The sequence below is a fragment of the Maylandia zebra genome, linkage group LG7, assembly GCF_041146795.1.
Source record: "Maylandia zebra isolate NMK-2024a linkage group LG7, Mzebra_GT3a, whole genome shotgun sequence".
In the NCBI taxonomy this organism is placed as follows: Eukaryota; Metazoa; Chordata; class Actinopteri; order Cichliformes; family Cichlidae; genus Maylandia; species Maylandia zebra.
The window spans coordinates 21,746,427-21,811,429 of NC_135173.1; the positions used below are offsets into that span (position 1 = coordinate 21,746,427).

At 38.9% G+C, this 65,003-nt stretch overlaps 1 protein-coding gene across 1 annotated transcript; it reads right to left on the reverse strand.

Annotated features, from left to right (window-relative positions):
- Positions 1–30,197: 30,197 nt before the first annotated feature.
- Positions 30,198–59,283, reverse strand: LOC143419659 (uncharacterized). The gene is made up of 4 exons (XM_076887051.1): positions 59,025–59,283; positions 58,566–58,664; positions 38,493–38,577; positions 30,198–31,300 (listed from the first exon to the last, which is right to left on the reverse strand). The coding sequence occupies exons 1-4, from the start codon at positions 59,030–59,032 to the stop codon at positions 31,175–31,177; spliced, it is 318 nt and encodes a 105-aa protein (XP_076743166.1). The 5' UTR covers positions 59,033–59,283; the 3' UTR covers positions 30,198–31,174.
- Positions 59,284–65,003: the final 5,720 nt, after the last annotated feature.

Below are 65,003 nucleotides of genomic sequence, written 5' to 3' on the forward strand. Positions count from 1 at the left end.
TGACTGCACATCTAGGGCTGCAGCTCATGCAATGGAGCACCAACAACCAAAAGGGATATAGAAGGCACTTGGCAAAACCACTGTAGTTTGGTTCTACGTAGTCATCTATCTATCTATCTATCTATCTATCTATCTATCTATCTATCTATCTATCTATCTATCTATCTATCTATCTATCTATCTATCTATCTATCTATCTATCTATCTATCTATCTAGCTAGCTGCATTCACTATATGGAAAGCAGCATTGAAAGCAGGCTACTGGTACAAGAGCTGCTAGTGTTAGATCAGCTGATTAGTCTGAATTTAAAGATCTGTTGAACAAATGAAGATGATACTTGCTAGGGATACAACTACCTTCTTCCATAGATTTAAAATGGGAATGGTTGATGATATTAAAGTCCTGTTTGTGGCACATTAGTATCTGTGAGGGGGCAAACTCCTCAAGATGGGTGGTGACCATGGTGGCCATTTAGAAGTCGGCCATCTTGGATACAACTTTTGATTTTTCAATAGGAAGAGGGCCATGTGACACACCAAACTTATTGGTAATGTCACAAGAAAAACAATGGTGCGCTTGGTTTCAATGTAACTTTATTCTTTCATGAGTTATTTACAAGTTTATGACCACTTATAAAATGTGTTCAATGTGCTGCCCATTGTGTTGGATTGTCAATGCAACCCTCTTCTCCCACTCTTCACACACTGATAGCAACACCGCAGGAGAAATGCCAGCACAGGCATCCAGTATCCGTAGTTTCAGGTGCTGCACATCACGTCTCTTCACACCATAGACAACTGCCTTCAGATGACCCCAAAGATAAAAGTCTAAGGAGGTCAGACTGGGAGACCTTGGGGGCCATTCAACTGGCCCACAACGACCAATCCACTTTCCAGGAAACTGTTCATCTAGGAATGCTCGGACCTGGCACCCATAATGTGGTGGTTCACCATCTTGCTGGAAAAACTCAGGGAACATGCCAACTTCAGTGCATAAAGAGGGAAACACATCATCATGTAGCAATTTCAAATATCCAGTGGCCTTGAGGTTTCCATTGATGAAGAATGGACCCACTATCGTTGTACCCCATATACCACACCAAACCATCACTTTTGTTGTTCCAACAGTCTTGGAGGGATCCATCCAATGTGGGTTAGTGTCAGACCAATAGCGGTGGTTTTGTTTGTTAACTTCACCATTCACATAAAAGTTTGCCTCATCACTGAACAACATCTTCTGCTTGAACTGAGGGTCCTGTTCCAATTTTTGTTTTGCCAATTCTGCAAATTCTGTGTGTCATTCTGGGTCATCCTCATTGAGATGCTGCAGTAGCTGGAGTTTGTAAGGGTGCCATTTGTGAGTAGCTAATATCCGCCAAAGGGATGTTCGACTAATGCCACTCTCCAGTGACATGCGGCAAGTGCTACGCTGTGGGCTCTTGCTAAATGAAGCTAGGACAGCCACTGATGTTTCTTCATTAGTGACAGTTTTCTTGCGTCCACATTTTGGCAAATCCAACACTGAACCAGTTTTACGAAACTTAGAAAGCAGTTTGCTAACTGTAGCATGGGAGATGGGTGGTCTCGTAAGGTGTCTTGCATTGAAATTTGCTGCAATGACCCGTCACATGGCGGTCTTCCTATTGAAAAAACAAAAGTTGTATCCAAGATGGCCGACTTCTAAATGGCCACCATGGTCACCACCCATCTTGAGGAGTTTGCCCCCTCACATATACTAATGTGCCACAAACAGGACTTTAATATCACCAACCATTCCCATTTTATTACGGTGTATGCATATAAATGGCCCACCCTGTAGTCTAAAGGTAAGTATAAATATATTCATGCAAGGATTCAATATTTGTGTTTGCTGTGAGTGGTGGGGTCTGATTTCCCCCCCTTTTTTTCTCGGCTCAACAGTTAGTTTAACTGAGATGTTGGCTTTGATGTTGCCTTTGCATGGCTGGGCTTTAGACCTACTGTTTTTTATGCTTTCATGCTTTGCCTCCGCCTGCTCCTTATTTCATGGCCTCTGAATCTATGCCAACAACAAGCCTTTCAAAACCAATTGGGGCCAAGCATGGCACATATATCATATTCCACAACCTTATTTTAAACAAATAGCCTTGTGAGAGCTTTGTTGGCAGTATACCTAAAAAGTCCCTAATCTAATAATACGTGTGTAAAACTGGGCCATGTTATGTCAGGCAAGGGACAAAGCAATGCATACATGGTGGAAAATGACACGTGTAAGTCAAAAATGCTTTGCAAGAATTTCATGATAGTAGGAAAAACAACATAACCTACAGCTACAGCTACAAGCTACAGCCTGGAGGTAGAGCAGGTCACCTCGTGGCAGAGCAGGTGTTTATAGTTTAGGCTTCAGTTACTTCTGTTGATATTGAGTTCTGTTTCCCTGTTTAGTTCTTGTCTGTCTAGGTTCTTCCCATGTCTGTCTTCCCCACTATGTTAGTTATAGTGTTGTGTCTTCAGTGTGGAAGTCTTTCATGTCCCCCGTGTTGGTCTCCCTTGCCTTTGTGTGTCTTTGTCCTCTTTGTCCCTGTCTGTGTGTCTGTGTTTATATACATGTGTCCCATTCCTGTTTACATGTGTCCTCCCCGTGCCCTGTTTCATGCCTCCCCTGTCTGTCATGTGTGTCCATGTATGTTTCTAAAGCCCATCATGTCTAGTTTCCTCCTTCTTGTGTCTCCTGTGGTTACGTTTCCCTCTCCCTCGCTTTGTCTCGTGTCAAACTTGCGCATCCAAGTTTAGGTCTCCATGTTTTCTGTTTTATTTTGAAAGTCTTGTATTCCATGATCAGTGTGTTTAGTTTTGATTCCCCTGTGGCGTCATGTTCATTTATATAAGCTGTGTTCCCCAGGTCTTTGCACTTCCCTGATTAAGTCCTCTGTGTCCCTCTGTTCAGTGTCCAGTTGTCTGTTATGTTCTTGCCATATTTCTAGGTTTTCATGTATCCATGCCAGAATTTCACATTTAGGATGTTTCATGTTTTCTATGGGCAGAAATCTGTGCCATCAGAAACTGAATTTGAATAAGTTAAATTCAAATTTGAATTGCTCGGATTGAATCTGAATTGTAACTTGAATAAATGCTTTTAAAAACTGAATTTGAATTAGCCTAATTTGAAATTCAATTTATTGGTTTGAAAATGATCATCACTAAATTGAAATTGAATTTTATATTTTGAAAATGAATTCATTTGCTTTGAAACCGTATTTTATCCTTTAAAAATTTATCTCTCGAATAATTTCAGATTCACTTCTCACCATTCAGTTTCAGTTCTACAATTCAATTTCAGTTCCAAAATTCAGTTTTTTGGGACTTACATCTGGTTCCAGTTCAAGAGTAATCGAGCGCAGATTAATAGAACTACGTTTTACTAGCGGACCGAAAGTGTTACTGATGGGAATCTACAGCATCTTGAGCTGAATTAAGACTTCAGAAGTCATTCGTCATGTCGAATGACCAGCGGATAAACTCTCAGGTTGGTAATAAATGTATTACATGTATAAGAACAAGCGTCATGTTAATAAATGATAGCCATACAGTAACTTTTATGCTTATTGTAGCTGTTAGCTAAAAACGCTAATTTAGCGTAGTTTGCCCTGGATTCAGCTTTGACAAACAAATATGATCGACTGTTTCTAGTAGAATTCCAAAGTTGTCATCTTGTACCCTCTCAGAGTACCCCCTCTGTATGCTTGCAGAGACCCCTACAGTAGGGAAACATGCAAAACGGTGTCCAAACCTTTGTATTTTAGCTTTATTTATGTCTTACACAGCATCCCAACTCTTTAGCTAACTTAATAACTTTAGCTAAAGTGAATAGTTAGTCTAGTTCATTAGAGCAGCATTACTGGATCACCTCTGTTTGAAGTGATATGATATGTGACTATCACTGTGTTTAACTACCATAATAATTCTTAGGGTACTGAGTGCATGCTTAATTAGTTTTTTTTAACATACTGCTCCATTGCTATGTTTGACAGGCTGAAGTTCAGGAGGTGACCCGACAACTAAGCAATAAGATGGCGCCCAGTATGGCAGCCTTGTCGCAAGCTCCCCCAAGCAACAGCTGTTTTTTGTTTAATTTTACTTTTCCTTTATTTTTTCACGAGTAGCACATGTCTCCTTGTGTACGACCAACAAACCTTACTGGACATAAAAGACGGACTTTCTCATCACTTTCCGGAGTTCAAGTTTTGCAACACGGACCCTCCATTTGCAGACCCCCCATTCATCTCACCTGAGACGTCTTTGTTCTCTGGCCCTGGAGGCCGCAAACGCCGACACAGAGGGAGAAGATCTGGCGTTCTGGTTCGACTGAGACGGCGCACTAACAGACCACCGTTACCCAGTTTATTACTGGCTAATGTGCAGTCTCTGGAGAACAAGCTGTGCGAGGTACAGGCACGGATCTCATGGTTGCGAAAGATGCAGGACTGCTGCGTGATCTGCCTCACAGAAACCTGGCTATTGGACAAGGTACCGGACTCCACAATACAACTACCGGGGTTCTCTGTACACCGCGCGGACAGGTCACAGGATCTTATTGGGAAAAGCAGAGGCAGTGGTGTGTGTTTCATGATCAACAACAGCTGGTGTGATTATGCGAACGTGCACCCGTCAAATCCTTCTGCTCACCGGACCTGGAGTACCTGATGATTGTCGGCCATTCTGTTTACATTCCCCCACAAGCCGACACTGACCGAGCACTCAGGGAACTGTACAGCGCAATCAGCAGTGAGGAAACCGCACACCCAGAGGCGGCGTTTATCACGACTGGAGACTTTAATAAGGGAAACCTGAAGAAAGTTTCACCAAAACTCCACCAACACATCCATTTCAACACTCGTGGAGACCGGCTACTTGACCACTGCTACACCTCTTTCCGGGATGCGTACAAAGTCCCCCCACGCCCCATTCGGCCAATCAGATCACCGCTCCATCCTGCTCCTGCCCGCCTACAGGCAGAAGCTGAAACAGGAAGCTCCAACCCTGAGGGCGGTGCACCGGTGGTCGGACCAATCGGAGTCTACGCTGCGGGACCGTTTTGATCACGTGGACTGGGAAATGTTTCACGTGGCTGCTAATGACATCGATGAGTACACAGACTCGGTCTGCGGATTTATCAGAAAATGTGTGGAAGATATCGTCCCATCCCGAACAGTTAAATCAAATCAAAAACCCTGGATTAACGGAGATGTTCGCATGGCACTGGTGGCACGGAGCACCGCTTTTGCCTCTGCAAAAACATCAGATTACAAACATGCACATTACCAACTCCGGAAGACGATCAAAGCAGCCAAACGTGAATACAGGGACAGGGTGGAGCAACAGTTTGACAACCCTCGGAGTATGTGGCAGGGACTAAACACAATCACAGGCTTTAGAGGGAAAACCTGCACACCGCAGACCACGGCCTCTCTGTGTGAGGATCTAAACGTATTCTACGCTAGATTCAACACAGCAAACACCATGAGACCGGACAGTGTGCGCACCGCAGATGACGTCAGTGCGCACACTGTGTCTGAGGAGGATGTGCGGAAGAGCTTCAAGAAGGTGAACGCACGCAAAGCTACTGGTCCGGACGGGATTCCCGGCCACGTCCTCAAGTCATGCGCGGCTCAGCTGGCTGGAGTGTTCACGCACATCTTCAACCTTTCCCTCTCTCTGTCTGTAGTCCCAGCCTGCTTCAAAATGGCCACCATCGTCCCTGTACCCAAATCCTCCACCATCTCCTTATTGAATGACTGGCGACCTGTAGCCCTGACCCCCATCGTGAGCAGATGCTTCGAGAAGCTTGTCAGGGACTTCGTTTGCTCTGCACTACCCGACTCACTGGACCCTCTACAGTTCGCATACCGCCACAACAGGTCCACTAATGATGCCATAGCCCTGACACTACATACTGCCCTTTCACACCTGGAGAAGAGAGACACGTATGTGAGAATGCTGTTTGTAGATTACAGCTCAGCATTCAATACCATCGTTCCCTCGAAGCTTGACAGGAAACTGCAGGATCTAGGACTGAGCAGCTCCCTCTGCAGCTGGATCCTTAGCTTCCTGTCTGACAGACGTCAAGTGGTCAGACTGGGCAGCATCACCTCATCCCCCATCACACTAAACACTGGTGCTCCACAGGGGTGTGTACTGAGCCCTCTCCTGTATTCACTCTACACCTACGACTGCACGGCCACTAACAACTCCAACATTATTGTGAAGTTTGCGGACGACACTACAGTGGTGGGTCTTATCACCAACGGTGATGAGACGGCTTACAGGGAGGAGGTCAGCGCCCTGACCCACTGGTGTCAAGACAACCATCTCACCCTCAACGTCGCAAAGACAAAGGAGTTGATAGTGGACTTCCGGAGGTGCAGAGAAGTACACACCCCCATCACCATCAACGGCGCTGCTGTGGAGAGAGTGAGCAGCTTCCGGTTCCTTGGTGTACATCTGGCTGAGGATCTTACGTGGTCAGGACACATAAACAAAACAGTGAAGAAGGCCCAGCAGCGCCTCTTCTTTCTCAGGAGACTGAAAAGATTCAGCATGAGCCCCCGCATCCTCAGGACCTTCTATCACTGTGCCATTGAGAGCATCCTCACTGGATGCATCACCACCTGGTATGGCAACAGCACCGCTTACAACCGCAAAGCTCTCCAGCGAGTAGTGCGGTGCTCTGAACGGATAATTGGAGGTGAGCTTCCCTCCCTCCAGGACATCTACAGGAAGCGGTGCCTGAGGAAAGCGGGGAGGATCATCAAGGACTCCAGTCACTCCAGCCATAAACTGTTCAGACTACTTCCATCAGGAAGGAGGTTCTGCAGTATCCGGTCCCGTACCAGCAGACTAAGAGACAGCTTCTTCCACCAGGCCATCAGACTGCTGAACACGTCATAGACACCTCAGCTTCACTACTGGAACTTCAACATTATGCACTCCATACTGTACAGTAATGCCACTGTTTTGCACAATATCCAACTACCAACCTCTGTATATTTTATATATTTTATTTTACTGTGTACTCTATTTAATTTGTAAAATATGTATATACACACACACATATATTCACACACGTAGAAAAACTTATTTAGTATATACATTCAGTAATGCATACACTCTTATATTGTACATATATATACATATAACATACTAACCGAATTAATCTGTGCTCGATTACTCTTGAACTGGATGTAAGTCCCAAAAAAACCTGAATTTTGGAACTGAAATTGAATTGTAGAACTGAAACTGAATGGTGAGAAGTGAATCTGAAATTATTCGAGAGCTAAATTTTTAAAGGATAAAATACGGTTTCAAAGCAAATGAATTCATTTTCAAAATATAAAATTCAATTTCAATTTAGTGATGATCATTTTCAAACCAATAAATTGAATTTCAAATTAGGCTAATTCATATTCAGTTTTTAAAAGCATTTATTCAAGTTACAATTCAGATTCAATCCGAGCAATTCAAATTTGAATTTAACTTATTCAAATTCAGTTTCTGATGGCACAGATTTCTGCCCATAGTTTTCTTTCTAGTCTTCCCATTTTAGGTTTTTGCTTAGTGTTGCATTGGTTTTGCCTTTTGTTCTGTACCCTCTAATCAACCACAATAAACGGCTTGCTTTCTGTCAAGAATCAAGTTTTCATTTTGCCTGTCTGCATTTGGGTCCTCCCTATATACAGTCAGTGGAAGCTGACTGTGGCAAAAGCTCTGAACTGCAGTAAAATTAAAAACATCATGCTCACAGTTTGGAAAAAACAAGGTGCTTAAACTTTTAACTTCTTTTAAATTAAAAAAAATGCATGCTATGAAGAAGTTTGGGTCTTAGGAGGTTAAATTTGGCCATTCCACGAGTCCTTTTATAATTTCAGATCTGCTGTCAACATGACAGAGTTATGATGCCGATGTTATCTCAACCAACTAAATACCCACATGTGTTTACACTGCATCTAATGGACTGCAACAGCCAGAGGCTTCTGATATCAGCTGGTGCAGCTGTTTGTATGTGACAGCTGACATCAGTGGACTGACTCACAGACAGTTTGTGCAGTTGGTGATGTCACCATCAACACAACTAACTCAATGGCAAAGCAGCCCCTCGGAGCAATCTTGATTTCCACCATTTTCCTCTATATTTCTGCTGTTTCTGTGACCATCACATTGACTAGCAAAAAATTAAACCATTGCCTTCAACTGTATGGGATTTTGGGAGATTAGCCTGGGCACATGTAAAGTTGGTGTATTGTATGTAAATTCAATGAGTCCGTTTTTTGTGATGATGAAATTTGCAGGACTGGGATCCAAGTGGATATGAAAATTATAATACCTTCTTCTACCCACAGTTTTCTGTGACAGCCTATACACTCACATGCTTTATTTACATAAACATTATGAGATTTTTTTTGTGATAAGTTGTAAATATCAATTCTCTTGTGAATATTTTTCCTCTACATTTAAACATGCATATTTTTATTGTGTCTCTGTTTGATATATGGTTTAATAAGTCAATTTTGATTGCTGTTGTAATGTTTTTTTTGTGTTGTTATTATTATCATTAACCTTATTATCATAAGGGCCAGGGTTTTGGGGAATTTCACACTCATACTCCTTGGCCACCATCTTCACTACTCTGCAATTACTTTTACACTTTCCAGGGTGATTTTGGATAAGTCATACATACCTAGAGCTAGATTTCTACTAAGGAACGAAACATGACATGGAATGACATGATACAGTATGATGATACACCTTGTGGCTGTGGCTGAGGAGTTAAAGTGTTATATTAGACAAGGTGCTTAGGTGTAGAAAAAAACACTTGTATAAATACATGTGTGATTGTGTGTACATGTGTGCATGAGGCTTGTAGTTCAAAAAGGTTTGAGTGGCCTGGTAACATGGAAAAGCACTATGTGTACCAGTCCACTTACTAATATGAAGCTATACATATGCTCCATGGTATTTTGAGCTAAATTAAATGTCAACAAGCAAACATGGAAGTGCTGATGTTTAACAAGTAAAGTGTTTGCTATCTTAGTTTAGTGTGTCAGCATGCTAAAATGTGCAAATTTGTGTTAACTAAAAAGTAGAGCTAAGGAGAGCCATTTTGCACATCTCATATGATTCAAATTTAGGTATTATTGCAGTGGAATACTAAAAAAAGCAAAATTTGTCACAAGTTTTTATATGATTCCCATTTTGACTTAGTCTAAAACTAGGTCTTACTAGGGATGGGTATTGTTTAGGTTTTATCCGATACCAGTACCAAACTGGTACTTTTGAAACGGTGCCAGTGCTTAAACGGTGCTCGAACCGGTGCTTAAAGAATGGAGAACATAAAATTGGTCCAAAAACCTCTCATGTTCAGCTGTTTTTTTTGTAAAAAGATAACAATGTTAGCCTTTTCTGCAGCTATAGGGGATTTATGGTATCACTCTTGCCTGGAAGCAGTGCTTAATCAGTGGAAAAAACACAAACTTTGTCCAAAAACCTCTCATGTTTAACTGTTTTCCACTTTTTCTTTGGTCATTTTAGCCTTTTTGGCCAGGGTGAAGGGAGCATCTGCCATCAAACAAGAAGACAGCCACTATAACTACGACAGTGTTTGCTAGTTCACCTTACATGCTTTAATTTAATAACGTGGTTAGCTTACACACGAACAACATTAAGCTACAGAGAAGAACGGCTGCTGCTGCCATCATCATCCGTCATCATTTCTGCTACACTGGCAGGGCTAGGGGCCAGGCCTCTCCTCTTCGGGTTTTTGGGGGATGTTGCTAACTCTGGGTCCGATAACAGGCAACCCACCCGCAGTAGATGTGCACGGTGTGAAGTCTTGCAGCAAGCTATCAAATACGGCGCATTTCTTGGCTTTTAACAAAATGCTATACGTCGCCAGGTGTTTCATCAGATTTGAGGAGTTACCTCCTTTGCACAGTATCACCTTAAAGCACTTGTTGCAGGGTGCTGAGTTTGCATCTTTTGCTGTGAAGTACAGCCAGAATTTCACCGCTTCGCCTTGGGCATTTTTAATCTGTAGCTCTGCTCTAAAAGAATGTACGTACCTGGGCCCGCCTACTATCCTTGGAAAGGTAAAATGATTGGCTAGAATCCAAAGTGTATGACATCTCAGGAAAAAAAAAGCACAGAAATAAAGCACCGAAATGTGCGCTGCTTTTCGGTCTGGTTACTACCGTTTATGTCAGAACCCGGTACCCATCCCTAGGCCTTACTAATAGATTTTTTTTTAGATCACTGAAACCATCCTATTATCCCATTAAATACAGTGTCAACACCAAACTCTCTTGGTCTGCTTTTGGTGATTAAATGAAACTGACTTTTCTTTACTGTATTTTTCAGACTATAAGGTACACTTAAAATCCTTTAATTTTCTCAAAAATCAAAAATTGTCAAAAAGTGCGCCTTATGTATGAATTCTGGTTGTGCTTACTGACCTCGAGGCGATTTTATGTGGCACACGGTGCTCAAAAATCTGTCAAAAAATGTTTTAGTACGACTTTGGTAAGCTATGAAGCCGCACCGCTTGATGAATTGCCTGAGCATTACAGCTACCATATTCAGGAGCCTTGCGGAGGACTATGGGCTCTCTGTCCACTTCAGGTCCCAAACTCGAACGAACACTGTGGCATCGCTGAGAGTTAAAAACTGTCTTCTTTCATCTGTACTGAAATGATCAGCGTTGCTGCTTTACCAGGTGTAACAATTAAGTTTAACATCCAGGCATCCATGAAAACAGGATTTATTAAATCTAACAGAGTTAGAAGTTAGCAGGAAGTTAGCTCACTAGTTTCCACCTAAACATGATATAGCATGTTCTGACTGAGAGATTTCTGAAAAAATTAAAACGTACAGCTCTGCTATCACTTCCAACATAAAGGAAGACAGAAAACTAAACAGCAGTGACATTTGCAGGATTACTGAAGTTGGGCTAGCTGGTATATAATGATTTGCTACGTGATTGCTAGTGTTACAGGCCTTCGATGGGGTCTGTTTTTAAACTGTTTTTTAACAGAAAAGCAGAGACAGGAGACATCAGTTGCGTTTGGTCTGCAGGCTCTTCCTCGTCTGGTTTATTAACAGAATTTAACAACGTCCTTTTCTTTTCATTTAGACACACACATTTCTCTTTTAACAACACAAACATTCAATTAGGTCCATAGCTCAAACCCTTTTGGTTACCTTGCACTCTCGCAAGAATAAACTTACAAAATAATCATTGTATGAGTGTCCTTATTTACAATAAATCTGTAACCAATTCTACTGCATTTCAGCATCAAAAACATTTCTGTGCAGCACCACTAACACTGCAATTAACCCGCTTATATACCATTATACATTCCTTATACTTTAACAGATTCAAACAATATATTACATTTGTAACCAATAAACAAAAATATTCTTCCATTGCTCACAAACAGTTCACAATCATCCACAAACAGTATACATCAGATTATTTACATTTGACACATAAGAACTGGGTAGGTCCTAATCAACTGTAACTTCCAATAATGTCAGGATAAAAGAAGCGTCTTAAGAGCTGCGTTTGTCACAAAATAAAACAGGTAATAAGACCAGCTGCCTATTTAGACTACGAGTGAAATGGCGGCTTCCATTACAAATGGCGGTATAGTTAGCTTTCTCTCAATCGGTGAAAACACACTCTCTCACAATATTCGCGGTCTTTACACTAAGACAGAAAAAGGTTTCTTTGGTTTATATGTACATTGCAGTGAGCAAACTTGAACCACTAACCTGTTTTTTAACAGAAAAGCAGAGACAGGAGACATCAGTTGCGTTTGGTCTGCAGGCTCTTCCTCGTCTGAGGCAGAGACGCGTTGCAAAGGCATATCGCACTCACCACTATCTCCCCCTTGTGGCAATGCCACGCAATTACATTGTCCAAAACTCTAAATGAAAAGTCCAATACCACCATAAAATCAGGTCTTTTACATCAAAAACAATTCACAAAAAAATTACAATTGTGACCATACACTTGTGGGCGTCACACTAGCAACTCAGGTATGCTAGTATAACATAAACATAGTGAAGCTAGGGGATGAATGCTAACTTTTTTTTTCACTCAATAAAAGTTAACGTGAGGGTTTCTGATGGTTAGGGACAAATGCAATCGCATGTTGGGATGCTGTAAACGGACCAAACTTCAGTCAGGAGAACAAGTGAGATAATCTATCCACAATGCGAGGTTAGTCATTAATATACTGCAACAACACAGGAATGGACCAGCTGCAAGAGAATTCAACATTAATGAATCAATGCTACGGAAGTGGAGGAAGCAGGAAGAATGAGTTGAGTGAAGTTTGACTTATCTGACTGTTTTGTTTCGCTTAATGCGCCTTATAATCCGGTGCGCCTTATTTATGAAAACAGCCCCGTTCATCGACAATGCGTTTTATAATCCGGTGCCTCTTATGGTCCGAAAAATACAGTAGTTTTTTGCTTTCTTTTTCCTCTCTTTTTCTTTCTAAACTGTGATCTCACTATCTTATATAAATATATTCATTTTATTACTTAGTTATATTTTACTTTCTCATAGGCAACACAAAGTATTGTCTAACCATTGGAAGTGTGTTAATCTAAAAATTAATGATAGTGTTATGTTTTCTGCTGACACTAATGTGCATTAACTATTCTGTAATTACAACAGTACATATTTTTTTCCTTACACCTATTACAGCTTTTGATCAGTTTTCTCCCTTCTTTTATCTTTGCTTAAAACTTGTAACTGTATAGATCCGTGCAGACACCCTGCCATTATCTTTGTTTAATTTCTTATTGTTTTCATTTTTTTTTAGATCTTATTATTTAATTTCTCATAACTACTTAAACTCATGTCAACATAATGAAAAATTATTGAATCATCATCACTCCCATATTTGTCATATTTCTGCCCACTGCTGCTACTGTGATCATTTGTTTATTCTGTATTGATGGTTTGAATTAATTTTTTATTGCCTAGAATTGCATTCCCTTTCACCATATTTTTCATTTACAGACACACGCATACGCTTTTACACACACACACACACACACACACACACACACACACACACACACACACACACACACACACACACACAAGCATACATATTTCTAAATTAAAGTAACTCAACTCTATCTGTCTTGTTGTGTTGTTTAAAGAAAAAAATATTATTTTTATGGCACATGGACAGCAGAGCAAATGGCCTTTATTTCTTTTATTGCCAGCTACCACAAATAAATCATCCAGCAACCAAACTGCACAGTGATCTGCAGGCTCCAGAATCTTGGTTTGCTGCAGTCTAGACTTGCATTTCTTGGGGTGAAGTTGATAAGTGGTGTGTGGAAAACTAAAAGTTTTCAAAGAGCGCTGGAGTCTCTGCTGGACAAAGAAACTGGCTCTAAGTGGCTAGCTCTCCCATCCATGCTACTTTCCAGTGATAGCTAGTAAAAAGCCTTAATCTTATCTTTATCTTTAAACATGACGTGGCGTGCAAAAAAATGTAGCTTGTATAGTTCTGCTTACTCTCTATGGAAAAACGAGAGGACAGGATACTATAGCCAAAGACTTACCTCTTGAGGTATAAAGTAGTAAAAACAGTTGTTATGTCGTTAGCTAGTTAGCCTGCTATCTTCAGTTACTTCAACCTCCACAAAACAAGAAGGCAGGCCAAAACACTAAAGCATTAGAAAGAAGCTCCACATTTGAACGGGTCCTAGTTGCTAAGTCCAACTTAGCAGCCTTTGGTTTGCAGCCTTCTTATCCTTATCTATTTGTGTTTTTGTTGCGATCCAGTATATTGTGTCTATGCTTTGGTTTTGGGTAAGTCAGTGTTTGAGTGCTTGGCACTATGACTGACAATGCACTGAGGGCATTTGTATGCTTCTTTTGTGCTTTTCGTCTTGTTATTAGGGTTGAGCTTCTGTTTATCTTGGCAGTTGAATTTTGATATATTCAGTGCAGTGAAAACAATTTTTCTTCACATATTTAGCTAAACAAAACATTTCAAACAAAACAAGGGCCCCTTGTGACATCACGCTGCAACCTTATTTTTTTATTTCATTTTTTTCAGAGATGATCCCCTTGCCTTTTTTTTTTCAGCCAGTGTTTGTGTGCTTAAAAACACAACTCCCAATTCACCACTGATGTTTTATAGCTTTTCATGTTTGGTCTCTGAGACCTCTGATTTGCTTCTCTGAAAAGCTTTAATAGTAAAGTGCCCATGTTTAAGGCATACTGTAAGCCTAATGAGACATTTGCATCATGTGAGGATTTTGCACGCAAATGAGGCCCTTCCCACATTTGCCTCATGCAATGCATTTTATACAAATGGTTTCTATTAAAAATGCTAAAATGGTCACTGTAATGAGTCTTATGAGACACGCACTGCATATAAAACATAAATAATTGCCATTATTTTTTTGTGTTTCATGTTCATTTCCCATGTTTCCATATCTGTTTATGAAGGAGTTAGCGTTTGACTTCTATGGATGCTACTTGCTGCATAAGTTTGTGAAAATATTTTTGTCATTGGCATTGTTTTTCTGAGGGGATATAATTGTCTCCTGGTCTCTTCACCCTCTCTGCACCCTTGAGAAGGCTGTAGGAAATGTAAATGTAAATCAGCGTAATCTTGTATGCAGCACATTCACATAATTATTTCTCTGTAATACTGCCTTCATGGATACTCAGAGCTTTTTTTGACACATGGGGGAGGCCATCATACTCACATTTTCCCTACAGAAACATTGGAAAAATTTCACTCAGAGCAGCACATTGACTGCAACAGCTTATTTACTGCTTCGGCTCTGACACTTTTGAACCAGTGTACTGACATTCATCTTTGGTTTTTCACTTTTGTGTGCTTTATAGTATCGCTGCTGGACCTGCTTTACAAATCTTAAATGGACGGTTATTTCATCTCTTGCCTGTATAGTGCTGTATGTACACACACGCTGTATGCTTTCCCAGCTTTTTTTGATAGACGTATATTTGGCTGGTTGTTGCATTTATCCTTGCACATATGTATGTCGTAAATACAACACTTTACACACTTCATCTTGAATGCCAAAGGTTTAAACATTTAACTTTAGGATGGCTTTGAGCACAATGACGCCTGCAGCACCTCGCTTGGGTAAGTGGCCATTTGATACTTTTGCAAACATGATTTATTTTTTTTTTTTAATTTGTTTTCACTCGTGTTCAGGCTTGCTGATGTACCTAATCTATGTAGTCATGCCTGAGTGTTAAACATTTCACCTGTAGTTGGTGGAGCATTCTTTTAGGTGGTGGAGGTATGACTTTTGTTCTCTGAAAGAGTTATATTGACAAAGTGGCTTTGGGGACTGTAGTTCTGGAATCATTTAGTAATATATTCATATTATTTTACTGTGCAATTGACTTGACTACATAAACTCAGCACCTCAATCGAACTATTGTCACAGACAAGGTAATCTTCATATTTTTTCCCCTTATACTTCATATTCAATTTGCTCAATGCTCCAATTGAAAATGTTGCTTTAGGAAGTATTTGTCATCTGATATTAGCTGCCATGTGGAGTTTGCAGTGTGATGTTTGAAACAGCAGATACAAAGATATAACTTGATATCCAGAGTAACTGTGCATCTCACACTTTTGTTAATCTGCATGAGCTGATGTCATGGATTTGCTTTGTGTTTTGAATGCTTACAGCTTTAAGGCTGATGACACTGCTTTGCTTGCTTTTACGCTTTGCTTCGTGCTAAATTCTGCTGCTGTCGTATTTTTCACGATGTGTGTAGTGGTTTTTAATTTTGGGGTTATTTGATGTTGTGGTTGAGCTTAATAATCCTTTGTTTGTTGTTTGGATTGTTCTGGTTGTGACTGGACTTGTGTTTTGATAGTGCAGTGTGTTTGTATGAATATTCTTGTGTGAGTGTTAAGTACATATTTCCCCTGTGGTTGTTTCTAAGAGTGTTTATGTGTTCACTCAGCGGTTGCCTGTTGATTTCTGTTTCATATAAATTTTAAGGAATGGTAACATTGTTGATAATCTTTCAAACAGCTCATTCACATAAATGCTTCCTATAACACAGTCTTCTCTGAAAGTGAATACATGACTTATCGTATTAAACATGATAGGTTTTCATGTTTCCACATGCCTTTCCCAAGTTTCCATTCAACCAGCTATTAAACATGGCTTCAGGTGGTGAATGCTGGCTTTGCTGTTTTCTCTGTATTTCTGTTCCATTTTACAACAAAAATCTGAGCCATGACATTAAAATCACCTGCCTGATATTGAGTAGATCCCCCTTATGTTGCTAGAACACCCCTGACCTGCTGAGGCATGGACAAGAGGATCCTTGCGGCTGTGCTGTGTTGTCTGTCATTAGGCCAATTGCACAGCATCCTTTGGGTCTCATCGGTTGCACAACGAGGCCTCTGTGGATCGGCTTGTTCCTGCACATCCCACCGATGCTTGATTGTACTGGGATCTGGGGAGTTTGGATGCTGGCTCAATACGTTGGGCTGTTTGTTGCATTCTTTGAGCAGTTTTGTGTGGTGTAAAGCATTGTCATGCTGGGGGAGGCCACTGCCGTTGTGGATTGCCGTTGCTATGGAGCTGTGTGTTTAAGTAGGTTGAATGTGTCAAAATAACATCCACATAAATGTTGTGACCAGGATATTATTGCACTGTAAGAGATGTATTGAGATTGCTGATGTTATTCCACCCAACCATCAGTAGTTTCACAATGAGACTGAAGTAAAATTGAAGCACCAACGTTGACATTTGTTGACATAGAGCAGGATTCCATGAGACGCACATGAACAGCAACCAACCCTGAAAACGACTCAGGCAAATAGATATTTAGATATATACAAATTTGTATGAAAAAAAAGTAACACGTGTACTCTCTTTCCTCACCCCCATCTGCATCTGGGAGTTAACCACACCCTCAGTTGCAGAGGAGAATCCCGCTTCAGTTCCCGTTTCTTTGGTTTGCTTCCAGAGATAATGAACTCACCTGTTGGTAATTGTCTGATTTGCAGTCTGCTGTTTAAGATAAAGGAAAATCCTTCAGTTGTTGTTGGCGCCTTTGTGAGTATTTTTTGGAATTATCTGGTTTTTGTCTTCACCTCACCTGTGTTTCTTTGCTATGCAGGAATCCTGGTTGTGCCTGAGTGGGTTACTGAGAGCGAGAGCATTCCCCTGTGGAGAGATTATTCTGTGGACCTGTTTGTGCTTCAGTCCTGGACCCTGTTCATTAGTTCACTGTAAATAAACACACTGTCTCCGATCCCTCTGACTCCTGCACATTGAGTTCAATATGCACCATTGACTACGACGTTCTAATGTCCACAATTTAACTTTCACACCAAAATGGAACATCCGACTCTGTATTTTCCATGTATACAACCCATAATGCATTGTGTTGGTGACATCACAATCCCGAGCTCTGTACTTCTGTCTGTACGCCTCCTGTATTTTACTGGGGTTTGCCCTAGGAGCAGAATGTTATATAGCAGAATATTGAGCTATATTGCGAGTATTTTAATGACTGTTACTGATGCTGATATTTACATCTGACATATCAGTTGATGTACTTTTTCTTTCAGAAACATGAAACATAAGCAGATTTGCATAACATTTGTTATGTGTAGGTATTTATCTACTAAGATAATATCATAATGCAGTTTTAAAATATTTTAGTTTTATTATTGCAAAAATGGAGTCCTTGTTTACACTCTGCTCAGATCAGCTGTGTTGTGTTTGTTGCACTGCCTTTTGGTGGAAAAACCATGCAAAATCTATGATCATAACATGGTTGATGGATGTTTCTTTACCTTTTAAATGTTTTATTTACTGTCCACTATAAATGCAGACACCAGTATATCTGAGAATTCCTAATATGTATATTGGTATAGCTAATAGCTAGCTAAAATATAGATTTCCTACAGATGCAGATATAACCAGGAAGATGTGAGTACTGTTTATACTGTGTATAACTTAAACACATAGATGACTTTACCAAATCAAACAACAAAGAATTTGACAGACAAAATAATAAGTAGTGAACACTTTTGAATATATTTTTTCCCCCATAAATGTAGGCCAGTCCTTTTCAGCCTCCTCAATAGAGCTACCACTATAATATCAGCTCCCAAATATCAGCTAAACTCTAAAGAGTAAATCCCATAAAATTATATACTCATAAATTTTAGCTTGAAACATTAATTTGTCAGGAACTCATAAAGATACAGTATAAGGTAATAGATTGCCTGGTTTTCATTACAGTTTGTGACATGTTGTGAGTCTTTAATAGTTACAGATATGACACATTTATACTACTCATGTTTTTCATGTTTGCTAATATTATAAAAGCATTTATTCTACTTGTTCAGATGAACCCACGGCTGGAAATGGCATGATAACACCCAAGTGGGCCTTGTGTCCCGGGGAGCTGCAGGGGTGACACTGAGCAGATTCTGTGAGGCTCCAAAACGATACAGACTTACAACCACAGTGAAGTGCCCGAGCAAGGGGAAAGCAGAGGAAATCCTCTTTCTCCTTTTTCCCTAACACAGGACTGAGCTGGCAGTAGTACAAGGGTAGGATAAATGGAAGTACATCAGAGTGGAGGGATGAGATTACTCTGGTTGGGATTTGGATTGGGACTTTGAGGAAATGCTGAAGGTGGGAGTACAGAACTAAAGTTCTCACCTAAGCTACTGCATGCTGGAGGACCGAAGTCGGCTGAAGGATGAAAGAAAAGCCTGAAATATAGAAAGTTCCTATCTCTTTCTATGTAGTCTGTGTCGAGAAAAATGGTGAAAAGCATTAAAAGTGTTCCAGTGTGCATGTGCACGTGCAGTATCCAGTTAAGTTGCTACGATAAAGTGCTATATCTACACTGTATGAAAAAATATTAAAAGCAATTATTTGTGCCCAATTAGACATTTTGTTGGTTGCATTAGTTAGAATTCCCTTGCTGATACACACAATTAGAAACACTTTAGCAAACCATTTAGAGAGTGTGTGTCTGCGTGCGTGTTCAAATGAATACATCCTGGAATATTTCATAGAACAATTAAGCTGTCGTCTTAGCTTTCTGAGGTTTGGGTAGTTACAACAATAGCATGCCAGCCTCACTTTCTGACCTCACGACCCTGCTGTTGGTGCAGCGGAGATTAGCGAATGGTAAGCTTAACAATATTAAAAAGGCAACACTACAGCACTGTGCAGAATACTAACAGCAAGTCCTGTGCTACATTAGCACCCTCTCAAAGAGTGGGTATCATTAAATTTTTACAGCTCTTCAGCTTTTGTCTTGGCATTACAGCTTTTGTCATTTGAAGTAACAAAATACATCACAGAGCAGAATTTATGTGATGGGTTTTTTTTTGCTTTTGCTTTTTTGTACGCAACTTCTTTTAACCACATGCAAAGATCTGACCTTCTTCAGCAGCTACTGCAATAAGACTGCTTGTCATTTGTGTGTTTTGCTTAATGTTTTTTTATATGGTATCGATTTAGGGATTCTCTCCCTCCTGCTATGCTTAAAAACACAATTCAGCAAGATTCTTTTCACCTTAAATCAGCGGGTTGTTAAAAGTTGTTACAAAGACATCCTGCTGTCCACCCTCCTCTTTCCTTAATACGAAATGTTGTCTTGCCTGTTGTATTTGTAATCGCAAGTGCAATGCTCGGCTTGTCCTACTGTGATAAGACATTTTTTTTTGCGGCTTTGGTCTCTAATCTACAGTACTAAGAACTTCAAGCTGTGTCCTGAATTTTTGCAGGGAACATCATTTTACTCTAAGTATAAGAAGAGAATTACTACAACCGGCATGGTATTTACAAGGGAAATGTGCCTGACATTTCATTGAGTCTTGAGTCAGTTAAGAGCAAACGTTTCATTCGTTTACTTTTCCTCTTTTACACTCATGTGCTTTCTGCCGTCAGTAGGATGTGACAGTCTGTACAGACTGCGTAAAAGCAGACAGTCTGAAAAGTTATAAAGGGTAAATACTATGTCATCGCTCTACATTTCTTTAATTTAATTTTATGTTAACAAACAACAGAAAGCACGGCTATACACATAATACCATTAAACTCTATTGGAAACAATACCAATGTAGGGTGAAAAAATAAGGTTCTTGGAAGAATCCTTTCATTCAAGCTTAAAATCGGGGGTGTCCAAGTCAAGTTTGGGCCTGACCAGTGGAAAGTAGTTTAACTGCACATTTAATTCCCGAGATTATCTCAATATAAGAAAAAGAAGTACAATTTCAAAAGTACATTGCAATTTTCTCTACATGATAAAGAACTGCTGCTGTAGTTAATGAAAGAAATTTGTCAGCACAACTTTTTGGGTTTAAATTGTAAGATATTATTATTATAACATATTAATGTGTAACTTCTGGTAACTTTTGTGGAATTATAAAGCAGACATTTTCAGTTAATTCACAGAATTGATAAAAATACAGGTTAAAGTCCAAAATGTATGCCCTCCTTCACATTTTCTAAAGTATTCAAATGGGCTGGGTTAGAGTCTTTGCTGATTTTTGCCCCTGCGTTTTATGTTTGACACTCCTGCTTTACGTGTTCTAAAACCTCAACTGTTTAGTAGGGAGCTATAAATAGTGAGGCGAGATTGTAGCCTTTATGAAAAAGCCAAAGTTAACGGCTGTCGTATTGTACCTTCATTTAATTTGCAGAACTGTAAACCAATGCATATTTATTAATTTACTCATTTGTGAACTCAGAATATTATTAGCTGTATGTCGGTGATGAATTTTCTAAGGGGAACAAAATGTTTTAAAATGATGGTGCTTTGATCTTTCAAGAGGGACCATTTGCAACTTGTCCCTCTCTTATCACTGTCCAGATTGCATTGCAAAAATTTGTAGAAACAGAGACAAAAAGGCGAAGAAAGTGGCACAGAGGTGGCCTCCTAATTACCGTGGAAAAATGGTTATTTCATGGCTGACTTTAAACATTTATAAGCTCTGTTCCTACTGTCAGCATGGGAGCGAGGAAACTACATTATGTAACAGCCTTGAAACGAACCTCATTCTTTTTCATGCTTAAGAGTTCGTAGATGCAATCAAATAAACACGGGGACTTTTACCATAACTTCTAGGAAAATAGGGCTTTGAGGAAGGATCTTGCAAGTGCATCAGGTGCCCATATAGTCATTAAGGATCCGTTTCCCTTTGGTCATGAAAAACTCTCCATGAACCTAAAGTGGTCACGTTAAAAAAAGTAAACGACTGCATTTGAATTGTAGATACTTCTGATAAAGTAGAAAAATACCATGAATTATTTATTTCATCATGACAACGTTATAATTAAATGCATTAACACAAAATAGTCCTCTTTAATTATTCAACGCCAGTGTTTTTCGTGAAGGAATGTCATGTAGTTTGTTGAAAACGAGGAGGTTGCATGCATAACTGAGCAGCTGTATTTCCATAATAGGATCTAAACTGTATTCAGAGCAGTAGAAGGTTAAAAAAATACATAAGAGAGAGATGATGATTTGTGTGGGGCCTCCAAAAACATAATATCTACTGCATATCCAAATTATTTTTTGCCACCAAAATGCAAATATTTCAAAGAACCAGTCAAAAGTGGGAGCTCCAGGCTAAAGATTCTTGCGTCTGCTTTTGTAACAAGATAATTGTATTGTTTGGTATAGCCTTCAGTGTTATCCACATCATGGAAATATGCTTGTAGACAAACAGACACTTGTCTCTTTCAGTTTTACTCGTGCTTGGAATTATGCAAGGTGTTATTTTCAGTCTTGAAACATCCAGTTATTGAGTGATTACTTGACAATTATTGCACCCACAGTGAAGATATTCCCCATCAGATCCTGATGAATAGCTCTCCCTCTGAGAAGGCAGATGCCATTGAATCTCATCCCTTTCCCAAAGATTTTGGCTTAAATTATGAGACAATAAAATCAATTACCTACATCAGAACATTCAATCATTGGCCTAATTGTGGTTAATTTAATGCTTCAGTTGAAACCGATTCTATTTATTGTGCAGCTGTGAATTAATCAAATGTAACTGGCCTAAAGGAAGAAGCCACACGAAATGTGTGTTTGGGGTGAAAATAGCTAAGTTGTCTGTACAGTGAACAGACCATTAAACTTAGATTCAGCCTAAACTTTCCCAGTAAGCCACAAGCCTTTGAGAAGGGTTATGTCCTGAAGTCGAATCATGATTTCTCCAATTCGATTGAGTTGTTAAATCATTTATCCATATAATGTGAAATTTACCATCTGAGGCGCTAAAGTCTACATAGCAGTTTAGTTTAAGTTAGATGATCTAAGATATACGATCATGTGGGTGTCTGAATTAGGGCCGGTGTTGTGAGAAGTTGGTAACTCTAGTGCGTTAGAACTGGCGTCACCAGCACACAGCCACAGCATCTGTTACATAACTGTTACTGTAATCAGCTATAAGGTGTTTTACTGTACAGCTATTTAGATATTGTGTGCACTATTTGCTGCACATAAGAAAGGGAATTACATAAGAGCCCATGTTTATATCTCTCTGCTTGCCACTCATTAGTTGGTTCAAGCAGTGCAGCTTAGAAAACTTTGAAGGATTACTAGAGTGAAACACAGCAGCTATAAAAAAAAAACTTCTTAAGAACCTTAAAAAATAACTGCAAGCCCTCAGAGACAGAAGTGCCATATCATTTTTATGGGGAAAAAAGGGTGAATATTTAAAATCTTTGTTCTGAATGGCTGGATCAGATGCCTAGACCAGCGGTCCCCAACCCCCGGGCCTCGGACCGGTACCGGTCCGTGAGTCGTTTGGTACCGGGCCGCGAAAGTTGAGGCTCAGGTGTGAAATGTCTGGTTTTCAGGGTTTTTTATCGGTTTTCAGTGTTATTTTGTTATCGTTTTTATTGTTAACTCTGTTTTCCTGGGTCTTTTCACGTGTGTTATGAATAAATCTTCTTTTTTTCGGTACCGGTACTAGTTTTATTTTGTTGTATTTATCCGCGACACCTTAAAGGCCGGTCCATGAAAATATTGTCGGGCATAAACCGGTCCGTGGCGCAAAAAAGGTTGGAGACCGCTGTCCTAGACTATGAGAGGCATTCCTCCAACACACCTTAAAATGTTACAATCTGGATGATAGAGCACATGTAAAATGCAATCAACTTATGTTGTGGTAGTAGACCTTTTCTGGTGATATTACACTTACTTAGAGTAACTGTGCTGTTGCTCCAGAGTCTTGTTCTTCCATTATTCAGTTTCAAGTGTTTAGATTCTAATCAGAGCAAACAGCAGGTATTGTATGGCACGTGTTTGCTATATGAATGCAGCTTGTGAGTGAGACTTTGATGAAACATGCCCCAAAACACAACATGTTACATCAGTCATGGGTGTTTTACAACAAATGACAGGCCTGTCTAATCGTGCATCTGTAAAACCACATTTTCCTCCTCCAAATGTCTCAAGTCCCAAGTGTCTCTTTAATGAATTTCTCAAATTACGTACAGCTCAAAAATCTATGTACTCATATGTATATGTACATCATAGAGAATTTAATAATAGGCAAACAACATCGACAACTAACTTATTCTCTTCCCTAAAAATGTCAGATAGAGAAAATAGTCTTTATTATATAAGGATTTGTTTAGTCCTGTCAATGTTGGACCTAAGCCACTGCCACCACAGCTGTGGCTCTACTGAAAGTTCAAACTGTCCATGATAAATCTTCAGGTAAGATCACAGACTGCACTCATCTCACACTCACACCGAGGAACTAATGATAAAACAGCCATGACTATTTTGTTTCCATCTATAATGCAGCAGAGTCGGCTAAAGTGTTTGCCTGACTCTTGCATGCTTTCAACTTAGATTGCAGAAGCTTTCAGAAAATCTGTAGCCTCCAGCATCTGTCTCATTGTTAGTCTGCCTCTATTTTAAGTGTTTTATGACACCAAGCAGTTGGCAGCGATGGAGGGAAGAAGAAATATCCTGCTGCTGAATAAATGCAGAAGATAGAGGAGCACCGTTAGCTATTGTCCACATAGAAATGGGATTTACACAGGCTTCAGTGACACTGAAGGAAAGAACTGTCATGAGTACGATAGCCACCGTTTGTGTTATTATATTCACATTTAATAAATAAGTCTTTCTGCCTCAAGTTGAGGTGAGAAATGATAAATAGATATAGATAAACAGCCCGATAGATCTACAGTACTGTATAAAAATATTGAGACACCCATCCAATCTTTATGTCTACCTAGAGCCAGATTACCTTGTAATTTTTTTCAAAGTGGTTTAGAGCAAAACCTCTCCAGGCTTTCAGAAGGCCTTTCAAAACATATCTTTGGACATTGGCTGCTTTTTCATTTATTTTCAGTCCAGTCTTTGTACCTCTCCATTTTCAGAGGAATTATTTCTGTTTTTTATGCTACTTAACACTGACCTATAAATCATTCAGTCTAACTAAGTCAAGGAAATTAACTGTACTATATCTACACATAACAGACAGTTTAGCAAAGACTGTTACTGTTTTGCCTGGGGCGATCGTGGCTTAAGAGTTGGGAGTTCGTCTTGTAACCGGAAGGTTGCCGGTTCGAGCCCTGGCTTGGACAGTCTCGGTCGTTGTGTCCTTGGGCACACATCTGTCAGTGCGCCCCAGGGTGGCTGTGGCTACAATGTAGCTTGCCATCACCAGTGTGTGAATGGGTGGATTGGACTGGTTGTGTAAAGCGCTTTGGGGTCCATAGAGACTAGGAAAGCGCTATACAAATACAGGCCATTTACCTGTGGTAAGGCCACATAATTTCTTTAGTTAAATCTACAAAAATTCCAAAGATAATGAATAGAGTTTGTGTGAAGCGTGAATTAAAATTCATGATTCCAAAAGCACTATAAGCTGAAAACTCGGCATTTCTTGGAATGCTGCACAGTTTATCCTTAAAAATATTAAGCAAAAAGGATAAAGGAAGAAATGGTAGCCTTAAACCTATTATCGGCAGCATCTGAAAGCCATATCCTTAGAATAGGAAACCAGCAGAGACCTGACACAGGACCTGAGATTTGCATCTGACCTTCAGTCTGCTGTTTACCGAAGTCTCATCAAACATGGTCTCAGTGAAGGAGGCTGAGAGATGCCAAATTACACAAGAATTTGACTGAAAATTGGTGGTAATGTGTCTTACGCAGTGATAAAACTGAATTTGACATTTTTGGTTCAAATCAATTTCTGTGGAAGAGGTCAGGAGAGAGGTACAACAGTGTTTACATCGGTCTGTAAAACATGATGGAGGCGCTGTCATAGTCTGGTGTTTGATATCTTGTTAGAACTGATGGAATTATAAATACAGAAAATTACTGTCGTATTTTAATCTACCATGCAGTACCATGCTGAACATGTTTACTTTCATTTTTTGGCATCACAGTGGCTCCAAACACACTAGCCAATGCAGTAAAATGATACCTGGATATAAAAACTTAAATTGCAACACTATCAGTTATGGGCTTGCCTCCCCATAGTCCAGAACTCAACATTGTTGAAACGGGATCATCTTGACAGAGAATGGAATAAAAGGCAGCAATCATCCAAAGAACAGCTCTGAAATATCCTTCAAGAAGTCTGGAGAACTATTCTTTAAGACTACTTAAAGAAATTACAAGAAAGCTTGCCTGGGAGAGTTCAGGCTGTGTTGAAGAATAAAGGTGGTTGTACCAAATATTGACTTTCAAGCTCATTTCAATTGTACCAACTCAGTTTTTGCCTTATATACTGTATTTCCATCTATGTTTGCACGTTTCACTGCATTTATTTCCCATTTTCCTAGAGAATATAAAGAAATGAGGGGGTGATGCAAGACTTTCACACAGTGCTGTATATCTAGAACTTGATTTATTATAAACGGCACTTTAATCAGTTCAATATGGGGCTTCATAACTCAGGATACTCAAGGATTTTCTGCCAATCATGTTAGTCACTCAGAAAAATCACGTTGTTAACAGTTTGTGAGATCAGTGGAGCGCTCGCTGAAGCAACTGAGCTCACTTTGGTTTGCACTTTGAGAACTGTCCCGCTGAGGTGTCCCTCCTCCTATTACTTGTGATGCAAAACCCTTCTCAGAGGAGTAATGACTTTTTATGTGGCATATCAGGGTGATTGATACTTGAGTAACAGTGCTGACAAATACGGGCCAACATAAACACAAGTCGAAAGAGTGACTTCCCAGCTGAGAGATGCGAAGAAGCTGCCTACGTCTTGGTGGACAGACAACATTAACAAACCCACAATGTGTCTGCCCCAAAACGCGACAAAGGGGTTGCCTCTGTTTTCTGCAGTGGTAGCAGTCATGTTGGTGCTGTAGGTGCCAGATGGCACAGTCAAATAGAATGCGTGGACTAGTGAATAACGTAGGAGACTGGAAGTGTGGCATGATTGAATAAAAGAGTCTTAGATATTATATTGTTCTGCAGTGAACGCAGAATGCAGCTGAGTCAGTGCCTCCTCCTACTTTTAGACTACGTTTGCTACATTATACAATTATACAGTGAGGCTTACTATACCTTCTATGGGTAATACCTAAGTCTATAACTAACCATAATCCCTATGCCACAATGTGTCTTGCAGACCTATCATAAGCCATATACCACCAGATATTGTAAATATTACACTCTATAAAGAAATAAGGGATACTTTACTTACATTTTAATCTTGCAGCCTACAGCAAAAATTAAATCTGGGTTTTTTTTACTTGAAAGAAACCTTATGTTGTGTGCTGACTGCAGTAAACTAAATCAATGATCTACAAATGGCAAACACTTTTTACAAATATAAATGATGGGGTGGTGAGGAGTCCAGATTTTAATTAACTTTTGTTTCTTAGGTTGAAGCTTCATTCCCAACACTGAAAATGGGGTAGCTTGCCAAGGACAATCTTGTAGAAAGGTCATTTTAACCAACCAGCCAAAACTGGACCATCATCTAACATCATTTTTTGATGAGCTAAATTCTAACTAACTTAATTTCATATATAAAAAAAGAAGAAGAAAGAAATGTGAACCTGAAGTCGCAGATGGCTTAATTGTATGTTTCTTTAGACGCTTGTCTAAGTTGCACACTCAGGCTGAGGGAAAAAAATCATTCAAAATGAGTGAAGGTGCATGACGAGGTCAATATGTTGTTTTTCTGGCCTTTAAGAACTACATGAAAGAAAAAGGCAACGAGTTCATTATCTCAACAAGGATGCCTGCTCGTTAGTACAAGAACGCATAGCTTGCTATTAGCTCCAGCAATCTGGACAGAGTCATTAATTTCATGACTGTGTGGGTAATTTTGCACTGAAACTGGAAGAGTAAAGATGAAGCAAAGATGGCTCTCACTGTGCTTTCCTGGATGTTAATAAAAGTTTGACAGGCTCCGTGTGTTTAGAGCTTTAGTGTGAAATTTGAGACAGCTGATGGAAAAGCTATTTTGAGGAGAAACTCACTCGTTTTGAATAGAAAGTGCATCATGTTATAAACTCCCATGTTGATTCTGTGTAGCTAATCTATGGTAAGCTAAAATTATTAAATAAATAATAGGTTAAAGCAGCTAATAAATAAATAGCTGCTTTGATGACTTCCATTAAAATTGCAGTGCTCTAGCCCTTTTGATTTTTGTAAATGCTGATGCGCAGAGATGAGAGGAAAGGAAACAAAAAAAATAAAAAAGCCACTGAGCAGAAGGTCTCTGAGCCACAGGCAGATGTTAGTGCTGCTCAGGAGATTGATAAGGACATGGCAGTGATCAAACTACACTATATTAGGAACTGTTGCTTTGTTTATCTGTTGACTTTTCCTACACCATTTGTATTGTTTTGCAGATATCGGCCTGCGTGACAGCACAAAAGCTTAGCTACTTTGGCAGATTCATTACAGATTCCCACAGCACATCACCATTTTTCCCACATACCATATTTAGTGTGATTTTTGTTTTGTTTTTTTTAGTTTGGCACAATTGGCCTGAAAGTGACTTTGCTTTGATATGAACTATAATCAAATACAATGCAATATGCACTGCCAATGATGTGTGCATCCCACAGCTAAAAAAAATAAAAATAAAAATCCTCTTTTGCCTCAGTGTTTGACTTTGATAGAAGGAAAAAAAAAACTTTAGAAAAATGGTATGGTAGAACGCCTGAAGTCACTGGAGATTGTAGTTAAGAGTAAGTGAACCACATCATGACTTCAATGTGCTAGTTTTATTAAACCACCCAGGACACTGCTGGCCCTGCGCCAGAGGAGGGCATAGAGAGGTGGTGGTAGTTGGGGATGGGGTGTTAGTTTAAAGCATTGATGGAAAGAGCAGCAAAGACAAAAATCAATATTTGCAGGGTGGATGAAAATTCCCTCAGCTTCCAAGCTGGTTGTCTGGAGGAGTTTGGCTGCTATTCTTCCCTGCTGTTTTCTTCTCTGGGTGTCCTTTATCTCTTGCCAGAATCCCTCATTCACTGTGCTTATTGAAAACCAAGGGAATCCTTAAAAGGTGAATAACATGCATTTGGGAATTCTACATCCATCACATGGTTTGCAGCTACAGTTCTCCACACTCTGAGCAGTGACCTTTTCTATTGTACCTCATTAGTGCCATTGTGCATGTGAGTTTTAGCACTGTACGTGTGTACCTGTAGGTTATTGATGCGTCGGTGTCCCAGTTACTGCTTCTGTCACCCTGAGCTGATATATGAGGCCCTACTTTACCTCCCGCTCCCAAGATCCTTTGCTGCCTCTGGCTAATTTTTCCGCTGTGTATTGATGTAGAGACCGAAAGACCAGTGTTGGTCATGCCCTTTAACCCCACCCTTTAAAGTATGGAAGCCAGTGAATTGGAAATTTGCTGGCTTGTTGTTTTTACTACTGCATGAAGCATAAGTCTACTTGGCGTTAATCAATTAGACTATTATTAACAATGGATGCACAAGAAAATGTTACTGAGCCACTAAGAATAAGTTTGTGAAACAAAATATATCTGTAAATCTGTTCCCAATGCTGTCATCTTTGTCACATGGAGGCTTAGCTAGACAGCACATGTTACACATCAGTCATGGCCCTCTGCTTCATTTGCAATGAGGCGATCAGTCAAGATGTCCCAGTGAGCACATGTCAACTGGTGGCAGTGATGGTATAGGCTGGCGGGGGTGAATTCTGAGTTTTTTGCTGCATAAATTGTCACTGGCAGCTCCCAGCAGTTTCTGCCAAAACACTTGGCCTCAACAAGCCAGTGCATCTATGTAGGCCTCCTTATTGGATAAGTTAAAACATCCCAACATCTTAATTTCATATTGACACAAACTCAGCTGTGAGGATAATTGTGGATTTGTTGCTGTGCACACTGAAACCGAGAGAGCGGGAGAAGGCAAATGGAGAGCGCTGGAGTATTAAATCTGATTAACCAATCAGATAACCCCTGTAAAGCAACATTTGTGTCTGGATGCAATTGCCATTTTGTGCTGAATGTTTAGCCACATAAAACCGTCTCAAAGAGCAGTGCAGCATATTCTGATTGCATTGCATTCTGCCATGCATGTAACTGCACTTCCAATCTACATTATGCTATTAGCAGTTTTCATTATGTTACATTCCTCCATGCAGTTTTCTGGATGTAAGTAATAAGTGAGCAATTTGGTCACATCAGTGGAAATCAGTTAGAGCCATGATTTGTTTTAACTTTAAGCAAGCCTCTAGCTGAGGCCTGTACTACCAAGTAGAATGACACTTCAGATTTAATCCACACTGACCCTGTCACTGTGGCAACTTATGCTATAGACTTTACCTATACTAATCTGGATTAGGTTATGTTTAAAATAAGAGATTAAGAAGTATAAAACACATACAGGCGAATCAATTAATGTTTCACTATTTCACGAGATGCCCTCTGACATCAGTGTATGAGGGACTTTTTTTTTAAAGATCTAAAGTCTTTGACTTTCGCTGTTAACCATCAATAAGAAACATAGGTTATTAGTAGTGTTGTGGAAGGTCATACTACAGCAGAGAAGCAAGACATGAGCTGTCATAAAGACATATCTGATGACTGGAGGCACAGAGACAATTGTCACTTTTTATAAAGGAATCTTATCAAGTACCTTATTGGATAAGTCACCCTTACATTTGACGGCGTCCCATCTATTTACTATGACATAATGCCCCACATCCAGTGGAATTTCCTCCAAATCATATTTTCTGAGAAAGTGCTCTTGCCAGTACATTTCATCCTTGTTATTGCCAAGCTAAATATCATGAAAGGTGAATATGTCCAAAAACCAGCTGTTTTGCCAGATAAACTGTCTTTATAGCAGAAATGACCTTGGGAGTGCATCTTAGGGCGAATATGGCTAGGTGTGATAATACTTTGGATATCAAATATGTAGGATGTAAGACAACTTGATTAAAAAAGTATAGAACCAATCAACTACATGTTTCATTAGAGAAAAGACACCTTAAAAACACGTCCTGTCCTACTTTTTCCCTGTTTGCTTCAACAATTTTATTCTCCATTAATAGTAAGTATTAATAGAGTGATGTGATCTGAAAACAGAGGGTTAGGAGATACCAGCAGTTCTGTTTCTGATTGTGGTCCTATTAGTTTAGCGTAATTATATTAGTTTAGGGGAGAAGCCTGAACCTGACAGCTTATTGTGTGGTTCTTTGACCGTTTTCTCCCATCTGTCTTATTTGTAATCTTTATAAGTGATTATATTTGCATTATTAAAAGTTTCTTGAATGGCAGCAGCATTTTGACAACTTGTTATAATGAACGCGCTATGTGTATGGTATGTTAGGATTCTTAGAGCCATGGATTTGGGATGGTACTTTGTAAAATAAACTAGATTTATAACCATCTTTGTGTTACAGCTCTGCCTGATTGCCAATGTTAGGTTACGTAACTCAAATAAGACAGATAGTTATGCTGAAGAAAGTTTAACATAATCAGGTATGGTCTTGCTCCCAGTGTCTGAAGAGTAAAATGTCTTTCAACTTTTAGTGCAATAAGGGGACATCACTTGGAAGAATTGAACATGATGAAAAATGAATGTATTTGGTGATGAGACTCTGATGAACCATCATGGCAGAAAGGAATCCCAGTGGTGACAGGATTTAGGAGAGGACCCCCCGGAGTCTAGACGCTGGCGGTGGTGAAGATGAAGACTGAGGCTTGAATGGAGCTGTCGCTGAGGTGTCTGATGTGGAGATGGGGAGGCGGTGGGTTGCAAGAAAGACAGCCTGAAAGGGAGAATGACAGAGAGCAAAGATTTTAACCATGCAAAGTAGAGGCTGGTTAGGTCAAAGAAGGCGGGCGAGAGGATCATTGGACTAGAGTAATGATGTCGGTATTGAGATTGATAGCATGGGAAAGTGCTAGACATGTAAGGAACGGAAAAGCAGCCGAACACCCAGAAGAGCAGGCAGAGGAGTGATTACAGATCTTCCTTATTGAACTTACGCAGAAGGTTCTTTTTTTCCATTTAAAAGAGTCAACAGTTGTTGAATAGCTGCACTGGACTGGTATTAGAGAAAACCATGCTGAACAAGACAAAAGAAAATGTAAATTTGACAAGTTGAGGTGGATTCTGAGTGTGCCGTCACTCTTTTCGCAACAGAAGACTACAGTCTTGGCATTCAGCAGGTCTCCACAACTGAAACTGACTCACCGGACTTCTCGCCCTGATCGTGAGACATCACCTGATTCACAGTCCTTACTCTCTTACTTATGCCATTTTCTCACAGACTGATTGAACCCATCTTCCTGCCTCCCTCCAGCTGGTGTCTCCACCACACACCAGATGGCTCAGATTGCCTGAAAAACATTTACCCTTTCAGTCTGAACGTGACAGAGTCTTTGTCAAGCATTCACATACTTATCACCAGTATGGAGGTGGCATAGTGGCTCAGTGGTTAGCACTGTCATTTCACAGCAACAAGGTTCAGAACTTGTTTCTGTGTGGACATTTTTAATCTTTGCCTTGTGTTTGTGCTGGTTTACTTACACCAATAAAAGTTGAAGATCAGACAAAATGTGCCAGCGCCTTTGCAACGATTGCCCTGGCCAAAATAGACTGGTACAAACCATCCCAACTTGTAAGTAACAACGAGAGCAAACGCTGACAAAAGGGCATTTGAGCACAGGGTATTTGTTGATTCTGACTGACACAGAGCAAGCATCCAGCATGGCCAAACAACCCAGATATCCATTGGCAGACAATGTCTCGTTGGTCATATTAAAAGAAGGAACAAAAAATATTGGTTCAGCTATGGTTCAGTATTGATTGACTGATGCAGGAATCACTCAGCCAGAAAGGACAAACAAGGAGTTGTGTGTGTGTTTTTCCCTTACTAGCACAAAAAAACAATTCCACACGAAAAGGGTCAAAAGCAGCACAGTGATGGTACTGCAGTCAAACAATTTCATTGTATCTCTCTTTAAATCTGCACTTCAGCCATTTGGAATTGATTTACTATTGAATCTGAAAGTGAGCTGCTTAAAAGTTTGATCTTTTTTATCAGATCATATCATAGCATATTTTAAGGTTGTCTTAGGTGGTAAAATTAGCCATAGGCCTTTGTTTGTTTCAGATTTTTTTCATATTGAGCAAGTTATATAATGACTAAATCAATACATGAGAAAAACTGAAATCATACTTGAAGAATATCAAATGAATGGATCAAATCAGTAAGAGAAGAATAGAAAATTAAATGAATAAACCCATAAGGAAATAATACAAAAATTACGAGAAATTTTTGACTATTGTATGTTTTTTTAAATTGCTTCTTGCAGGTTATTAAACTAGCAGACACTGGAACACCTAAGAGAAGATTACTTGAGAGCCCACAGTACCTTAAGGCCTAATTATTCTTCTATAAAACATTCTCTGTTTCAAATCCACTTTGGAAAATAAAGTAACAACAACAACAACACATGGTACACACTGTTGCATAGAAACAGACACAAAAATGGGGGACGACAGAGAAACATCCAAAAGTGTAACAGCTTTATTTACCCATGGCATGACACCGGCCGGTGCAGGACACATAGGTTAATTGTCTGACCTTCTCTTACTGTCAGGCCAATGGGTGAAACACAGACACTCTACCAAGACCTAATCTGTGTCAGGATGGTAATGCTCAAGCTTCAAGCTTTTAATTACATCTGTGAGCAGCTGGAATAAGAAATACATTTAACAAACTTGGTTTAGCCTGCTACTCAGATAACTACCTTTACTAAACACAACTGGTTTTCAAATGAAAAACAAAAACAAAAAACCCCCAAGCAACCTCACATATTTAATCTAATCACAAAAAGGCAAAGTATTCAGTGTAGCATCATGAGTGTGAAAAGAAATCAGTAAATTCCCCACTTTGCAGTAGGTAGATGGGAAAAATTATAAATTATATACAAATTGATTTTTTTTATATAAAAAAATTAAAAAATTAATGATCATCATAATTTCTTTTTTATACATTATTATTAAAAAGTGGTTAATTTTCTAAATTTCTATTACCAAAAACTTTCCAGTGTAGATGGCATTTGGAATTTATTCATGCCAAGTTATACTACTACTTTTCAAATTAAAATGAAAATTTTAGGTTTCATTTTAAAATTTTAGTTCTAACCTTTAGGGCCCTACATGGTCAAGCTCCTCAATATTTATCCGACCTGCTGAAACCACATACATTTTCTCGGTCATTAGACCAGAGACTGCTGGTGGTACCGCGCACTCGTTTTAAAACTCGTGGTGATCGGGCCTTTCAGACTGTGGCACCACGGTTGTGGAATTCTCTCCCACTGTCTCTTTGCTTCACGGACTCCATTGATTCTTTTAAGAAACAGCTGAAGACATTTTTATTTAGAAAAGCATTTGATTAATTTCTTCTTATGCTGTTTTTATAGTTTTATAGTTTTACATTTTTTATTTACTGTTATATTGTTTTTATATTTCCATTTCCTGTGTTGTAAAGCACTTTGTGATTTTTATCTGTGAAAAGCGCTATATAAATAAATTTTACTTACTTACTTACTTACTATAGAAATTGTATTCTTAAATGTGACAAAACAAATTTCCCACGTGTGGGACTAATAAAGGTTATCTTATCTTATCTTAATTTGACGAATGCCTATTGTATATGGTAGCATTATTTATGCTATAAGCCCAATCTGTACTGCATGTATCTGAGAATATTTCTGATGATATAATCCACACATTTCCATGTACTTCTGCGGTCTATGTACCTCACTCTCTTGCAGATGTGAACTCATATGTGTGGCTTGTGTATAAGCTGACAGTCAAGCTTCTGCAGGAACCTGAACGCTATTATAGGAAAGGCTGTCTCTGCCAGTTGCATGTTAGTGTTTTACACAGTATGCTTCCATAAAGACCAATAATTTATAATGGCATACGAGAGACACTCCATCTAGTGTGAGAAATATGAACATACAAAGAAGATAATAGAAATGTGATAATTAAGGTTGTTCTGCAGAAATTTAAGGGTACCTTGATATGAGTCGTGCGAGCTGACCTTGGTCAGACATCTTGATACTTCAGACTTGTAATGGGAAGAAGTGAGGGATGGTTGATAAAATAGCTGGCTTTCAGCATTTGCCAGATCCATTATAATTTGAAGAAATTATGGCTTTTATGGAGTACTTTTAGTCTACTTTTATACCGTTTGAGTCAAGATAAAAGAGCCTTTCAAATCTTCCATGGAGAGATGATAGCAGCACAGTAATAGAGGTTAACACTGCTTCTATCACCAGGTGTAAAGAAAATGTACAAATATACTGTAACAGCTATTACCTTGAAATTAAATTTATCAATGTGTTGTTGTTTATATCACAGTCTGTAGCTGCCTTGTGTAGAGATATTACATAAAATCCCAAATTACTAAAATAAAAAATATTTGTCTACATATTTTTGTCAGAGAAGTAAGAACTACTGTCCACATACATTTTTGATATAGGGTCATTCATCAGGGTTTGCTCTTAGTACCTATGGAACCAATTAAAGACCTTATGCCATAACACATAATAAAATGTAGAGAAAAAGGCTTTGCAGTATCTTGCGAAAGGCTTTATGATGCTTTTTAAGTATAGTATGGAAAAACATTACTAGTGAATTAAGCCATGAACTCAATCCTATAAACATGTTTGGAATAAACTGGAATACTTAACCAATTAATCACTCAAGACTTGTGACCGACCTTAACCACACTGTTGAGGTTGAGTTCCAAATTAATGAAAGTCATCAACATGCTTTGTTTATGTGCAAACCTTAAATTTGGATGTATTAATTCAAATGTTGTAGTTTGCAGTAGTGAAAAACTGCATGGGAATTACTATATATATTTAACACCAGCAAAGTGTTTACAGTGTTAAAATGCTGTCATACAGTATTGAATGACAGACTCAATGCCTAGTGATTTTTTTATTTGGTGGCAGTGTGTACATTTTCGACATTGCCTTATAACGCCTATAGCAATGCACAGGAGGCAGGTGGCCAGCGACCTCTGAAAGCAGGTCCGCCTGGATGCTGGCTGATGACAGTAAAAACATGGACAGGAATTGTATTAATCAGATGCTATAGCCATAATGTGGAAAATCCAGCATCTGTCTGAGCTTTATATAGAAGAGCCTGGGGCATGATAAACCTGCAGTCATTTGAATGGCACAAAAATATGGGCTTGAAATACAATACTCTTCCCCTTGTGAATAGATCTCCCAGGCTCCCTTTTGCCTTTTCCTTCCCTTCTCAACATCTCTGCTTAATTTTACTTTCCCTCCAATTTCCTCATTTGCTGTCTCATATACTCTCATGGTCTTTTTGCCCGCAGTTCCTGTCTTTCATCTTCCACTTACAAACCAATTGCCTGGACAGCTACACCCCAAATCCATCTTTTTTTCTTTTCTCTTTTTTTTATCCTCCCACTTCTGCATTCACTCGACCACTTGACTTGTCCTTCTGTCATGTCCTAACTCTCAACAGAGACTCTAAGGAGTCTCTAGGGACGGCATAGCTCTCAGAGTGGGTAGGTAAGGTGCAGGTGAAAGAATATAAATAAGTGTGTGTTTTCTGTTGAATGACTAATAATTTGCTGAGTATTTACGGTTAAATTTCAAGCCAGATAGACAGGGGACATCACAAGACATTTCAGTGAAAAATGCTAATGAACACCAAAGTCAAAGAAAATTTTCAATTTCATGCATATGTAGTAATTATATAATCTAGAAATATTATTATAATGTTGATTTATTTATTAGTCACAATAATCACACACACAAAAGACGCAAAGATTAATAAACAGTTACGAGTAAGCTGACAAGATACCAACAGCATCATAGTATTACCTTGTATATCTGATATCTGATACAATAAGCGCCTCGAGGCGATTGTTATTGTGATTTGGTGCTATATAAATAAAGTTGAATTGAATTGGTCCATCAACACTGTAACTGATCAGTCATGTTGTTATGATATTGTGGCTTTGAAATATAGAAGAAAAGGAAAACAATGGTCTTTGTTTATATGCCTGTTCTGGAACAAATGGTGAGCATTTCAAACATTAATTAATGCATAATTGCCTGTGATTGTTTTTCTTTTAGCATTAGCTAACTTTTTTGGCCAATGCTAACCGAATGCCCAAGCAACACGATTGGTCAGTTTTGTTGACGCTTGACCAACATGCAATGATGATGTAGGAACAGCACCAACACGGGTGTGTCAGATAGTGTGCATTACCCATGTTAGTGACTAAAGGCAGAATTTCCATCTACTCCAAAAGTTTTCTAAAGGACCCACAGATAAACTGTAAGAGCAGGGTGCTGTAGTCTAACATGGCCTGTTTTTTGTTGAAATTAAATGAACTTACCCAGTACGTAGGTTAAGAAAGTTTTCTCTGGCCCTGGTTTTGTGTTTTTGCAGCCCACTGCACTTGCATAATAGTGTTTATTTCTCCGTGCCTGTTGTGTAGCCTCACTGGGATTGCACTTAAAATACTTTTTGTAGAGTCTCAAAACTTTTAACATTTTACATCTGATACCCAAAGCTTAAAAAACAGATCCTTTATTGTTTTCACCTTTGAGATAAAAAAAAAAAAATACATTTAAGGCAGAGAAGTAATTTGTCATATTATCATGGCTGGCCATTTGGGCTTGATACAACTGTTCTCCTGAATAGTCTGTTACTAAACTATATATACCAGTTTTAGGCCACTGAGATTGCTTTGGGCCTCATTTGGAGTATTTGACAAAAGGATATTGTTACTTTTGACAATGTGGTTTCTAACAGAGGTCAAAAGTTTGCTTAAAACACTTTGCATTAAATGGTTAATAGGTTCGGAAAGAAACAGGAAAAAAAAGGTCAAGAACCGTTGCTTTGCATAGTCAATAAGCAGGACTTCTGACAGCCTTTCTTTCTCTGTGCCTCACCACTTGAAGCTTTAGAAAGTTGGAATGTCCTCACTCCTCATTCTGTCACTTCCTTCTCTTCTGCTAACAGTTGTGACCTTTCATCTTTACCGTACCAATAATTGCAGTGCCTCAGGTACTGAGCTTTAACGGCCACAGACGGAAAGAGGGAGAATGAAAAGAAAGATAGAATGAGCCAGGGAGACAAGAAATAGCTGTTACCCAAACCCTGAACAGACTACTGCTGCCCCAACCCAAACCCCTCCTCAATCTCTTGTCTTCTTTCTTCCCCCACACTCACTCCTCTCCCCTCGTCTTTTCTCATTTCGATTGAAGGCTAATGTTCAGGTGCCACATGTCTCTGCCTCGTGAGCCCCATGCGAGTTCCGATTTGCCCTGTAGCACCAAAGACTTCTCATTTCACGGTGGAACAAAAAGGGTACACTCACAAAACAAATGAGGAAAAGGTTAACATATTCTAAGCACCTTATCTACATTAAACAACGACACGCCGTCTCGTCGACACAGGGCGGCTATAAGACTGAACTTCAACAAGCAGACAGCATCCTGGCTGCTCTCACTTACTTAAATTATGCGCTCTGAAAGAACTAATGCAGTGACTGTTTTCCCTTGCCAGTGGACCATAGTGAGCCTATTAAAATCACATTGCTTCTAGTCTTCCTCTATAATGTGCCTCTCATTAAAAGCCCATGGCGGCATTAAATGAACAGGCCCGCAGATAATGCTACGAACTCATGGATCTGATGCGGCTTGATTATGATATCAAAAATGGCCCCCTAAACACCATGACCAACTATATCAACAGACAATGAAGGGATTCATCAACCCTATCAGACTCGAGCTCATTTCATAGAGCGGCTTCAGGAAAATCATAAGCCAGTCTGGGTCACGCTGCATTCAGCCTCTGCACAATTGCTGTCGTGATTTGAGAAATGACTACAACGTTTTGAAGGGAATGATTACTCACTCCAACATGTGCGGATACTTGCAATGTACCTTGTGAGTAGGAATGTGTAGAACGCCATGGTCCTCGCGCAGCAGTTGGTTGTCAGGTGGGCACAGTGCTTTTATTGCCATTGACCTGTGAAACAGAAGAGCACAGGTTCCCTTTTAATTCTATACAAAGGGAAAGTGAGAGACTCGAGTTACGTAACGCAGAGTTCAGATAATGCAGAAACACAAATGTCACTCAGCTGAAAGAAAAAGCTGCCCTTGAGACTTGGTTAATTTTATCACATTTATCTCAGTTCATCCTTGCCTATGAAATTAAAGCACCACCCTCATTGATTCTGTTATGGTTTCCTTAAGCTTTCTGCAGGTAATTTCTTAGTGCGACAGAATGGATGTCACCACATCTTTAATCTATTTGAAATCCAAATCCTGCTAACAAGTGACTATAAGGAAAGCCTAAATGATTGGAACAACTTTCATTTATCGATCAGGAGCAATACTTGCTGCACTGACTACTTAAATTTGCCATTTAGATATAATGTACCCTTTTCCTTACTGAAAAGAGAGGCATTGCAAGTTTCCTATTAGGGGTTTAGACAGTTTTAAGGAACCATGACAGTTTGCTTTGTTTTCTCAGAGCTTGTTTGACTAGTCAGCATCCACAGGAAGTAAATTATTACCCCTGTCTGCAATGGGAAATGGGGACTTAATAATAAAAACAACACATTATTAAACTATGCAACTTCAAATATAAAAAACTAAAATAGAGAAGGCACTAATTTTGAGATTTTATGTTCTGAGTTTACCACCATTAATCCCCATACAAAGTCAAAAGCACCCCTTCTCATCTTTAGTTGCTTTGTACATGTACAGTTTAACTAAAAATATAGTGCTTTGGTAAAATATTTCATCATTATTTATTTGTTTGTTTGTTTAGTTTTGTAGACAGGTACATCTAAATGCCTCCGAAGGACTATCCTCTTGGTTATTAGCATTTAACCCACTCTATAAGTAGCCACTGGTGATAAAACAGTACAGATAATTATCGTGAAATAACATTTTCATCTATAGAATATCAGACATGGTCAATATAAAGTTGGTAGAACACATTCCATCCATTGATTTCATGGGCAACACAAAAGGCAAATGACAATGAGTGCCACCCAAAACCAATCATGTGGTTGGAACAGCGTTAGAGCCAACAAGGTTGATGGAAACAGTGTAGGACAAACAGCCGGTGTCGTACCAAAACGATTGACTGCCAAAAAAAGATTTTTGCCAAAATTTGATTTCTCATATTTTAACTTTTGTAAATGAGTTGTTGACCTATAATCTCAACAATATCTCAGACATATCTCTCATAAATGATATCAAGTCATTTTGACTGAAAAAGAACATTCGCCTGACAAGGTTGAAGCTGCAATCTGTTTTTAGAAAGGTGATTTTCTCCAGGTAAAAAATGTGTTTCACATCAAAAATGTCTTTTTCAAGAAAGATTTGGTCAAGAGGGGCACAGAAAAGTGTATAAGATCACAGTTCTATAAAGATATTGTAAGTGGCTAAAATGTACTGGATTGATAATAATGTAGTTGCAATAATACAGAGTCATAAAAATACTTGCAAAGAAGATAACTTCTTTATTTTCTGTATAACACCTTGGTTATATATTAACTACAGTCTATTTTCCAATATAAAAAAAGGTATTAGACATTAACAGAAAAGCACATCACTTTTTGAAGCAACACTGTCAGTATGTAAACATTTGCACACATGCAAATGTTGTAGTGTAGCTGTGTACATCAGAACATTGTGAGGGAGGTAAAAGATGAAATCAAATCAGAAAATGTAAATGAAAACACGCATTAGTGAATATGACACCCCAACGGACACAGAGCAAGACTAAAAAGACAAGACGAGTAGCATACACTGCTGTCTCCAAAGCACGTTCATGAGGTTACGCCACAAATCGTCTGAATCTGAAGCAGTGCCATCGTTGTCTCTTGTTTAGTATAAGTTCAGTTCAGTGTCAAGTCTGTGTCTGTTTCTTGTTTCCCGTTTTATTGTGAAAGGTTGTGTATATAAGCCCTGTGTTTTCGCGTGTTCCCTGTCGCGTCGTACCCTCAACTAGCTGTGTGTTCTGTTTCTAGTGTTTAGGCTTCTGCTCCAGTTTAGTGTTTCTTTTCCAGGGTTTCAGTCCTCGGTTTCTCTGTTCAGACTTTTGTTTGTCTTTTGGTGAGTTTAGTTAGTACGAGGTTTTTCCCAGCAATAAAGCTGCGCTTTAAGTTTCACTTCCGTGTCTGAGTTCTGCATTTTGGGTCCACCACTCCTGCTTGCTCGCCTGCCACACAGCCAACCATGACAAGTTTATTACATATACCAGTGGTTTTTTATTTTTATTTTAAATACAATTGTATGAGGTTCTACAGTACAGTACATACAGTACAATCTTATCGCTTCACTCAGCAGTAAAAAGGAACCTTTAAGCAAATAATCATGTTATATTTTTATTATCATACTAAGATTTTTTCCATAATGCTCAGTCCATATTGCTCTACATGTTACATGTTCTTACCCTTTTTTAAAATAATATCACCATAATGAAAAAAAAAATTGTCAGTGAAACAACAAAGACATGGCAAAGCTGAAATGACCATCAGAGACACAAGGCCTTTAATGGTATCAAAATACTCTTAGAAGTCATTCTTGGTGTTTTCCTTCCTTCCTTCTCTTTTCTAGCTCAAGATTAAAATCAGTTATCACTGAGCCAAGAATGCAAATTGTTCATGATCCAAGCAACTGAGGGAGTTAAAATCTTATGGAGTAATGTAGTATATATAACATATCTACATACAGCAGTAGATTTAAATTATTTTCTTTGTAGAAATAAGTGTTTTGGACCATAGCTGATCCCCTTCACATTTACCCTTCAAAGTCATCGGCCCAACATTGCTCCATCATTTCTAAGAATATATAAATAGGTTTTACAAACTGTTACGTCAAATAGCTCCAGAGCAATTTCATCATTAAAGCATATGAAACATTGCAGCTTGTTATTATATGATGTTTTCACTGGGTTTCACTTAATATCAATGAAATGTTCCAATAAGATGTTTTCTAGATCGCCGCTCATTTGCTAAATTTAATAGCCATATGCAGGAGAGTGCTCATACAAAAAAAGGTTGAACTAAGTACACACTAGCACCTTCAGGGCAAAAGGTTCTCAGCCTTGTTTTGGCTTTTTTAAGAGTCTGTGGGATTATATCAATAACGAGCCTACTCTTTACCCTCTTTGTTTTTCTTTTATTGAAGTGCATAAAATATTACTTTTGCATGTTGCTGTTGCACGCTTATATATGCATCCTGTCTACAAATAGCTTTAACTGCATCATGAAAGTTCCTCAAAAAAAATTGTCATTCAATTATCAGCACGAGGCATTTAACCTAACAAATGTGTTTTCCAAATAACTATTTATCAGCGTAAACCACATCAATCTCCTCTCAATGCAGCTATTCTCTGCAATTATCATTACTGTGTGCACATTTGCTAATAATTTATTCAGTAACTTTATGTACAGCTGGGAAATATAAACAACCAGAGCATGGTAATGACCTCATTAGTATTTGCATTCAGAAACCCTGAACAGATGAGTTTTCAACTGAAAACTTGTTGGGTAAAACGGAAAATGGCAGAAATATGACAAGAAGACCCGTGGCATGGAAATGATCACGAAGTGGAGAAAAGAAAAATGTTAATAATGGCAGAATCAGAAACTGCCTCTGGAAAAAGACAATAGACTGATAGACAATACATGAGATCCTAATTAGATAGACTTTATTTCTGCGGCTCACAAAATATGTAGCCTATTCTGCTGGTTCCCTTTCGGCCATTCTCCGGATTTTCTCTCCAGCGGCCCTCGGGTCAGAGAAATGTCTGTGATAAAATGTCATGATGAAAACAGAAAAATGTCACTCTTGTTAGAACTGAAATGCAGCTTGAAATGTAATTCTTGTTTGCCTTGCACACGCTTCCCCAAACACACAAACACATAGATCTCTGACCTATTTCAGTATTAAAGAAAGAAGAAATCCTTGTTTGCCTGACTATGCATGTGCAGATATTCACATGCTGCCATCGATGTAAACAGATTTTGCACGAACACACATGCACACGTGTACAGATAGATTCTCCGGCTTTTTGTCAGTGAAGCCAACAGTTAAAGGGCACAGAGACACAAGGAGAACATACTCTGCAGACAGTTGCAGTTGAAACAGACGGAGTTTAGTGAAGAGGAATTTATTTAGGTGAAGATGGTGTCTAGAGACTACAGCTTGCTGGCTGGCAGAGTTGGAGGGATAGGCAGAGCTGGAATAAGACTTTTAATGAGAGTTTGAAGCATACAGGTTTACTCGGCTGTATCCTTTATTGCTTGGAGAAGTGATATAAATGTTAGTGCTTGATATTTAGTGTAATTGTTTTGGCTTAAGCCACACTTGAGAGTAATTCTACTGATGGCAGTGTATCCAACTACACAGCACTTTGAGTCATATGAAGTTGCTGCATTGAAAACTTTCCTCAGAGGATGAAACCTGTGGTGATCCATCAAGTTCTCCTCTGGCACCAAATGAGGTTAACATTTATTGTGAAGAACTGCTGGATGGGTTAACATCGATATGCATTTGAAATATTTAAATATATTGAAAATATATTTCACTACTCCACTGACACAGTACTTTGTACAGACAGTTATGATTTTCAGCTTTTGCCCCATTATCATGGGCTCACCTTAAATAGAATAAAGCATTAATGTTACTTCCTGCACTTTCTTTTGAGATCTCTTAAAAACCTGTAGTTGGTGTGATACATGCATCCATAAGTTTTGTGTATCTATTTAATATTACCAGAGTTGCCAGACATGACACAGTTTATTCAGAAAATCCAAGGACTACATACAATTTCAACCCATCTGTCACGCGGCCTGGAAACCCACAACCGGATTCAAGTGGGATGTACACAGCTCTTTGAGGGCAGACAGAGCAATTAGATGCTGAATGAATTATGTTGCTATGTTAGCTGTTGGTGTCATTGCTTCACCACTTTTGCTCTTTTTACAGGGAGCGAGAGACATGGAAAACAATGTCTCTTTTTGAGGTCCTTGTTAGAAAATGTGTATTCCCCTGACAGATTGGTGATTGGTTTTGGGTGTTTGCAGCTGATCGCTGCTTAAACTCGTCACAAAGGTTCAGCCCTAAACTTTCTTCATTATAGTTTTGGGAATCTAGTAGTTTGTGTGGAACATGCCAACTGTCTCTCTGAGCTGTTGTGAAGCTTGAAAAAGTGCGACACAAACTGAAAACAGAGAACATTCAACTTCAGACTAAAATTGTGACTTACTAGTGGGACTTTTGCTTTCAGGGCAAATGTTCTCCATTAATGCTTTGTCATGCTTTCCATCACTGCTTGGAATGGCATTTGGGACATATTTCATGCTAGCCACTTGTGACCGTGGGAACTTGTTAGCAACCACAGCAATGATAGGGAGATTTTTGGTACAGCAACCTCTTAGCAACCATTTTCATGCTAGCAACTGCCAGGAAGCACTGGCGACTATGCAGGACTACTTGGGAAACACATTTTTCCCACAGAGCCAATCATCAACAGATCTTTATGCCCATGTGACTAAGGTCCAACTTAACTGTCTATTAACAACTTTCATCCCAATTTCCTAAACAGTTTCCTTCATTATACTAGCTTCAGCCAACTCTTCAACCTGGTGAACCAAGTCAGACTATAGTGGGACTTTAAACTAAGTGGCAACAATAAATACTCCAAGAACTGCAGAAGTACATGCCAAACAGTATTATATTCTCTACTAAATACTAAGACAATATTTTTGTTTTATCATAAGTCATTAGAAGGTTATCAGCAAAGTCCACTCATTCTGATGAGTGTGCTGGTGGTCATTTCAAAAAATAATATTCATAATTATGTAGATATTAGTCCTTTAAAAAGGTAGTTTGAGGGTTTTTCCTACCTGTGCTGGAGTGACATGGATGAGGCAGGCCTGAGGGGTCATTCTGTGGTGAACTTAAGCTGCACTCACATTGCTTTGATTCAGTTATTTTGTTATGTGTTAGGGGAGAAGGTAATATAGTTTCCTCAGACAAAATTAGCCATTTGTCAGCAAGTTTTAATCCATTTTTGGTTTGCTGTAATTATGGCTTGTTCTTTGGTTAATTGCACTGACACTCCCTCAAGAGATTCTGATATTTATTTATTTTTTCTTTTTAGCTAATGTTTTTTTAATGACTTTGAAGGAAATACACTTCATAAGAAATTGGAATCTTAAGTTATATGTCTACAAGGCACCTTATTCATAAGACATCACAGCTATGAGCTGCTACCATATTTCAAATGTCACTTGCTTGACCTACGTTGCTTCCCATAAATGGGACATTCTCCCTCCAACCAGAAAACATTCTAATACCATTCTCTAGGCTTCAGTTCATCTCCAACATAAACCCATGAGCTTGTCATCACTCGCTATATTCATCATTGTATACAGTCAATGCTTTAAGTGCTCAGTCTTGCTGAATTTTTTACCCTTATAGCAGAATGTCCAAGCTAAAAGGAACTTGATTGCCATTGGCATGGCATCAATGTTTCACAGGTAGTGACAGCATTACACTTGACACTTCCTCTTCCAGTTGTTCCAGATGACTTGTTTTATGTGTTCTCATGAATATATTGTGTTCACATTTGCACATTCCTGCCTTATTAAATATGTGTGCACGTGTGTATGCGCATGCAATGTGCAGAACAAAGACAAAATAAATGTGTTAATTTGCTTCCTCGCAAGGATCAATGCCCATAAAGCCCTGTTCTTTCACATCATAATGCTAACTGATGCACTGTCTAGACAAGTAAGAAGCATATTCTGTGGAAAATGTAAAAGTGTGGTTTCTGTCTAACAGTTGTAGGGTGAGGAAGTTGTTGACACGGGAGAAATTCTTGCCCTTCTAAAACGTCAAGCCTCTTAGATGATAGCATGCTGTAAAATGTGCGGTTTTTGTCAGGCCAAATTGTAGCTATCAAAGCTACTTTCATGGATTTGCTTTTCAAAAGCATGTCTGTCACAGTTTTGCTGACACTGATGCACTTCTCATGGAGTGTCATTTGTGAGTTTTTATTCTTGATTAAATCACTATTTGTTCAGAGTTCGAGTAGGGAAAAACAAGTCATTTGCATAATCTCACCCTTCCGAAACACTCACTACTTCCTAGCGGCTTGTCTGGCCTGAGAAGTGATAAATAGTAGGAGAAAATAAGACCCATATGATGAAGCAAATATAGCTAAAAAAAATCTCAGGCATTTGAAACAAATCAGACAAACAGGAATATTCTCATTTGCTGATTTAAAGCTCGGTAGATTGTTGTGGATGTCGGTGAATCCAGTATCCACAGCCCACAACTGAAATTCAAAATAGCTAATAGCTGAAAGTCTCATGTTATTCTTTTCAAGACTTATGCAAATTCTGCAAAACAAATTCATATACACAGAAATAGCAACTGACGAGCATATGCATTATTCCATGGAGCGTGTATGCCCACATTATATGCAAATGTTCTGGACCGAGTCTATGTGTGCTGCATATTTCCTCCTTGTACCAGACTCTTCGTGTTCTTTATTTAACCAGAAACTACTTAGCTTTAGTGATTCATATAAGCGAAGCAATAACCCTCACTTCTGTCAGAGGACTTACTGAATGTTTATGGTGGGGCCAGTTTTACTGACTGCTACAGAGCCGCCAGCGCCAATGCCAAATTCACAGGCTTAATACATAGATCAAAAATCTCCAAGGCAAGGCGCCTTCAGCAACTCACAGCATGCAATTAGCAAAGAATAACAATGCCATGTGGCGTGTAATTAGCAACGGGGGATCAACCTCTTCCCCACTTATTACCGCAACCTGACCTCACCAAGTACCAAGAAAGTCAATTTAGGAATGAAAAGGCAGCAGTATCACCAGAAAAGCTGTTCACATTCATAAAGCCTTCTGACCTCAAGAGGCCCTGACCAATGGAACTGCTAATAAAGTCAACTTATGAAAAAAAGCCTGCCATTTCCCTGGCTAATAATATGTTTATGTAGAGAGGCATTTGTCTAATGAAGCAGTTTTAATTGCGCATTCCCTTATTGTTTGCTCTCCAATTAAATCCACTTTGGCTAATCCTAAAGAACCTTGGCCATATTTCCTCAGACAAGACGCAGCTGTTGCTTAATGGTAGTTTTCACATTAACCTCTTGTGACCCGGTCCTCAGCGGTACTGTTGCTCTTCACCAAACTAATGCACATTTGATGCGTGTTTCCACTTTTACACAAAATATCTTTATATTTTTATTTATCTTTATACCTGCAATGAACCTTCAGAGTCCAGAAAGGGTAAAAGGAGACATTCTGCATAAAGCAGCAAAGATGAACACTAGCCATCACCTAGAGCTGGGCGATATGAGATTTTTTCATATCACGACATGTTTTTTTCATTTCAGGCGATAACGATATCTATCACGATATAAGCCAAATAACTATATTTGTAAGATTTAAATGTGCCGTTGCTCACAAGTAAAATGTGAAATAATCAGCAGCTTGTTTTTATTTAAATATTTATTTCCCATAATAAGTTCAACAGGGTAGATGTACTTAAGGAACATGAGACTTTTTCAGATAAATAAAGGCAAATATTGCAAACTACACAAAAGGCAGCCGCTAAAGCATTTAAGTTTCAAAATAGAACAAACAAAACAGACTAAATTGTCAATTCCACTTAGAAACAAAATATTAATTCTAAAAATAAATCTTAGTTTGTTTTACAGAAGAACAGACAAAACTGACTAACTTTTGTCAATATCAAATAAACTGAGAACTAAAAGGAAATTCTCAATCTCTCCTTGTTGTATAGCTTAGCTTTTCAAACAGTTTTAACAGTTACTTTAGTCTGACAAAAGCCGAATGACGAATTAGCGCTTCCAGTCAGAGACTGAGGCTACGTCCACACGTACACGGTATTTTTGAAAACGGAGATTTTGAAATGAAGGAAAACGCTGCTATGAACATGCCAAAGCAGCAGGTGGTGCTAGATTCCTAACCGTGCAGAAATGTTGGCCAATCAGAAGTCTAGAAGCCTCGGTGGGAAAAAGTAAACAAAGCTGGGGCATAGAAGCAGAACAGAGTCGTATGTGTGGAGGGACAGTAACTGTGTGTATATGTAAGCATTTAAACACTGCAGAGAGTAGAATTAACAGTATTGTAGAAATTCATTTCACCAAAACAATAACGTGGCGCACAGTGTGACGCATGCACCAGTTTATTGTATTTCCAGACTTGCTTTCGGCACAATTTACAGTGCACGCTACTCTGTTTTTTGTCAGACTTGAAATAGCCGAAATACCTTCACACTACGGAACTTCTTTGGCTCTTCCGTTCGACAATCTCTCCGGCGTTGGAACCATCATCTGTTTTCTCTTCGGTCACGCTCGGTTGATTTTTCTAGTCGGCACACTCATTTCCTCCATTATGCGCTGGCTGCTTCCCAAACAAACACACGTGCGGCTTGGCACTTGTGCTGTACGTAACAAGTCACGCGACGTGACGCTGCGGCTGTGATTGGTTCGGCTCTGCGCTACTTTATTTGGATTGGCTGACCTTTTTTTTTTTTTTTTTTTTTTTAAGAGGACAAGAGCGGCGAGGTCTATCGCGATAGCTTAATTTCTCTATCGAGTAAAAGTTATATCGCGATACATATCGTTATCGTTCTATCGCCCAGCTCTACCATCACCTATCTCATATACTGTAGTATCAAGTGTATAGTGCTCTTAGGAACATGAGGATGATGAATGTTGGCAGCAGTGTCACAGTCTGTGTAGCTCTCGCACTCTCTGCAAGACATACACCATGAAAAAGATGATGAGAAAGTTTGCTGCCACAACCTGGCAACAGGCTGAAACGGATAAATCTGATGTGGCTGGATTATTTGTATTTTTAAAAAAATGTCAGTATAAATTCTAAATCGTTTTCACAAAACCCACTTGAAAGCAATATAAAGCTGGTTTTAGCCAAACAAGTAGTTAAATCCAACTCCCTTGCATGAAAGCATGAAGTTAATCCATTGTTGATTACTAACATTAGATAAGCAGATTTTTGTACTTGGATACTGATAATACTTCTGTGCTGTTGGAAAACGACTCAGCATGTTACTCAGGAAATATGCTTTCCACCATGAAGCTGCCTAAACTTTAAGTTGTCTGCAGCTTAAGTCTCTGACTCGCCTTTTGCAACCCCAACTAACTAACTTGCTTTTTCCACACTGTGCAGTGAGAGTGTGTAGGTCACAAGCCTGCAACTCGCTTTGCAGTTAAGCTGTCAAAACAACATCTAAATTCATTTATGTGCTGAAAGGTTTTTTGTGTGTAGCATCTGTTTTAGATACACGGCATAAGGAAATATGCTGTTTGCAGCTTGAAGTTTACAATGATGTCTTGCTCATAACATGCAGTCTGCTTTAATAAATTATTACCTTCAAGTATCTTCATAAGTCAAGTTGTACTGCCATCTTTTGTTTTCTGTCTTTTTGTAATTTTTGCATGAAGGCTAAAGAAAGAAAAAAATTCAGGGAAAAACGACAAATGAAGCACTTAAATCAGTCAATGCAAATACATACATACCAGTGTATGCAAATATCAAAAATATCAGCAGAAAGTTGGTTGACAGCACTAAGTATGTGGTAGTTAATGACCCTCATATGGCCTAGCCATATATAATATAGCACTTTTTATCTCTGAATAGGCAAGTGTAATGGCGAGCATAGCTCAGTCCATGTCCAGACTTGCTTCTTAATTGAAAAGCTGGATACCCCCCGTTGCCTACCCCCCACACACTGGCAGCAGCGCAGACACAGTGACACTGATATTCTCTAGACACACAAACTTACGCAGACACATGCAGCCGTATCAGTCATAATTAAACTGCTTCCCTGACAGGGCCTCTGAGATTAAAAAGTCTAGGGGAATGAATTTTGCTGTCACCTTCAGCAAAGGGCAGTTTTCAGACACGGGGAGACAGAGACAGAACTCCTCTGTCAGATCCTTCCAGCTGCAGCCAACCAGGGGATTAGACGGCTAATGTTAATGGGGTAAAGGCATCCTGCAGAGTCACCAGGAGCCAATATCCTCCCTCCTCTGACCTGAAAAACCTGATAACCATACAAAGATGTGTGAGAGGTCCACCTTTGATGATTGCATGACTGTCCGTCAGGCCAGAATGGCAGGACTCACACTGGCATCCAAGAAGTGGCACAGACCCAGGCTGAGATAATCATAGTTTCACTGGAAATGAAACATACAGAGCACTGCACATGATTATATAGCTGCTGTTTTCTGTAAAACTGTTGTGATAATGTGATCATGATAATGCATAATATCCTTTGTGTTGTTTGGGTGAAGTAGGAGCTGCTGACATTGTGGCTGTAGGTAAATACTAAATACTACACTTTGCACTAATATAAGGGTCATGTAATGCTTCTGGCATCAATGTTAATGTCACACTAGTCCTTTGTAAAAGGTTTGGGATATGCTGCCAGATATAAGACGATTATCATTCATGATTCATAAGATAATGTAGCCCCTATTTTAGTTTTTATGCTTTAAGTGTCTAATCTCATTAGTGGTGCTAATCACAACCTCTTTCTATATTGGATTTTTACAGCTCTAACTTGGTTAAAAGCTAAGCAAGGGATTTTTGTTTTTTCCCCCACTACAGTTTATTATAGAAGAACTGTTTCATTGCAGTCTACATCAATGAGCCAAAACATTACAGACATCTGTACCTAATATACTGTTGGGCCTTTCCTTTACACCCAAACGGCACCAAGCAGCTAAAGCATGTCATTCTCCTATAACAATTGTTCCTTGTCATAGTCTCTCAGGACTTTACACCAGGGCTTTTCTGTTATAAACATTAATTATGAGAATTGAGAGAACTCAACATGCACCATTGTTATGAGACAATCAGCCTTATGTCAACTGTGAGTGGTCAGAATGTTTTGGCTGCAGAGGATATGATAGCCAGGCCTGCGAGAAACTGGCGACTTGTCAAGGGTATAGAGCTGGGATTGCTTTGGAAAAGCCAAAGAAAATGGACGGATGGACATGATGGCCACCTTAGTGAACCATGGATGTGCTGTGTATCAAATAGTTGTTCCCTGTGTGTGCAGACTGGATGTGTAAATTATAATAACTCTGGAGGACAGAAAATTTGATTATTGGCCGATGAACACTAGTTAACCCTGATGCCTTATTTGCTTGCTTATACAAGCTGAACCAGTTGGTAAATACTGGCTGACTGGTTCAGTTTGCTTGAAATGCTTGTGCTCCTAGAGTGTTTGGTCTTTGGCCAGAATTGATTTCAACTTGAGGCATGCCCTTCTACACACTCCAAGCCTAGAACGAGCATTGGTTGTGCATTTAAAGTAGAGGAAGCTTAAGCACTTGGGATGTTACAAAAGAGAAAACACTGTAATATATTTATTTATCAGTTCGTCTATCAAATAATAGTTGTACACCTTCCAAAGCTGATATAAGACAACCTGTCAAGTCAACCTAACTGAAAATATTAGATTTTTACCTAAAGGCTAAAGAAAAAAACATTTTCAGAGGTTTTTGTGTTCTAAACCTTGTTGATAAAATCTAACATTGTCAGTTAGGTTGACGTACGGTTGTGTACAATGACCATATTTTGTTTCTTTGTACATTGCACAGACTAGGATGCGACCAGGATGATAATGTGCAGTCTGAACCTACCATTAGTGCATACACCCAAAACCAGATTAACTGAACTGTTTGGGGATTTGAAAGTCAAGCATTAAACATGCCGTCAGAAATTACACTCTTTCTTTGCATGTGAAATTAAGAAGAGTACTAATACATGTGGCAAGGCAACACACTGTTCCGTGCAGTAATAACCATGCCTTTTTGAAAACTGTATTATGGTGATGGTAATAAATATTGGCTAAAATAGTTTGTGATGATAAATCAAATTTCCCTTTGGCTTGAAATTGTTTAAAATTCAGCCTGGTTTGTCTGTGTTTTTACCACCGGCAGAACACAACACAGCCTGATAACCTTGGCTGTTGAGAGACTCAAATTATATTGATTGCTTCACTGCCACATGACTGATTTAGCAAGAGAATTTTGGTTCTCAGTTTTCCAATACCCTACCAACCTGGAACACATACAGTGACTGTTTTTAAGCCTACTAAATAATATACTATAATAACAGTTATAATAAAGGCCTATGTTATCAAGGCAGTAACAACATCCACGGAAGAAAATTTCACATATATTTTCAGATAAAACTCTAAGTGGATTGGGCTTAGTAAATAATACGTCTCGGCTCCGAATGACTCAGGATAATTTGCAGTTACTCTGGTAGCAGATCTGTAGCACTCCAGCTGACAGCTGATGTCTGCATCTTCATTAAATCAAGTAATAATGACTAAAATCAACCAACCGTGCATTACTCATTAGAACATAAGACACTTAAAATGTTTTGTCAACAGCGCTAAACAAATGAAATTTACATTTCATTAGCAGTGAATGCTAAAATCTTGAACATTCCTTAACCATTTCCACAGAGCAAAATCAAGACAAGCTTGATTGAATCAAATTATATCGTGGGAATATCTCCTGTGTACAGGAGATCACAGAAGAGCTTTTATGGTTTTCAGTCTGCTAAATGTATAAGCTACTCCACATGGCTCAGAATAATTGATCTTGATTATAGATTTGATTTAGTCTCTTTCAGGAAGTCAGTGGATTTTTTTCCGCTCAGATGATTGTCATGTAGTAGCACAGCGTGACAAAACTAAAAATAATGTAGCAAGGCCATTTTATTGTCTTTTCTCATTAGTCGCTCCCAGCCCTGCTGACAAAGTCTGACACATTCTCATTTTACAAGACTGTGCAGAACTTTCTGTGATGAAATCTAACTAGAGCAATCACCACACACCCTTTGGCTGTGACTGTTCTGGAAGACCAATAAACCCAAATGACAAGATGCCAAGCAAAGCCTTTTGCTGGGACTCGTCTGCAATAAAAGAATAAAAGAACTTTAAGGAAATCAATATAAAGTGCTTGTACTTGATTAGAGCCTTGGCCTCTTCTTTCAGAGTTCATGCAGACAAGACCAGAAGCTCTGTGTGGAAGGTCAGCAGCATAATTCAGTCTTCCCAGTTTTCTGGGCGATGGCACCACTTACAAAGTTGAATATCCATTCAAATAAAAGCCCACAGGGCCAACAGCTAGACATATATGTGGAGAATGAGAAAGCACATGTGTGTAGTGAAGTGGCTTTCAAGCTGAGTTAGTTCAATCACACAAGTGATACAGACACTCAGAGGTCATGAAAGTACATAACAGCAAAGATAACATGAAAACTTTTCTACTGATGTTTAACAGAGATGAGTTTCCCATTCTGCTTGGTATGCTGCGGGGTTTGCATTGTGAGAAATGTCTATCAAACTTCAAGAAAGACCATTTAAATTACTCCAAAGTTGGACCTGACTGAGAATCGCTTTATTACTTTGAGCTGAAAGGAAATTCACTGCCCTCAAGCTTAATGAGAATGAAACCGCAGTAGAGGAGTCAGAAGAGCCATTCCCATTCCCCCAAGTGACGAGTGACATAACCTGGAGATTTAGAAAATGAATTAGAACATGCCCATCATGTGTCGCAACATCAGGTTTTTTTTTCCGGGTATGTGGTATCCTATATGCATCTGCCTCACATGATAGGATGTTAAAGTTATGTTATTCAGTGTATTGGCATTTTTTGCTAAGCACAAATATCTTAGCATGAAATGCTTTTATAAGAATATTACATTGCCAGTGACTCATATTATCTGGTTAATTTGTACACTCAAAAAATAAAATAAATGAATAAAAGGCTGACTTTAACTAATTTAATTACAACTTGACATGCAATTTTGTTACATTGGTACAATGTGAAATGTTAAGTTTAATGGAATCAAGTCTAAAGACATTTATTTAACTGATATATTTTCAGTTTATACTGAGCACATTTTCTAAATGATTATTACAGTAAACCTTTGATTTTATACATCTCAAATGTATTTCTCAAAGTTGTTGCTTCATGTTTGTTGAGTTTGAAGAATCATCTTTTTGAGCGTACCGAATTGTGGTTGCTATACACTGATTCTATACATTTTGACCGAGTGATACATAATTATGTCAGTTTTGTTACTCTGCAACATCTGAGGCTTATATTTGTGGTTTTCCTACAATGCTTAGAAAGATTGTACATTCAAACTGTTATATGTGTTATTTGTTTAGTTATACAGTTTATGTATGTATGTTTATGTATTTTACAGTAGGTGCTCTGTGAATTTAATTAAAATTTTTATGTACACTAATTTCAATGCGGAAAGAAAAAACTATATAAAAGTTAAGCAGTCAAGTCAGGTGTGCAGTTATTGCCACTTTTCCTCATTCTGCAAACAACCCACTTTTCTTTAGTACATTAACCATATTTAGAATTCTCTGTGTTAAGTGAGGATTTGTCTTGAATCATCTGTATCACCCAGTGACTGTAAATCTGGGTGGTGCGTAGTGTGACACTAGACTTAGTTAATCAGAACAGAAGCCCCTCAGGTAACTTTGCTCTTAAACACCTCATGCAAATCATGTCATTAATGCTCTTTGCTTTAGATTACATCAAAGGGTCGCTCATTTTTGCTGTGGTGTAATTGGCACATAAAAGCTATTCGAGAAATGTAATTTTAGTAGTGTTGCCTGCCCTATCATCATTTATCAAACATTCATGTAGTCATGCATATTCATTGTGGCAGATGACGTTCTTGCATTCTAAATGTTCAATGATGATCTAAGAAAGAATTAAATTAGTGGGCAAACCATTGCACTAAAAATTCATTTGCACAGACATTTTCTGTGTGGTGTCATACAACACGTAATTAGTTACTATGCCATTTACAGACTGTACTGTGGGGCTTCTTTGTATTTCTCTTGCCTTTGACATCAGCTAACGGGAGATGGATACCTAAAAATAGGACAGCATGCATTTCGCTTCAACATGGTGACATTGTTCCCTGAGAAAAGGAAAGTTAATAAGATATGAGTTTGGGCATTTATTTTACAGCACATTAGTCTCAAAAGTAGAGTTTTTTAAGGCCTGTTTCATTGAAATTAAGTTTCAGCAACTGTTCCCTCAAGCATCCAAGTATGGAGGAACTTAATTATGTGTTTAGAAATTATCCAGATACATTTTCGAGCTCAGAACTGAATGTAGTCCTTGAGCTTCAGACATCATTTACCAGATTGATTGTGTTGGAGTTGTAACTGCATAAGCGTCTCATCAAGTAAGCACACACAGTTCAGGCTTTTGTTAGATACTTTCCACTTTTTTTTGTTGTTTTTTGGATTTACATTCAACAGAGATTGTGTCACTCCCACTTTCCATTTCCAATAGTCCTAGAAGTCTAGTCGGCTTCAGAACTCGTAAATCCCTACAGCTGCATCTACTGCAGGTGAAGTGCATGATGGTTTGCTTTTCTGACACAACAAAATAAGTGTGGTTAATAAGGTTTAACACATGTTTCTGAACATTCTGTCTTTTAGTTACAAGGTACCAAATTCATTTAATCTATACAAAGTTTTATTAATTATACCTACTGTATGTTGATTTCATTAGTTTCATTTGTAAATAAGATCTTGCTAAATACTCTATATAAGTGATATAATAAGTGATCTTTAATTTAAAAAAAAAGGCTTTCTGCATCGACCATGGGCCTGACTTGCCTTGTCCATCTCTTACTGAGGCACCAGTTGTGCAGACTATGGCATAAACCTTTGCCATGTGACCTAGCCTTAGAACCAACAGACCATGTATAGGTCATCCTGCCCTCTGAGCCGTTACTCTTTTTTAATGATTGTCAGTGAAGTTGATGCCAGGAGCAATTGTGATTTTTTTTCTGCTGGCAAAGAAAAATAAATGCATACATATATGTGTACATGCATACAAACATAAAGGCTTTTTCTTCCGCTGTGGAATTCAGGCTTGCAAGGACATATAAATACGTAAATAAATAAATCAATAAACGCCTACTTCTTTATTTGTCTTAACCATTTTAATCTTACTTTCACAATGCACTTGACAGTGTGCTTCACACGATGACAAAAAAGCTGATGCAGGGGCTGCACACTAGAGCAAGGGGAAAAGGAGAGGAGGGAAGGTAAGGGGTGTGGGGCGGGTTGTGACAAACCCAGTCAGTTCATGCTCACAATGCATCTGTGCCTCATTCCGCAGGGAGGTGAGGCAGAGAGTCTGACTCCCTCGCTCGTCTGGCCTGCTATAACCCTCGGGCCAAAGTGTGACACGAGCAGTCTCAGATGGGAGTGCATGTCAAGTGTGCAACGGAATACCCAAGGTGCCAACAAAGATGTAAGTGCCCTCAAGCATAACTAGGAAGTCTGCGAGGTGCATGTGAGGGAGCATGTTCTATTGATAAAGCGACTCGGATCAGGTTGTTATTTAAAGCAATGTCCTCCATTAAACCTTAACCCATGCAGGCACACAATCATATATTATTAGAGCCCTTAACTAAAATGTTGATTCTGCATGACGCGATCTCTGCGAGATGGTACTGGGAACAGAAGCCCATGGATTCCTTGGGGACTACTGGCAGCTACATTTTTGCATCAAAAACATTTAGGGCTAAATAAATAAATAGGTCAACAACTGGAGTTAAACCTTTTAGCAAATTATTGTGAATTCATGTAAAAAGATACCACGCAACTCCTACGGGTTTAAATGCAAAAATACTGAAAATTTCACAGACTGAAATGAGTCTGCTCCGAAAGCAGTTAACACACTGCAAAATAGATGTAAGTAGTATAAATCCATCCATTCATGCATGCATCCATCTATTTTACCAATTTTGAATCATCGGTTAACCTAACATTTATATCTTTAAGCACGTTAATGCATGTTTATTAAAGGCCCCAGGGAACAAAGAGACTTGGCTAGGACCTTCTTTCAATGCGCCACTGTTTTTATTTAAGATTACTGCCAAAATTGAGGGTTAACGTGCTTTTTTTTTTTAAAGCACACTGATGCCTACAACAGGCAGTAGACTTAACATTGATCATTTATCTCCATCAGACAACTAAAAATGTTGGTACTGAGAGTCTGTACTTTTTCAGTCCAGGGTGATAATGCTGCCATTTATAACATATTCTGGATCTGGCATTATATAGGCAGTGGCGTGTCTAGAAAATTTTTGTTGGGGGGGCCAGGTAGGGGCACAGATTTGGAGAAGGGTGGCAGATGTAATTGGCAGATAATGTTTAAAAAAAAATTCTACCAACCATTAACCATAATTCAATAACCCTATAAACCTAATAACCGAATGCGCTTTTAACTCTTATTAGAATGAGATTTTAACCACTACGGTGCAAAGTTTTTAGATACTGCGTTGATAAAGTACAAGAGATACAATCAGTGCTTTGTCAGTGTTTACTCAGCATTCAAGGACAGCAATATTTGCATAGTATTTTTACTGACATGTAGTGCACATATGTTTTGGGCAAAAACATTTTTGAATATTAAAATACGAACATTTGTAACAAACAATTGACAAATTAGCCAGTTCCAATGTAAAACTTTATCTGCTTATTAAAAAAAGAAGATAATCTTCTCACAAACTGGTGTTTGATTTTGAAACAGGAAAAAAGTGGGGAAACAACTGAAAAGACTAACATTTGAATAAAACCTGAAAGCAAGTAAATACTTTCTCTGCTGCCTTATGGTAAACTTTGGTAATATTGATCAAGAACAACACTGGCTGATGATGAAATACAGTCAGCTGGCATGGTGACACTGCCAGTATTAACCTGCAGGGCTGGACCGGGACAGAAAATCAGGCATTTTGACTACAGACCGGCCCACCAGGTATTAAAACCATAAAGCCTTTGAATGAAAACAAATGCTGTTGTGACAGTGATGTACACTATCTTGTTGGTATATGTATGATTTCTATACATTTTACGTCAGATAAAAACTTTGGTTGTAAGATTTAGATAATTATTTAATAAAAGCGAGATATTTTAAATGAGAATAAGAAAGAAAAGTAATTTTTTTGTGCTCCACCTTTCCCTGTTAATTCCCTACCTGGCCCCCTGGCATAACTTTGCTAGACCCACCCCTGCACAGTTACCAGCTGTCAGCTACGTAAAAAAGGATCCTGGTGTTATTTGTCTCTCAGAAACAGTTCATAACTTCCCTTCAACTCATTCCTGTCACCTAAAAGGTAAACCTGTTTCTCCATCACCTGTTCAGCTCTGATGATTCAGTAAGGACATCTCCTGGTTTCATCTTCATGTTTCCCTCTCACCACATATCCAAACCGACATCATGACCAGCAGCTTTACAGCTGTGGCTCCAGCAAACATCAGCTGATACTTGAAATTAATATTAAATAAATTCTAACAACAGCTGATCAAGCTTAAACGTGCTGCTGTTGTTTAGCGCGACATCTGCTGGTTTCCTCTTTCTGGCCCAAAGTGGGCGATAAACAAACAAGAGAGAAAAGCCGATCAGCTGATCATTGATCAGTTTCATGATTGAAGTGGCAACAGAAGAGGGAGGGGGAGAGAATGAGAGAAGAAGAGGCAGCTGTGCAGCGTAAACACACAGAATAAATCCAGCTTTGTCTTTTTCCATTCTAGCTAAAGTTTGGGACAAACTGCGTCTCTTCTCAGCTCAATACCAAACGCATAATATTTTCTCTGAATGAGGGACCATTCCATTTTTAAGGAGCCGTTGGCAACTCTACTAACTAACCTTATGAATAAAATAAAGTTCACTATCAGTAACATCATAGCAACTGAACAGCTGTACAGAAACTCCTTCATGCTAGCTCGGGCAGTATGAGTTATTGCAACTGACAGTAAAAAGTCAGCACAACAAAAATAAACTGCACCTAAACTTAGTTTATATCTGACCCAGATAGACTGCAGGTCATAACTTCTTACCTGAAGTTCAGTTCACCTGACACTCGGACTGGTGGCCGCCTCGGGTCTTTCCTCCTCCTGCCTCCCCTTCCCTCATCCACCTGCTGGCCTCTGTGGAAGCTCCGCCACAGCCACCACCAAACAACTGAGTTATTTTTACACATCGACCTGCATCTGGCCAATCCACCACCTCTCATTGTTCATGCCCTTACAAAATAAAAAATAAAAAATAAGTCACCGGGCATATGCCCGGTATGCCCGATGGCCAGTCCAGCTATGTTAACCTGCAACCAAATCTGCAGCTCCATACAGCAATGTTACGACTTAGATGATATAACTCATAACTCTTATGTTAGCTGCCCTCAGTAGCATACTGTCTGAAATATTCGAGGGCTGCAATAATTCTTTAAGTGTTATTTTTTCCTTGGTATTCTAATTTCACCGAAGTTTACTAAACTCAACAAACTTGATATTACTTACCGGGACATTTATTCTGTCCTCATTTTCTTTCACCGAAAAATTGTTTCCTGCGGTGCCGTCTTTCTTGCTTGGCTCTCCTACCTTTGCTAACGTGATGCGCATAGCGCAGAAGCCGATGCTGCATTCACTTACACTCGGATATCTGAGCTTCACCGTGAAAACATAATCGGACATTTGATATTTGATTGAATTGTATTGTTTTGCCTTTGGGGTGGCACCTGGGGTGGCCAGTCTGGTTGGGGGGGTGGCCTGTGCCCCCCCAGGCCACCCCGCTGGACACGCCATTGTATATAGGGAACTCTATGTGTACTGGGATAAGTTGAAGCTAGGGCTGAACGATATATCGCATTTGCGATAATATCGCGACATGATCAAGTGCAATTTTCTAACCGCAAAGGCTGCGATTATACTGCGATTATATTATACAATTCATGGGCTGCATCCTCCTGAGGCCGCATTTGTAGACCGATTACGTCACAGCGACGCGCCGAAGGCTGTCCAAATTACTACCATATCCCAGAATTCATAGCGCGGCCCAGCCAAACTCCAGTTTCCAGCAATGGCGGCCGCTACTAAGTTTTAAAATTACTCATACTAATCTTTCTGGGTCACAAAATAAACTTTTAAAATATTTTCAGGCGAGAAAGTAGTTGTGTAAACATCAAATATCTGCTCGGTTTATCAAGATATCCCATATTTGCAAAAGTGCTTCGACGTTTTCAGAGGCGTCTGCTACCCACCAGCTCGACAGCTAGCCGGGAGCTCGAGGGTTACTGATGCGGCTGAGAACGGCACAACTCCCGGCACATCATTTTCAGATCACCGCGGAGTGTCGCTGCTCGGGTTAAACGTAATATATAAGTCACTTAGACAACCTAAAAATGTTATTGTTGGGCTTTTTTCAGTGTTTTGTTTGTTCGTGAGTAAATCGGTTTGGCTGAGATTAAAGTTATTAGATTAGATAAAATAAAACTTTATTAATCCCCCGGGTGGGTTCCTCCTTGGTTTTCACACAGCTGACTAAACGTCAAACAGAAAACTTATTAAACAGAAGTATGAGACAGTCGAGAATTTACACCAGTGTCTGGTTATATTTTAGATAGCAAGAAGCAGACGGCCGAGTTTATTAAACTCCACCGAGACAGCGGTGACGCTAATCAGAACTAGACCGTCCAATTTCACGCCTTTAAACTTTAAAGGCGTGTTTGTGTGTGTGTTTATACAATTGCTATTATGTTTGCACTTTATGTGTAATGTTACTGACTGCAGAGATCAGTAAGATGTGTGTATTTTTTATTTATTAGTTTTATTTATTTAATATTATTTTTTAATTGAATGACTGTCTAGTAGTTCACAGATGTTGAAAAACTGAGTGTGGTAAAGCCACTGATTTTTTTTATGTATATTTCTGCAATCTGCACATTGTACTGACTTTCATTTTAATGTTTACACCAGGGTTCCTTGTCAGCACTTTATGCTCAGATGTTTGTAAGCTAAAAATAAACTATTGTGTATGTTCAAATATACTGTTGTGATTGAAGAAGTTAAATAAAAATGTCAGTCATCAATTCATGCATCACCTCATGTCATCATAACAGAGGTCTGTCTTCCAGGAAAGAAAATTAATGTAATATAGTATTGGCCATACTATATGATGTATTGCTTGTCTTTGTTTAATAATACAGAAGACAAATACCTTAAAAAATAATCGCATCGCAATCGCAATATTGGGGCAAAAAATCGCAATTAGATTATTTTCCATAATCGTTCAGCCCTAGTTGAAGCTACTGTAAAAATAATTCTGCTGGGATATGGACTAGCACCGCGCTCTGAGGAAACAGTTATTTAACAGATAAAGTTGGCCCAGCCCTTTCTTTTGTAAGCCAATGAATTTGAATTTAATTTCCTGAAATGTCATAGGGGACACTGAGTCTGTCTGTTGATTAAAACCCAATTTAAATTCCACAGAAAGCAGGAAAAACATTGGTGAGCAATAATGATGCAAAAATACATTAAATAAGTCTCGATGATGTTAGTTGCTAGTTAGTGTTGTAAAAAGGTACAAATTAGGGAACAGTCAAGTATTTTTGAGAAAGGCACGTGTAGTTCATACAACCTGTGGACAGGTTTGCTGAATAATATTTATGTTTAGTTCAAATATTTCTAACAAATCCAACTAACCACCATAGATGTTAATCAATAGTAATCTGCACCCATTGAAATCCACCTTAAGTACTTCTGCACACCAACTGTTGGAATAATTATTTTCACAGAAGTGTCTAGTTTGCAAACTGAATGCCATTTCTTGCACGAAACCAATCTCACATTTCTAAAAATAACTTTTGCTGCAACTCTGAATAAACAGTCTTAAACACTTCTGAGAAACTTCACTGCATGCACGCTGTTGTCTCAAGAGAACACTTAACCCTGCTTGACTATAAAAGAAAAAAAAGAATTGAAAAACATCCTCTGCTTCTTACCTTCAGACGATTATTTGCAGGATCTAAGTTTTGTCATGCTTAGGATTTTTTTTTATCAAGCAGTATTACCTTCATGGTTAAAAATGACGCTGTTCTCAAACATTGTGGGGTGATTAATTAGTTCATTCAGGCACTTGCATGCCCAGAGCACCCATCATATTGAAGTAGTGTGTGTCCTCTCAGAAACTGGAACGCTGTGTTCTGACAGGAGGCAAATCTAATTTGACGTTAATTTTGATCTCTAAAGCTGGTCATCCGCACTGTAATTTATAGGAGGGGTAATTAGATTTGTGTGTTTTGAGAGCGTAATCATTTACTGTCATGAAAACAATGACTTTAAAAGCAGCAACACATGGCTGCAGACTACTGACAATATGCTTTTTGTATGAACTATCAGATTTGACAAAAATTAATCCTGTATTAATCATTTCAAAGCTAATGGTGACAGACACGGCATGTGGGTGTTACACTCCATTGTCTTACTGTGTCACTCTGCTGAACTATAGACAGAAAAACAAATTTCAGAGTACTATTCAGAATTTTAAATGACTGGTTTTATTATACTTTAAAATAAATCTCTTCATTGCAATAGTGTTTCTGTTATTTTCCACTTTTGATCTGAGACTGTATTACTTCCATGTCCAGGCTGTGACCTGTTGATAAATATAGATCTGCCAGATATGCCCCGTCTTCTTCTCCGAGGAGTATTTATAATCTTGAAATGTTAAGAAATGTTAACAACTTTGTTGAATGATTTGCATTTTAACCACACCTGCCAAACTGTGATCACATGTTCCCATTGCCATGATTTTTGTGTTTTCCCTGTTTGATTGCCAGTTTGTAGTCACTGAGCCGCTTGTTGATTAGGACCAGACCAATTCATAATCACAGCTTCAGGCCAGACACCGTTCTAATCTGCTTAACTTTCTAGTGTTTCAGATATTTCTGAAACACTTTCTTTGCAGTGTGCTTTAATTTGCATTATTCTGATTGGTGTTTGGAAAGCAAAGTTGATGTAAGACTGGTTAGTGTGTTTTAAGAGGGGGCAGTTAGTCTCATCATGAACTGGCACAGGGGAGTCTTTTCAGGGCTCATTGCTAAGGTTTGAAAGGCTTTGGAATGGGGAGTGTGTTAGGGGCTGGATTTAAGGTGATTAAAAAAGTGACGTTAATTACCACTAAGCATCTGCATAATTCATATGTTGGTGTTTTTCTGTACACATATAAAACGCATCTACAGGATTCTGCTTGTAGAGCTTCTATTGGGTGTTTGTCCCAGTGGGTAAAGCTCTGATGACTGAGTTGACCCCATACTTTACTAACATATTGCACAAGGCGCAAGATGACACCATTAAATATTCTAACTCACATTTTAATTGGATTGTGAAAGTTAGACAGTGTAATTGCATTTAGAGCTCTTACTGTAGAGAGACTTTTCTTTTAATGCATTCACTGTCACATTGACGTTTCCTGATACTATTATGGTGATACCAGGGTAGATGTAGCTCATACTGCGTGTTTGATTATTTATGCTAAACTGGTATCTGTTTTCCTGACATTTAAATCGTTTTTGAAAAGAAACACCATATATATAATTTATCTTTTTTCTTTAATGATCAGCTGTTTGCTGTATTTCTTGTCCAACAGCAGACAGTAGAACAAGGTCATCAGCATAAAACAGAGGTTTCACCTCTCTGTCTCGGATGTAGAGGCAAGGAGTGCATTGCTCCATCTGAACAGCAAGCTCCTTGTTAGATGTTAGATAAAGTTGGACTTTGCAAAATGGATTGCAGTTTTGAGAAACTCCTTGTCTGTGCTTAAAGAAATCAGTTTGTCTCCAATTTTAACAGAGCAACAATTTCTCCAAATACGTTGATTTAATCAGATCACGTCTCTGAGCGCCTCTGAGAACTGCTAGTGTACTGATCGTCAGTAAATTGTGACTGGGGCTTTATGGCAGCAAAACTCTCTATGATTAAAGTCATACAGTTTTAGTGAGACTTTCCACCTATAACATTTAGGGTGAGTCCATGTGATTGTGGGGATTGCAAAACTCCGAGCAACCATCTGAAAACCATCTTGACACTCTAAATCAAAGTTTGCTGCTCTGCCAAGAAGCTGCAGCACATCCACTAAGAATATTATGGGTACTGGTTACTGTAGCCTGTGGCTATACTTGCATTCCATATATTGATAGAATAATCATACCTTATATTTCAACATATTTTGAAACAGTTGGAAAAAGTGAAAAAAGTGAATCTCCAATAATACTACAGTAAAAGATGAATGTCATACAGTTATGTTATTTTATTTTTTGGGCTTTAGTAACAATCCCGCCCCCCAACCCCCCCCAAAAAACCTGCATTTTTAAAATTCATTGCAAGAGACCGAATGAGGGCAGGCAGGTTCAACCTGATTAGCAGTGGACTTGACTTTCTACTTAACCATGTGCTGCAGCAATACAGGAAGACAGGAGCTCCTACAGTATTACTGTGAAAATTAATGTGAAATGGTCTTGGCTTAAACAGTCCTTGCATAATCTAGAATGGTGATAGAAGGCTTTGGTTAATTAAAATTCTATATTTTTGATAAAGAATTCCCTTCAGATTCTTGTTTGCTGTCTTCAAATGTGCACTTGTCTTTCAAGGTTTATCGTTGTTGGGTTTCCAGCCTGACTCTTAGGTATTGTGCAGATGTATAAATGTGCCCTGGCCTCCTCCCTCAAGGATCAGCAACATAGGTCACTTTGATCTCCTAGCCCCTGTCTTTCAAGGTTTCTACCTTTTGTGAAATGTGTCTTATCAGAAAGACTAAGGGTGTTGGAGGGAAAAGAAAACCAAGTGCATTACTGCTTGGACAGCAAATTTCTGGCTAATCCCCTGAACCCCTGCCGATGGCGAGGCTACTAGTACATCATTACTCTTTCATGTGTTGGGCAAGCGGCTGGGTTGTCATCACTGACAGAGAAAGTGTCAAAGTGGATGTTTACATCAATAATTAAAAGTGAGGGCTCAGTGAGTCATAACAGCTGAGGTTGGGCTGATGTTATACTTTAATATTTCCTACAGTTTGTCCCTGGGCTGTCCATTACCGACACATTTCCCAAAGAGCTAGATTGTTGCCATTCTGTAGCTTGTGATACCAAATCTGTAGGGATAGTTAGGAAATATCCTAGATCCTTATTTCAGATTTTTAAAAAGACACAGATAAAAGCAAAAAATAACCAATGAGATTGACAGTAATGGCAGCTTTGATATCACATGCTTAACATTTGTCCAGGTTGTTTGATGTTAAGCCATGCTAAGATGTGAGCTAAAGCTAGCCCGGGCCAATTGGCTGGCTAGCCCAGGCTAATTGGTTAATAAGGCAAATTCAATTGGGCTTGCATAAATACATTTTGGATTTAGCCTAAGCTTTAAAAAAGTATTTATTAAAAACCCAAGCAGCCAACTTTTTAGAGCATCTTTCAGTAAAAACCAAATCCTGAACATAAAATGTCA

What these genes read in the sequence shown, in the direction of transcription:
- LOC143419659 (XM_076887051.1), bottom strand. An exon ending in TCAGGTGAACTGAACTTCAG is followed by an intron (nt 38,578 to 58,565) that starts GTAAGAAGTTAT and finishes TCTGTTTCACAG; the next exon opens with GTCAATGGCAATAAAAGCAC. An exon ending in TACACATTCCTACTCACAAG is followed by an intron (nt 31,301 to 38,492) that starts GTACATTGCAAG and finishes TCTCCCTTTCAG; the next exon opens with GCTGTCTTTCTTGCAACCCA.